The sequence below is a fragment of the Melozone crissalis genome, unplaced genomic scaffold (genome assembly GCF_028551555.1).
Source record: "Melozone crissalis strain CALT ecotype California unplaced genomic scaffold, PUWL_Pcris_2 ptg000006l_1, whole genome shotgun sequence".
Classification (NCBI taxonomy): Eukaryota; Metazoa; Chordata; class Aves; order Passeriformes; family Passerellidae; genus Melozone; species Melozone crissalis.
The window spans coordinates 40,951,098-41,023,186 of NW_026535784.1; the positions used below are offsets into that span (position 1 = coordinate 40,951,098).

Below are 72,089 nucleotides of genomic sequence, written 5' to 3' on the forward strand. Positions count from 1 at the left end.
CACTTCAGCTTGTAGTGTTTTTCCTCATTTTTCAGGAGAAACCACTCTCATTGTTGTACCAACAAAAGGAATGGCAAGAATAAAAAAACTACAAATAAATGCAGTGTTCTGCTTCCAGATCTGGCACAAGTTCTTTCAGCAGGCTTCACCCATGCCTTGCCACTAGGTGTTCCACAGATACAATCTTTTATAATCAGAGCTAGAAGCAATGGAATTATAGCAGTCACAAGTATTGCAACTGCCTTTACCATGTGGCCACATCAAAAGAGCAGTTTCTGCCAAATATGGAAATATCCCAGGACATCCAGAGCTAAAGCTGTTCCAACCTTCACAGCTCTTGTGAAGAAACAAAGTTTTACTGGGTTTGTTTGGGAGGGAAATACCTTTCTTTACATTAGCTCCTATGACACTGTATTTTGTATTTGTAACTCAATCAGCACTGGTAGCACACCAGTACTATCCAGCTGCTGCTGGATAATGTGAGCATTCACTGTTTCTCAGCAAGTAGGCTGTTGACTGGAAGCTGTAACATAAAAAAGAGCAGCAGAGGCAGAGAGAGATGGTAAATTAGGACATTTTGGTCTATACTACAGTATCTTGTTTTCAGTTCCACATATATGATGAAGGAGAGGGGGAAACCACATGCCCAAAACCACAGACCACAAAAACATGCTCCAGAAATAATAAAAATAGCAAAGCTTACTGAAAAGCATGCTCAGGAAACCCAAAAATTCTGGCTGTGAGAGAGACTCAGCAACTGCCACAGTTAGGAAGCAGATGAGCTCAAAGAGAAGCTCCTGGAGCCCCTACAGTGCAGGTAAAGCCAAAGTATGAAAGGTCAAGGCCATCAGGTCCAAGACCAATAATCTCAAAGCAGCCATGATTAACATGCAACCACATAGCAGACAATGGTTGCTTTTCTAAAGAGAAAAGCAAATAGAACAACATGAATGCTCTACATTTTCTTCTTACACAGACAAGGCTCAACACATTGTGTAGACAAGACTATTCTGGATGAAGATTCTACCAGAGCAATAGTGGTATTTGGTTTGGCTTCAACTCAGTAGGTAGTGCACAAGAGATCCAATCTCAGAGTTCAGGGTCTTAGTTCCTCTTTACAAACATGCTAACCCCTCAAATACTGCCTACTCAATTTATAATATTTTTTTCTTTCTCTTTATTCTTGTTTCTTTGACATTCGTACTTTGTAATTTTAAATAGGCAAAATTAATGACAACTTGTTAACTGTTCTTGTAGAGCAATGGTTTGAAACTTGTGAGTTGCACTTCCCCGAAGGGCTTATAGACTACCATTAAAAGATGACAGGCTGACTGATGTTTACTAAAACAAACAAATTCCCAAACAAACAAAAAAATCCCTACACAGCTGTAATAGACTGCAAAAAAACCAGACTGTATATTCCTTTTATATTGACCCTGACCAACATCAGAAACTCCATTGTCACAGAACACTCTCCAGTTCTTTCTCTCAGTTTGCACAGCTGACTGATGAAACTGCAGGAGCTCCCTTTTAAACTGTGATGTTTCCCTCAGAACATCCGAGCTGAGAACATTTTTGGCCTGAAACAATGATAGTATCTTATGAGAGAAGGAAGAAAAGGATTCAAGAGGGGAATGTATACACTGTTACAATATCTCTGAATGTACGACATTTCGTTAAAATCGCACGCAGAGGTGGACCAGACATTGAAAATTCCACAGGAATAATGAAATCCATAATAAATTCATACTGCAAAAAATCCTCTTCAGTGCTGGAATTCTTGACATTAGTGGTAGTGTCCCTAGGGAGTATACAGTCACAAAACTCTGGGTTTTAGTGGGCAGACCTTCTTTAATTTGTACTGATCATTTTGTAGGCTGCATTTTTGTCTTTATTTGGCTTGTTAAGATAAGTCTGTTTCTTTGGAAAACGCAATTTTGTCGCATTTTTATAGAAACAGTGGCTTACTCCTTTTCTGTCAAAATAAAAGCTCTGTGAAGGCCAACATTCTGTCACAGCCTGCAAAAGAGAAGATCAGGAAGCTCTCAATACAGTCAGATGAATTTTTCACAGGCAGACAGATATTTCTTCAACTTCACATTGATGAACATCAAACATGTCTTCCAGATTTCAGGTCAGAAAATCAACATGGAAAACAACATACTTCCTTAGCACTAGCTTCAAGGGCCACAGACATGTAGGATAATAATCAAACCAAGAGTGCATAGAGAGGCTGAATTTTCTTTCAGTACTTACATGGTTATGTAGGAAAATCTCAAATGAGGAATTACTGCATACAGGTGAAAAAAATCAATTATTTATTTGTTTGCTTGTTTGAAACTGTCCAGTGCAGGATTGGTCTAGATTGACTGGGATTTTCAGTCCTTTGCCAACTCTCACTTAGCAAGTTCTCAAACTGAAGACAATGCAAATGGTTGAATAAGAGAGAGAAAATACATTGGTCCCCTATCAAGGGGGGACACTTGCATAAATCAAAACTTCTATGTTTAATTTTTCAAGCACATTAAAAATGTGCACGTGTTTTCGGTAGAATATGCTGCTTTAAATTTGCATTTGAAATGCAAATTTAAATTGTGATTATAGGAACAGCACAATATTATTTTGAAGTTGTGCTGGTTGCTATCAGCCCACCAGTGGGGAGGTTAGGGGTCCACAAAAAGCTGTGAGCAGACACAGTCAGGACATCTGACCCCAGCTGATCCAAGGAATCTCCCATACCATATGGCAGCACGCTCAGCATAAAAAGCTGGGGGAAGAGAAAGAAGGAGGCTTACATTTGCAGTGATGGTGGTTTTCTTCCCAAGAACCCATTACACAGGATAGAGCCCTGCTTTCCTGGGAATGGCTGAACACCTGCCTGCCCATAAGAAGCAGTGAATGAATTCCTTGTTTCCTTTGCTTGTGTGTGTGGCTTTTGCTTTAGCTATTAAACTGTCTTTACCTCAACACACAAATTTTCTCACTTTTACCCTTCTGATTCTCTCCCCCATCCAGACATGGGGGGAGTGAGTGAGCAGCTGTGTGGAGCTTAGTTGCCAGCTGGGGTTAAACCACATGTTACAAGATGTGGGTTTTTATTGTCAGTGCTTGAATAAGGTTATCCTGGACTTCTCCACCACCAAATCACCATCTTTAAATACACTTTTCTCCAGCCCATAAAGTATTTGACAAGAAATCCTCACAAAACGAATTAATCCCTGAACAAAAGGCTAATATGAAAAAGGAAAGGGTTAGAGTTGTTTTGATAGTTGATGAAAATTCACCAATCTCTACATGAGATTGATGTTTAGAAGACAAGTTTGTACAGAAGGGAAAATGATCAACTACAAAAAGCAAAATAGCCAAGAATAATTACTAAGAAAAACTTTAAAACTTAAATGTTCTTTGCAAATCCATTTCATGGTAGAGCTCAGAAGTGTCCATATATTTAAAAATACTTGCAGCAAATCAGAAAAACTACAAAGAATCCCTGCTATTCTGAGCCTCTCTAACTACCAAGTAAGGAATACACGTTTTCTGTTTTCAGGAAGAGGGAGTATTTTTCCTTGAAGAAATGAGGAACAAAGGAGTTATAAATAACTGTCTCTAATGAAGAAGTGTCAATAATACTTACCATTTTGCACTGTACTTACGATGATGGCTCTGATGGTATGTTTATTGCTCTGCTGTCACATAGTATGATAGGAAATTTTTGCTCATATAACTGCAACACTCCATCTTCGAGACAGTTTATATTTAAACTAGGATGCAGTAATAACACTAAACTTTTTCCTAGTGGAAAGTCAAACATGAACTTGCCTCATAATTGTCTTCATTGTCTGGAAACAATTGAATCAAATCATTAAAATATTGTTTTTCACAGGTCATAGATGAACTATAAACAAGACAGAACTCAATAACACATGAGCAATCCTGCAAATAACCTTCCATTGACTAATCAGCTACAGTTTTCCATTCTACAGCAGGCAGCCCATTTGAACCCAATCTTTAAGGGTAAAGGAGTTTCTTCTGCTTCCACTTAAGTCCTTGAGAGAGCTGTTGATGAAATCAAATTAATAAAACAAAGCCTAAATAATTTCTCATTCTCTAAGGAGCACTGTTGAAATCAGAGAAATGTTTTCATGTTAAGAGTAGGTTTGTCCTGAAAAAACTGCCATGTTTTATAACAAATAAAATGTATCAACAATGTTCAGGGAACACTAACACATGGATACTGGTGTCTCTCATCTGTCTCATCGCAATATTTGCAATGAACTTTACTATCAAGCATTACAAAAATAATTGATTTAGAGCACAACAATTCAAGCACAAGTCATGTGGGTAGAAAGCTTGGAGATCTGCAGGTGCTCTGTAAAATATAAAAACTCACAGCTTAGACTAAAAGGGTTTTTTTTACATGCACCATAACTGCTGCTATGAGATGAAAATAAATGGATATAGCCAAAATATTTGTATTCCTCTCATATGACGAAATTTATAGTGATGAATGTAGGACTCGACAGAAAAAACGGCTTTGCTTGCAGAGGATAAAAGCAAGATTTGGGCACTATTTTCAGCCCTGTAAAGTTTATACTGAAACTGGTATTTTTTCCTCATTTTATACATAGACAGGTATCACTCTTCAAAGCATTGTGTAGATGAATTTTAACATGACAGTCGGATGACTACTCTTATACTGGATCCAAGGCTACTTGAGTTTTATGGCATATAAAAATCTCTGTACTCTCTGCTTAAAGTTGGAGCCACTAACAGTCTAAGAATTCCAGATGTAGCTTTAAAGCTGTGTTTTCTAGCTTTCAGTGTAGTTGCCTTTCCCCCTCAACTTCAAAATTATATCAAGATGAGGTTTCTAGGGCAAACAGTTCTGGGAATACTGAATGCATGATTCTGGCTCATGAGCATATATAACCTCCATAGAGAAGAAAAAAGTGATTTTAATAAAGACTAAATAATGAAAAGGGATACAGGTAAAAAAAAAATTAAGACCACAAGAACAGACACAGAGCTTGAAGGGGAAAAAAAGAAACCCCTTCAATGAGGTTTACTTCAAAAGCCTAGTAAAAATCCAGTTTTATTCATAATCAAAAAGTTTTTTGTGAATGAAAAAGCTAATTTAAAAGAGGCACTGGTATTCCAGCCCTCAGGCTTTCTTCAAGGTAAAAACAACACAAATGAGCAAAAACCTCTGCACAGTCACCCTTTAAATCACATGTTTACCTGGCACTTGTTTAGCTGCTATCAAGGAACCCTCATATCCATTAAAATGGAAATTTAAATTTCCCCTTTGCAGTCTAGCTTCTCAGCTCCATCTGTAAAAACCAAAGCATGTAAAAAAAAAAAAATGGGACCAGAGTCACTCTTCTTTTTAATAGCACTTAAATCAAGAACTTTGGTAAGAAAGTTTCGAAGACCAGTTAAAAAAGACAAAATGCTTAATCTGAGCTGTCAGTTGCTTTCATTGCAGTGTTTAATTTGAGCAGCTCATTCCAAGCTGAAGTGCCTGGCTCTTTACAGGTGATGGTGAAGGGATTCTACGTCAGGTTTGAGTAGAATGCCATCTCTACACATTTCTTACAAACATTCTACCACAGTAAATCTCATTCCTATAGACACACGTGCAAAGTTAGATGAAGATCCAGTTTCCATCTTCTTTCTTCCCTATCCATTCTCCCATATTAAGTGAAGGATTAGTTTTACCTTTCCCTGTTTTTGGAGATGGTGCCATAGATGAAGTAATAGATCTTCTGACTCACAGGGAAGCAGAGATGAGAGGTTTTCTTCTGTGTTCCTACAATCCCTAGCATGATAACTTTAAGGTTCATTACTAGAGATAAAATGAATGTTGAAAATAATACACACACACACTTGTTGAAGCTGTCAACATTTATAGGGAAAGGCTGTAATACACTGGTTAGCACCTTTAAACTGTTGAGAAGGAAAAATAATCTTTTAAAAATCTATTAATATTTGTTTAGGATGCTCAGAGTAACTTTTATTCTCTGTCTAGCATGGAAAGACAGGAAGTTTAATGCTTTGAATGACCCACTTATGAAACTTTTTAAAATTACAGAAATTTGAAATGCAAGAGAGGGACAAATTCAGGCAAATTACAGTATTGACTACCCTTGTCTATTTCCACAACCACTATGCCAGGACAGCCTCTCTTTTCCTTCCCCTCCAAATTTCTACTGCATTATTCCAGATGTAGAAGCTTGATTAGCTCCAAACTGCATCTAAAAAACAACTTGGGACCTAGTCTGCACTCTCCATTTTGCATCTCTAATGCACTACTGAATTGCTAGTGCTCAGATTCCCCATTGAAAGAAAAAAATCAGAAATCAGCATCCTCAGCATTTATCTACTATTTTTACATCACAACCTGTAGATCCTTATGTGAAAAGTTACCCTGAATATTCATGCCAGTCAAAAAGAGGCATAAAAGAACTCACAAAGGAAAAAAATGAATTCTCAGTCATAAGGTCCTTTAGAAAAAGTTTCTATTTTCTTTAGTTGCTTATGGGTACTGCAGCAATTATTTCGCCTAGGAGATGCAGTAATTTTGTACCATTTATTTTAAGGTTTAAGGTTTGGTAATCTCCACCTACCTTGCTCATCTTGTACTTTGAAAAGCTGGCTGTGTTTGTATCATATGGACCAAGAGTGTTACTACTTTCATAGATCACTTGCCCAATACATCAGAATGATCCTATGGAAGAGAATAATTACCTCAAGACTGTATAAAAAGTACAGGATAATTGCCATAAAATATCCTGTACTACAGTAGCAGGTAAAGAACCATTTATAAGGTAAATCAATGTAGAGGCAGAAAGTATCAGGCAGGGGGAACACTTTATGACATGTGTCATCTTCAAAAACAGTGTAAAATTCCTCTTGACTGCTAAATAGCCTTTAGAAAGATAGCATGCCTGGAAGTTTGATTTTGTTGCTCTTTGCAGCAACACACCTATACAGCTGCTTAGATACATGATTTCCGTACATACCAGCATTTTTCCAGTTAAAAAAAAAATTGTTTTAGGAAATTAAGAAGGGACACAATGTAGCTTTTTAATTTTCCAGCTGCAAAATTAGGTCCTGCTTACATTGATCAAATGTAGTCCTGTCATCATATGGGATCACATAGTGATCCATGGATCACATTATTGCTTGCATGACACTGCCTGAGGTCACAGCTCTTTGGTGCCAGAGCAAGTGGGAAGGCACATGTTTGGCGCAACAACCCTCACCTCATCAGTCCTGCTGCTGCCTCTGGAGAACCCCAACTGCTGTCTCAGAAGCACCTCAAATGCCATAGCACCCTTAATGAAGCTGAACCTGCTGTTGAAAGCAGAATGTTAGAACTTGTCAACTGATAATGCTATCCCCTGAGAGAAGACAGGGAAAAGCTAGAGACACTGGCAAAAGAATAATTTCTGATAGGATAGCCCTTTCTTGTAAGTAAGGCTTTCTTAAATATGGAAGCTGCAGACAGGAGGAAAAATTTGAACTCTAGAGTGAAAACTCATATAATACAGGAAAATATTATTGTATAGAGCAAGTCCTGCCTACAAATTGATCAGATGCTCCTGTTCCCAACAGCATTATGCTGGGAATGTGGCTTTAGGTTCACAAAATACTGCAGCTTCTTTAATGCAGGGCCCTTCAAGAAATGCTTTGCAGAGGCACTGGAATAACAACATGGGTTACATCTAGAAAACGAGATCTGCTTGTTATCATTGTTTTAATCTGCTTGAAGGCATTTCTGCTTCTAAATTCACTTCACAGGATGATTCAGATTCACATTCCCATTTATTTTCCAAGGTTCATATAGCATTTTAAAAACATAAAGTTCTGTGTTTGCTATTCTGTTAAAATATTATCTTTCATCACAACTAGCAAAAGAATCAAACCTGACAGCAAAGAGTCCAAACTGCAACTTCCAACAGCAAATCCCATTTTAGCAGCTGACAACTCTAGTTCACCTTCATGGTTAAACTTGAAGTTTTCCATGAACAGCTGCACATGGATGAATGGACTCTTTCTTCTAGATTTTATACATCCTATATATTGATACAACCTAAAAAGAAAGTCAAGTTTGAAGAAACTCTGTTCAGTGATTCTGAAGAAATATGCTTGACACTACTAAAACAGTCTCAAACAATTGCTGTGGTTTGCTAATAAACAAGCCTCTAGTTTTTCCCAATTTCACCTTACTGTCTATCAAAGTAAAGATTCCACTAAAAATATATTCTACATCTCTTCAGAGACAGAGGAAGAAAAGAGTAGGTCAGTCTCAAAGAATTTGTCTTAAATGCTACTGTGAACAAGTAGACAAACACTTCAAGTAGCATTCGTCCAATTCATTACACAGATTCCCCTCATCACAACCTTCCTGGCATAAAAAAATTAATCTAGATGAACACATGCTTCATCCAGTATCAACATTCTAACAACAGTTTTGAGATGGATATTCCTATATACACTGTTTAACAAGAAAAAAGTTTCTGTGACAAGGATATGAGGTAGTTTCTAGCTAAGAGAGGTTATGACTGCTCCACTGGTTACTTGCAAATGCTTGAAAAGACACCAAGAGACACCGGTGTTACTTTACACGTGAAGAAATGTTTTACTTTTCATTTCTTATGTTTCTTCAGGATTTTTGAAGAATCCTAAAAGAACATGTGCTTTGCCTTTAAAGCAAGCAAAGCTGACTCACAAAATTACTCTTTGGAGACCTTGAAAAATAGACAGAAAATTAATATCTGAACAAAGCATTTTTACCACAGGAAATACCAAAATCTAAGGATTTTCTTTATTTTTCTTGCAATTATTAAACATGAAATTAAGTTTGGGCTATCATGCTTTTTAAAAAGTTGTAGTAGGCTGATTAAGTATATCTGGACTCAAAAACCAGTAAGTTACATCAAATGAAATAAAACATACCCTACTGACACCTATGGCAGCAAGCATATACGAGAGCAACCAAACAATATGTGAATTTGTTACAATTGAAACTGAAAACTAGGTATTTTCTTTTATTCATTACTTGTCCACCTTTACAGGTCCACAGCAGAAGAGAATCAACATACAACTAAATAAACTCCAAAATTAAACAAAGAAAGCAAAATTTTAATTATGCTAGATAAAAAAACCCTTCTGCTTTTTGATTACATAGTCAGAAATAAATTTTAAGTGCTTCTGGAGATGATAATAATGAGATAAAGATGAAGACACTTTTACAGACATTTTGAAACATTCTTTACTTTTTTGATTTATAGATAATCTATCCATAGTTAAAGGATTAAGTCTGACATTTTCTCCTACAAACTACTAAAACCAGACACTACCCAGGAACTTAAACATATGAAAAAGCTGCATCTATTTAACAGCTGCAGAACTCAGGACAGAGGCAGTAAAATATAAAAAAATACAGGAGTTAAAAATCCTACTGCATGAATATTAACTGTAATAAAAGAGAAGACATTAAAACCAGCAGCTAGTTAGGTGCCAGGATATAATAGAACCCATAAGGGCAGGCAAAGAATGATGCTAAGTTAGGAAGAAAGAATCTGTTTTCAGAGAACTTCCTGACAGACACCACAACAAAGCAACATGAATGGTGACTGTGTGGTCCCCTTCTCGTAAATAAATCAGGCGTCAAAGGTTGATCTGCAGTTAATAAGAGGCCTAAGCCTTCTCCAAGGATTTGTAGTACTCTGTCAGCACAGTCCAAGCCTTGGGAGCCATGAAGCCTTCCGGAGGGTTTTGTCCTTCCCGAGCCAGCCTGCGCATGCGGGTCCCCGATATAAAATCAAAGTCTTCATGGCTGGCAGGGTAGGGGTGGAGGAAACGGGAGGGAAAAAAGAACATACATTAAAGGGAGGCAAAGTTGCTCATATTCCTTCTACTTTCTTGATACTTTACATATTTTTTTCTTGGGAGTACAATGCTGTATAGCAGCTGTCATTTTAAGGCCAGCAATGGCAGTAAATCTCAGGAATACACATCCTCTACAACATTCAGCTTTGGTGACTCCTGAGGTTTTAGCAGTGTAGCCACATTTCTCTTCACAGAGAAAAGCAAGGCACAATTCTTCCCAAGAATATTTCTGGGTTTCACATTCTCTGAACCTCAGAGAAAGAAAAAACAACTCTTATCTCATTTACTGCTCCTGTGTTTGTTCACAAGTGGAATGCATTGTGGAAGACTGTTTACCTGAAGGGAATTGATAATTGGGTTCTGGTGTGAGTGCTTTGATTCACTGACCAACTGGATCCAGGTGTGTGTGTGTCAGGACTGTTGGCTGACAGTCACGAGATTCAGTGCAATGGAGTGCTTGGCAGATTCAGTTTAGATGTAATGTAACATAGCGTAATATAATATAGAATAATATAGTATAATAAAGTAATTAATTATCCTTCTGATAAGATGGAGTCCTCCTCATCATTCCTTTCCCTCGTCAGGGGCAAAAATATCTACTATATAGCAGCATGGTACAACTGAACCCCTGTGGATTGAATTCAGTCTGGCTTGCTCTCTGTGAGTAAACAAACTCCTGTTGAAGGAGAGCCACCTACTCTACCTACTGTCTGAGCCCTCTGCCAAGGCAACAGCAGCCATCCTGATTTACACCTTGCCTTGCCAGGGCAGGAGATCAGCCTGATGAGCTGGCTGAATATTCCTGTGCTGGTTCAAGGAGGTCATTTCAATGCCACTAGAGAATGTGTAAAAAAAATTGTACATCTTAGTGAGGCACTGTTTGGAGAACAGAGAACATAAAAGCCTCAGTACCTAGAGGCAAGCTTCCCAGCTGTGCCTCTGCCAGACATTGAGCACACATATACATATTTATTCATATTGACAGCATGGCATATACAGTTCAAAATAAAGAGAAAAGCAATGGAATAATAAAAATACCTTCCCCTAAAGACACCTTTTCCCGTAAAAAACAAAATTCAGTTGGACAAATGAAAAAACTCAATACAGATTAGGATTGTTTACCATTGTTTACATAAGACTCTAAATTATTATTAACTTCTCAGGTATGTAGTCATAAGCAGCAAAAGCTCCACAAATTAAGTTACTCCTCACAGGACTGAAAGTAAAAGCAAGACAGGAATGCCAGAGTTCTATCAAATGTTCCAAAGGAAAAAAATATGCATTTCTAAATTAAATATACAATTTTACTTATGCCATTTGCTCAATTTGCAATATGCATGCATTACTCATTCTTTATTTGTCTGTTTGAAATAAAAACCAAGTATTGATCTCAGATGTACATGCCTTAGACAGAGACAGGAGCCAAGTGTGCACATCAGAGGGCAGAACTTGGCTCTAAGTGCTGGTCTATGCTCAGTAGGGTATGGAAGTTAGCAAGATGCAGAAAGCATTCCACAGTTCCCTTTCACAATAACACTAGCCCCATAACTTTTTGATTTGGGCTGTATACATTTACACACCAGCACTGTCATACATGCTCTTTTCTTGTTGCTCTAAATTTGGAACTGTGGGTTCCTGAAGTGTCACAAGACAAAAAAATCCTACTGTGCTTTAGCTCTGCAAAATATAAATCACATAAAAATGAAAAATTAAACTTGGTCTAGCTCAATGGGAGAAAAAGTTGGCACTGCTATTTATAACATCTGAAAATTTTATGTCTTAGCAGAGAGATGTCTGCTGTTCACTAACACTGCCTGAAGGTAACTTGAGTGCTCTGCAAAGAGCTATTTACATAAAATATATGTGGGGAAGTGATAAATCTGGTTAATTCTGTCAAAATTCTGTCAAAAAAATACCAAGTCGTCAGATGATCAGGAAGAGAAGAGTAAAGCAAGTACTATGAAGTTACTCCATGTGTGGTTTCTCCACACTAAAGCTCGAGCATTTAAAAAAAAAAAAAAAAAAGGTGCTTTATTTCCACTTGTTTCTTAAGATTTCAGAAAAGCACTCAACTTTGTCCCATACCCTGCAAGTGAAATAATGCTACCAAACTACTACATTTAGATATGTCATAGAAGTTTGCATCAATAACACATATAACTCCTTTAGCTGCTTCTTATCCCTAGTTGCACAAAAAGCAGGTAAGAAGCAGAGATACCAAGGAAGAGAGAAACACGAAGCTAAAGAGATCTATAGAAATTATAAAAAAAAAGAAATTAAAAAAGTGAGTGAGCTTCAGATCAGAAATATAGTATATTCAGCATGTCATAATGTTTCCAAAATGCTATTAAAAATTAAAAATTATGTCCTCACATTATCCTGAAGGTCTGTTTTGAAAGGGTTTTTCTTTAAAAAAAAATTCTTACTCAAATGGAGCATTGACAATATATACACAACAAGACAGTATTTTTTGCCTTTTTTTAGAAATTAAAGCATTTACAAATTTCAATAAAATTTCAGAAACTGAGATTCCTGCTAAGGAGAAAAACCTCAACAATACTGTGACCACTGTGGCATGTGGCCCACAAGCATTTTGAAATAAAACATATCAGGATGAGTAATTTGCTTTAGTAGAAGGAGATAGTAAAAGGAGTCACCAAGAAATGTCGTTCAGAGTGAATTTTGAGGACATTAAGAGTTACTCTATATAAGGTGGATTTGAGTGGAACATGAGAGGAGGAAACACTTCACCATTAAAGATGCTATAAAAAAAAATCATTCAAATCCCATTCTTGTCAGATTTGAAATGACCCTCAATGAAACTTAACACAAGCCTTTTCTGAGCATGGCATTTTAAGTGCCTTTGAAAATTTTACTCAGTAGCTGCTGGAATCAGCTTTCTTTTAGCCATGCTTGATGCTACTAAATACTCTTAACATTAACTTGACTTTTTACTGCCAATTGAGTTTGACTGACACTAACTTTAGTGCCAATTGAGTTTGACTGGTACTAACACAATACTTTGTGCCACTGCAATTAAAAGCATCCTCCAAAAAGAAGGAGGAAAAGAAAGCAGAAATAGAACCACAACAAAAATTTGTCAACAGAAAAACAGTCCTGGAACATTTCACACTGAGGACTGGTATTTGCTCGGAGGCATAGCATCCTAGAACTCTATTACACTCACAGTATGGAAAAAACCATACCTACACACACTGTGAAATTTTCTTACTGATGGAGGACAGGGATTACAGAGACCTAACAGGTCCTGTGACAAAACAAGGACATCATTAGTTTGCAAGGAGGAAGTGACTGCCACAGGCCTACAGGGAACCTCCTGTGCTGGATCTCTGAGGTGTCAATACAGTGCATTAATACAGTAACTGGAGAGAACATTTCTTCTGCTTCAGTATTCCCTACAAATTTAATCTAAGTATAGACCACATTACATAGCAGATTTTTCATCTGGAGAAAGACTAAAGATGACTAAAGATCAGTCATAATCTTGGGAACCCTGACCTTCTCTCAGGTATGTGCAAATGATCTTCTAGAAACTCCCATTCTCTGTGGAGGGCAATGTCTGGTGCTCTCAAGGTCTTAAAGAATTACTCTTAAATACAAGACCCATGATAAAAGTGCAAACCATTCATTCACAGTTTAGCCTTTTTTTTTTTTTTTAGGCAATTAGAACAATAGGGAAATAAAATAATAACATGACTTATTCACCCTGTTCTGTCTTCAAAACAACTGTGATGTTCTACTCAGCTACTAGACTTCAGACTAATTTCTGGGACAATACACAGCCTCCTTATCTGGGGTCTAATTCTAACCTTAAACTCCTTCTAGAAGGACTTGCTCTGAATTTAAACTTGCCCTTGCAGCATCAAGTCATGACTTACTCCGTAACTCTAACAGGAAGTCTACACTGTGCCTTGGGAATGAATGTCCCATTATGCTGAATGAACCAGCTACTGCCAGCTAGGTTCAAATCCCAACCAGCCTGGAACAAACTTGTAAAATCAGAACACAATATTGTGATTAATATCAACATATGCAAAGCAAATCCTTTCCTAATTCCTTTCTGACTGGCAGGAGGGTTTAAGTCTCCCAGCCTGATGCAGAGCTTCAGTGTATCCTACGTTATGTACTGATGGTAATTGAAAAACCATATTTCACATAACTAAATTAGGGAGAACAGTCAAGTGTGCTTATTGCAGCCTCTTACTACGACTTTAAAAAACTAATTTGAGAACAGTATGTACTTAGTTGGAACAGCTTCCCCATAAGTATGATTTTATAGGATTAAAGCAGTAATGGCAACCATACTAAAGGTCCCAGGAAAAAAATATATAAAGTTAAAATCTCTCTTCTTCACAGATACCCATGCTTCATTTACATTTTATAGACAGCATGAACAATCTGCTCCAGTCACCTCACTTATGGGTTTCTTTTAGCCAAAATGTTCTCTTTGGTTTTCTTTCAAGAAAAAAAAAAAAAAAAGTAATTTAATTCCAGACACTGTTGTGGCTTTTTTAATTGCCAGACTAATTTCCTTTCTTAATTAAGTTTTTTCTCAGCAGCAGTCTGTGGCTGCATTTTATAGAACTGATCTTCCATAAAGAATTGGGAATCTCTGCTCACAAAACCAACTTCTATTATTAAGCCACCAATCCCAAATTACACTTGTCTGTGGTAACTGTTTGTGAGGCCTTTTTGGCTGAAGAATCTCACTAACCGATTTTCTGAAGGAATTTCAGCATTGGGTAAGCTTTTTTTAGGGGGGGTGGGTGGGTAGGGGTGTTATTTGTTGGTTTCTTGGTTCTTTGGTTGTTTTCTTTACACTTCACTCTACCAGTTGTTTACAGGTCAGACATTCAATTTAATTATCCATTATAACTATAGTTCTTCCTATAAGCTTTTCTAAAACACAATTGTATATATTCAGTTACAGATAAAAAATTTTATGAAATATAAAAGTGCAAAAACTTTGATAAGGACTATAATAATATTCCTGCTAGCTTTTATATGCATTAATTCAGAATTCCATGCAAGTGGAAAAGCTCAAGCTTCCCACACAGAAACTTAGATTAGGCTTTCTATCTGACTTGAGCAACAGCAAAAATGGCAATTTTATTTTTATCATCCTCATTTTGACCAAAGGGAAAAGAAAATTAAATTAGTTCTACCTGTGCTGCTATACATCACTTCAAATGCATTCTTCAAATCACTCTCCTAGATCTAAGTTTCAGACAAATTGTTTTTCAAAAAATAAGTTTCAAGAGTTCAGTTTCATGAGGTGCTAAACCTAGTTCTAAGATGTCCAAGAAACAAATTTAAAGCTGTGCTGGCTTCATGAGGTAAAACATTAATATAATTCTAAGTCATCAGTTGTTCATATGTCTTAATGTTGGGGTAACTTTAAGGGGAGTAAGGGGTAACTTTATTTAAACATTTTATAAACGTTAAGCTTTGTGCACCACTTTGCAACTACACTTGCTGTGCAGCTGTTATTAATGCTTTCAGGTCAGTCTTTCCTTACCCCCTCTCCTCACAGATAATGCTCTGTTATCCTGAATGCAACCAGGCTATTTCTGCCTTTCCTTACTGACAGGGGCCAAGTGACTTCAGGTCCCACACAGCACACAGCACTGCTAAGCAGCAGCACGAGGTCCTGACACATCAAGTCAGCAGTCTCCACACTGGTCCCAAGCAGCCACTGGATCAATTGAAACCCCAAGGGCAGCATATGTTCTGGAGGGTAGTAACAAAATGAGAAACAAACTGACCTTCTATACCAACTCCACAAAACTGTGCTTGTGCAGTCACCTCTGAGAGCAGAAGACTTTAAGCACAATATCACAGGCAGCACATCAGAGCAGTGAGGGCCTCTGGCACTGATTTGGAGGCAGGGCCAGTGTAGGCTTTTTGGTGCTTCCCAGGCTTGCCAGCAAGGTCATGAGCAGCTCAGGCACAGGCAGGTCTCACACAGTTGCCCAGCACCTTACTGGAGGCAACTGACCAGCAGTGACCCAGCCTCTGAACCCATCCCCACAGGCATACAAGGAATGCTGTCAGCAAGTGTTACACCTTTCTCATAAAAGCTGAGCAAATCAACTCTCTGCCACCGCTAATTCTGTAGCCACAGCTTTTCAGACATCCCTCTGGCAACTGGACCAAGCTTTTGGCAACCTCTCACCATGAGCCAAAGATTCATCTACCACCATCCTCGTGTTAGGACTTCCCTGAGAAGCCAAAAGGTATTTCACTAATGGCAGCAAAGAGCCCAACTGCAATAACCTCTGCATGTCTTTGCTGCCAAGCCAGGTGTGGCTGTGACTCTACCAGATTACAGACACACTCAAGGCAGCAGATGGGGTCTACTATGGCTTCTCACAAGCACCTTCCCAGACAGAGGAGTCCAGGAGGCCTGAAAGAACAGAAGAGACGATCACATGGGGAAAGAATAACTACACCCAGCAGCTAAGACACATGGCCAGCTATAGCTCAGTCCAAGGGAAACCCCCTTGCCATAAGCTTCCACACATTCATTAGTGATGTAAATTCTGGAATTGTCTAGTTGGCTGTCAAATGTCCAAGTCTCAAAAAACTAAGAAAGGTGCAAGAGATAACCAAATTACCCTTTTCTGATACAAGTCACAGCAACACTTCTATGCATACAACCCTCCTTCCCACATTTTCACACTGTGTTTTTCACCAAGTGAGCTCACGAAATATTTCCACAAACATCACTATTTCATATCCAAGGGTCTTCCACCAGCACTGATCATCTCATGTTTCCAGGCAATCCTCTCTTCCCTGCCATCCTCCTTGCAGAGTCAAACACCACATGGTCCAGGAGTCTGCCACATTTTCAGCATTACACAGACTATCTTGGATGGCAGCCAGCTGCACCCACCCAGGCTCTGAGTCTGTCTGGAGCCTACCACAGTGCTCCAATCTGGCAGGCAGGAGCAGTGACGGGAGCCTGCACGGGTCCGCATTGCCACCTAGAGGATTGCTGCCACACACCAGCCCATCTACAAACAGCATCCAGGGCAAACGGGACAGGAAAAATGGCCTTACAGCACCAGGGCAGAACTGCACATTAGTGGCAGCACGGCCTTTTTTCCACGACACTTATAGAACCATGGAAAAAAATGCCCCAAATCAAGGCTTTATAGACACAGTGAAAGGATAAAAGGGCGCACATGATGTGCAGTCAGTGACAGAAGGCAAAATCTGTTCCCACTGCTTTTTATAAGGAAATCTCAGAGCTGTTTGGGTTCTCTTTAATCATTTGCTACACTTAATGACAGAGGTATAATTTTACTTGATTCAAATCACATCTATCCTACTAAGAGTACAGTATCGATGATCAGAGAATCAATATTCTGAATTTTGGCCTGTCACATTGCTACTCCCTTACTATTCTAATTTAGTAAGAATTGATAGACCAATAAAACTACTTCACTTTGATCCTTCTGTATTGAAAGATCTTTCTGACCAGCAGGTCCAGGAAGGTGATGTTTCCCTTCTACCCTACTGTTGTGACAGCCCACCTGTACTGCATCCAGGCCCTAGGGACCTCAGCATAGAAAGTCCATGGATCTGATGGAGTGAGTCCAGAGGAGGGCAAAAAATTTGATCAGAGAGCTGGAGTACCTCTTCTCTGCAGACAGGCTGAGTGTTTAGTCTGTAGAAGAGAAGGCTCCAGGGCAACCTTATAGCAACTTCATCTTCCTAAAGAAAGTTACAAGAGAGCTGAAGAGGAACTTTTTGCAAGGGCCTGTAGTGATAGGAGAAGGAGGAATGACTTCAAACTGAAAGAATGTAGGTTTAGATTAGATATTAGGAAGAAACTCATGCCTGTGAAGGTGGTGAGGCACTGGAACAGGTTGCCCAGAGAAGTTTGCATTTCAGTACCAACTTCGACTGCAGTTTGATGTAAAACAAAAGTACATGTCAATAATCTGAATAAAGAGGGTTAAATTAAAATGACAAGTCATCTTCCCAGTATTATTCATTGTCACCAGAGCAACACATACACAAAGTTTTGAACACTGCTATCCCACACAAGGGAAAAATAACATTGAAGTATGCATACAGAAGATTAAATGAACTGTTCCGTAACTGGATTAAAAATAAAAAACCAACAAAACAGCTGAAAACCCTGGGACACAGAATATTCTTAGGGCATCATTGTGCTTTGTTACTAATACAGAAAATAAATAGCTATTTGTCACTCCATCTTGTCCGCTTTCTTTTCCAGGCTGCACTCTCACTGTGTCTCTTCCCTCCTATCTGATGCACACCTGACACCTGAGAAGCTTATTCAGAAAGACAAAGCAGCAGAAAGCTAATTTTACCATTATAATAAATAATAATATCTTTCTCTGGATTTACCAATCTGTGCCATTATGTTCCAGAATCAGAGAAACCCCAGTACCTGGGGAGCCTTCATGTGGCAGCTAAAGTTAGATCAGGCAGCTGTACTGTGAACCAAATCATGCTGAAATTAAGCTACATTTGTTTAAAATCACATCTTCAACACTGCCCTATTTGAGCAATATAGATTTAATTATGAACAAATTTTTTAATGTGGGTAAGAGGCCACTATTGCTCAGAATTTTCTTAAAATGAAAATACAACTTACTGGTCAGAGTCATAATAATCCATGCACTTCTTTTTTTTATTATAGGCTGCAACCCTGAAGGGTACAATTTCCAGTGCTCGGAGGCCTGGAGCCATTGTGAGCACTTTGGCACCATGGGTTGGTTCATACAGGTCTTTGCCAGTGTCAGGGTGTGGCATCCCTGCTGGATCTCGCCCTACAATGTAGAAGTTAGCTCCTGCAACCATCCGGGATCTGCAGTGCCACTGAACCTACAACAGAGACAGCAAAAACAATTAACAGAAGAAAAGGCTCCAAAACTGCAGCTCTCAAAATGGGCATGCACTCTGTAACTACTATTTTTCCTTAATCAGATGTGATTTTTACTATGGAGCCACAACATAATAAAGAACCAGTTAAGCTGACCACCATCAAACTTACAGCTAAAACATACTGTCCCCTTTTTATCTGCACAGTAGGTACTCAGAAAGTTACTTCAGCACCATCTACACATTCAGAATGAAAAACCACCCATGTTCAGCATTTTCAACTTGTACATGTGGCAAGGATATTGTTCAAGGTAAAACTAACACTTTGTCTGCATGAACATTAAAACCCAAAGGACATATAAACCAGGTACACACTGCACATGAATGCTTGTAATAGATTAACTTTCCTAAGCAGTTGAATTTATTGCAGTTTGATACAGCTTTCCCTTACAGAACTCTTGCTTTTCTTCCAAGGCACTTGTCAGTAATGTTAAAAATACAAAAAGATCCTAAATTGATGTATATTAAAGTTGTCCATTTGGATTTTTAAAGACTGGAAGGACACATCCATCCTGTAGATAACCATATCACCAGCTGCTTGTTCTTCTGTAAAGCATTTATGCTATAGAAACAGATCTGGTACCAATGACTTTTAAATAACCTATGGAAAATTATTAAAGAAAGAATCTCTCTTATTACTTGAACAAATATTACTGTCAGGCTGTACTCTGAGGTCACTGGAAATGACCTCATAGGTCATAGGAGGAGAAAAATATTTAAGGAGAAAAAATTTATTCTGTTCAGAATAAGGAATGGAGATTTTGCTCCTCCTCACACATACAAGAATGAGGTAGAAGATTTCTGTTAATTCTCATAAAAGGCCTATGGAGAGCAGCAGAAGAATCCCCACATGAACTCACTCACTAGATCTGGACTGCAGTTCTTTCTCTGGACTGAAAGGCAGAAAAAGCTCTGTTTCACCAGTCAAGTGGCCAGCAGAAAATAAGTGGCATCTGCCTAATTAAACTTCACTGGCAAGATCTCCTATCTATGAAAAAAGCTCCCCCAGAGTTAACCTCAGAGCCTGGAAAAAGGAATGAGATGGAGAATCAATATCCCCTCAAGGAACTGTCCTCAACTAAGAACATTTATTCTTTCTGCTGCCTCCCACAAACCTCTAGAGACTCCAACCCAAGACCTGGCTCCTAAACAAAGTGTTGCCAAAGAATTATTTCATACAAAAGCCTCGAAACAATTCTCTCTGAATTAAGTTTGCCAAAAAATAAACAGACTTTTTTCTTAATATGTGAATGCCCCTCCAACATATAAACTTCCTGTTTAACAATCATAAAACTTAAATATTTTTAACATTCAGAACAATCACTTGGTATGTTAACAGATCTTATAATTATTTCTAAAAAAAGACTGTAAAAAAAGAAGGAAGGATTAAATTATTATCATATCCTTGTAATTGTAAAGAAAGGAACCTATAAACACAGTATTTTCTCCCAGCATTTCCAGCAAAATCTTCCAATATAGAAGTTTCTTCAGAAGATCATGTTTTGGATGGTGACAGAGACTTGATAATCTGATTTCTCAAGCAAAATTAGTCTCTCCCTCCATTAAAACAACACAACACACAAACATCAGACGTCGCACAAAATATCTTCGTGCACTACGAAAAGGGTTTTGTTTCACTTTAAACTCCTGATGTATTTACCTCAGTGGGTCCTGCATACATCATGGGGGAAGGGAATATAGCCACCACTGTTGTTTCTGGATTCAGGACTCCCTCCTCCAGCACTGCAGCGTGCTGCTTCATGCGCCACATGAGAGGAACATCATCCTCCTTTGTCCAGCCCCCGAGGGGGTGCAGGAGCAGAACGGGGCGCCGGTAGCCGCGTTCCAGAAGCTGCTTGTGAGTGTCCTGCATCAAAAGCGCGTGCCCGTTGTGCACCGGGTTGCGTAACTGGAATGCAAAGACAGCATCTGGGGAGGAAAAACGAACAAGGCAAAAGATATAAGGGAAGCAAGTTATTTTATCAGGAGGTGTACAGGCATGGAAAAAACTTCAGCATATGTTTTTCTCTGAGGTCTATTAAACAAGTGTAATAGCAGTGCTCACAGGTCATTGAAGAATTATCAATTAATACAAAATCACTGTACTTAGTGTTATAAGTAAAAGTTATGTTAAATTAGGGTATAGTTCAATTATATTATATTAATTATGTTATATTAATTGTATTATGTTAAGAGTGGGGGGGATTATTATAAAGTTCTAGGAAAAGGGTCCAGGGTTTGGTGGAAGGGCGGTCTGGCAGGGCAAGACGAGATCGAAGAAGGATTGGAGAGGAGATCTGACCAATCATTCAAAGCCCTGCAGAAGCAATTGGTCCAGAATGAATGGCGTTAAAGACCAATGGGAAGCCTGGAAATGGACCAATGACCATGCAGATCCAAAATGGACCAATCCTGGATTCGAAGGCGGCTATAAATGAGGGAAGTTTGGTTGGGTTGGGGTTCTTCTTTTTGGAAACTTGTTTTCTGGGGAGAACCCAGTGCACTTGGGGGTAGTGCACTATTCTGTTTTTGGCTCACTGTGTGGGTGTTTGGGCTTATCCTAGGTACTCCGTTCCTTGCAGCTACTTCAATAAACGAGAACATCTTTCTCCAGAGAAAGTTTGGTCTCGTTCATATTCATAACACTTAGTAAGAAAAACTAACTAAAAACAACTGTACAAAAAAAAAAATCAGCTTCCTTAACTTCTGAATTTTCTGCAGAAGTATTCTAGTTTCTCCGACTTCTATTTGGATTTTTCACTTGCATAAGGGTATTCTATTCTACTAAGAAATAAAACTATGCTACCTAACTTAAAGGCTAAATATATCATCCAGAGAACAAATGGAGCTGTTTGGAACAAAACTCATAAAAGGGGATTTAATGTTCCTTACTAAGTTTCCTTTGCCTTAGTTTAGAAGATTTTAAGCACGGTAAGAACTAAGCAAGACTAACTGCTATTCCAGAGTGTTACAAACCCTTCAATGAAAAACCCTGCCACAGGATTTACCTCTCTCCTGCAAATTCAAATGAACTTGAGCGCCCTGCAAGACAGCAAAACCACTGAAACGAGAGATTCTCCAATATGGAACCAATGAAACCTAGAGAACAGGGATTTTTCAGATCTCAAATATGTGTTTGTTTAGGGGTTAGCCAAAAGACTGATATTGCAGACCTACAGCTCCTACACAGAACCTACAGACCATACAGAACAATGAGAGGAGCTCAGGACCAGCTGTGCTTTGCATTCTTAATGTTAATCTCTCTCCTCACATTTACCAGTGCAGCTGCCTGCCAGTCACTGCCACAGTGAAAGCAGTATTTTTGTTCTCTGCTTTATGACATTCCTCAGCCTCTTACTTATCTGCCTAACACAACCTCTTCTGTGAAAAAAACTGTTTTATTTCTTGTGCTGGAAAGAAACTTGGGACCAGCCTATCTGCACTACTTTCATAAGCCTTGTTTCCCAGAAGCAGTATGGAACAGACTTAAAAAAAGCAGAGCATGAAAGTGCACCATTCAACCATACATCTGTAGTTTTGGCCAAACATGATCTTTAAATCACAACTTACCACATTTTAACATTATCTTTTCTTGCATTACTAACATGTCTACAGTGCATGGAAAGAAAGTTCAGAACCTCAGGCATTACCAGCTTCTGTTACGTATTTAGGCAATGCAATTCCTCAGATCATAAAAATTATTTCATTTAAAAGCAAAGAATGCCACCTACAAGAACATTCAAAATTTTCACCCTTGAAAAAATGCCAGCCACACTGGTGGCAGCAGACATGGATAAGCCTCTGCAGGAAGAAAGCAAGCAAAAAAAATTTACTCACCAGCATTCATTTCCTTGAATTTCTGCCTTAGTTCAGCTGGAGTGAGGCGGTATTGATCTAGTCCATCATTCCAATAAATACGATCAAGGACCTGTAGATCTCCACCCACAAGCCAGTTCCCTTGCTCCATAACCATCTAAGAAAAAAAACAAAGTTCATGTCAGGATTAGTTATCAGCTTCTCTTATCAAGAGCATTGCAATGGGGACACATCTTTACCAAGGATTGTGTTCCGGGTTAATTTTGACAGCTGGAAGTAAAGCATCAGTGTTAAAAAATGAAAAAAAATTCACTGGAGCATAGTCCAGACATGTTATCCCATGATGCAGGAGAGATGCACAAACCTTCAGTAGGCCTTTCTTTCAAAATTGAGATAATATAAAGAAATGCAAATAGCCAATATTATTAACCACCACTGCATGACAAACAAAGATAGAGTCTTGAAAGCTCTATTACAATTTATTTAGCATATATTTTTATGACTACATATTTTAAAACTTAATTACAATATAGCAATACAACAAAGTTGCACACTTAATAGTTATTGGTCAAAGCAAATGCTATTGAAGCTTTTGTACTCTCTAATATACAAGATTTACAATGCTGCAATAGAGGATATTGCAGCATTTGAACTCTGTAGTTTACAAGATTCTAGTCAAGAATAAAGTAACAAACAAAACAATTCTGATTAACTATTCACCCATTTTAATCTACAAATAAAATCACAAACTTTGAAGTAGAAGAGCTTTTGGAGTTGTTTCATGGTAGCAGTTTACCCAAGTAACAGATGTTAGACAGTCACTACACTTCTTTTCATAGCTTTAAATATCACCTCATGCTTTATCAAAAAATAATTATGGCAAGCTGCTTAACATACTCTACAAAGAGACACAGACATTACTGTGAAACTTTTAATTTCTAAGAATGCATTTTCTTTTGAAGACAAAATCAAAATACTTTCAAGATTCATACACATTTCTGATAACTGTTTTAGCCTTATGCAATTATAAATGATAATAAATCTTGATATAACAAAAGATACTACATACTAAACCTAAAAACCACAGTGTGAAAATTAGGTGTGATTTTTCAATTTATTTTTTCTTTGACCTGCAGGAATTAAATGATCTCACAGTAATCATTCACTTCCTGAAGAAAATACCAGATCTTGACATCTTACAAAGGTGGAGGGAAGGTGTGATAGTGGTACAAGGATGAGAAAACTCTGCACTACAGAATCTCTCAGGTACCCAAATATTTCTGATTAAGAACAGCCACCAAATTAACATGCTGTTATGTTACTGCTATACACCCCAGTACAGGCATAAGAACATAGTTCCTTATCTTCTATATAAGTCATTCAAATTTTGTCTGCACAAGATTTTCTTATAAGTTATTAGATCTATGTTAATTTTTCAATAAAGGGATAATCTTATCTTCAACATCACAGAATACATCAAGGGCTTTAAAAATCTTCTATTAGTCATACAGATACTTTTACAACTTTTCAAAGGCTTTCCCTTTTCAAGAGCAAGCTCATAATTTGAGGTATGCTTGATTTCTCTTTACCTAATTTATGTCATACCGGTAAACAAAAATACCTCAGAGACAAATGGGGAAATAAACATATTTTGGCTCTGCAGAGCTGAGATGTAACATTCACATCAGCTTGCATAAGCCAACACAGCATTGTGGTGAGTGTGTTCCAATTAGAACATTTCAGTGTGACATACACATAAGGCCAAGATAATAAAACATAACGAACACAATGGATGGGAAATTACTCCCCAGAGAGCTGAATGATGAACTCTCCAGGAACAGGGCCTGTTTGAAAAACATCTAAAGCAGGCAGGTCTCACGTGCACTCCATGCAGGCAGAAAAGAAGTTTTCTATCCTTCACAATGCATATATCCACTGATTAAGGAGCTTTGATGATCCATCTGGTGACACAGAGGGATGTGTTTCCTAGGCACACTCGAGGGCAAAGTTCCCTCTTCTGTAGCACAGATTCTACAGTACATTGCTAAATTCATTTCATGTGTACATATTGACATTGGATTTTCACACTAAGTACAGACTATTCAACAGCTGCACAGAAAAAAATTACCTTTGTTTCTGCTCAGATATTTTAACTAATTTTCAGAGTGGTTTTTTTTGTCAAAGTACATCGATCATAGACATGCACTTCACTGAATTTGCATCTCCACAACAGTACAGCGAACAGGACTAGATTTCCAACTTTCAAACACACACCTTGATATAGGGATGTTCCTTGCACGTGGTTCCCCACTGCCTAGCACAGCGTTCCTCTTTCCTGTGCTCGTAGAATTCGGGATTACGGAGAATGGCAACACGGCGACCTTCGTACACCAGTGCGATTGCTGTGCACCCATCGAGCCTTTCCTTGTCTTCTTGAGTAGCTGTTAGCACTATAGGCACTGACAGATTAATAACTCCCCCTGCAGAGGAAAGGAAAAAAGCCCTTTATCCCTAGTAACAGTCATTGATGTTATAAAAATCTACCTAATTAACATCTTACTTTTAAGGCTGTAAGTGTATTAATGACAGGTGGTTGAAACACTTAATTTAACAGGGATTAAACAACTTTTAGAATGAACTCATTCTTCCATAAGACACACATGCTATAAAATTGAGCAAACATTGAGGTTTGAGAAAGAGTACACCGAGGTTTGAGAACACTGCACTGAAAATACAGCTCAAGCACAATACACAGCAAGTACTTAGAGCTGCACAAAAATATTTAAACTGGCAGGATACTGCTTTTTGGGAAACTTAATACCTTACTTAAGAATCTCTATAAAAAGTAGAAATACACAAATAACATTTTAAAATAGATAATCTAAAATATCAGACAAGATTGTTACTGGAGTGGATAATTAGTAGAAAGGAAATCACATTCTCAGTAGACACAATTTGGGCCCTTAAGAAAAAAAACATTGCAATAGGAGCAGACAAATGTACCTAAGTAGTTACCATGCATAACTGAACTGTTGCTAAAGGTAACTTTTGTTGTATACTTAAAACTGTATTCAGATTCAAGCATTTACCTTCCAGAAAAACTGCTGAGTCAGGCAAACATTCTGCATAGTTTGTTCAGCTGAAAGTTTACCAGCTACTTCACTTCTAAAATTAAGGCAATATAGCTGAATTTTAAGGGTGTGTGGTCCTTCTTTTTAAGTACCTACTTCACTGCCAGATGCTGAAGTCTTCTTTTTCTTTTCTACAAGAGTGAGGTTTCAGAAACCCAGCAGAGTAAATATTCTAAGTCTTCTACAAAGGCCTGGGTTCTAAACTTTTGTGTGGTCTCCAGGAGAAAAGTCATAGACCCTTTAAAGTTAATGGAGGTTTTGGCATTTGCAAAGACTCTAAAATAAGGCTTATTTTGCTATAATTTAAGCAATACATTTTTTATTAGGAAATTAAATTTCTTAAGAAATTAAAAATTATAAACCTGGATGAAAAGTTTAAGAGAAAAATAGATCCCCCTTCTTTTATAATGCAAAATATATAATGCATGCTGTGCATCTCCTCCTAAATTCAGTCTTGGTGCCCAGTTATTTTCAAAGCAACTAGGTCATAAAACTGAATTTGGCAGCAGTCACACAGAGTGGTTTGACACCCCAAAAAGGATAAAAATTTGCTTTGCATCAAGTAAATAACTATTTCAATGTATGAAGAGATGTCAAACCTGTTGATTATTTTGTCCATAACCAACAAATAAATACATAATATCTTCTACGTTTTTCTTCAGCAACTGCACAAATAAGAAACTGAGGCAAGGCAGTGAAGCAAGTCTGTTAAATCACAGATGAGCACAATGTCAGGATGACACTTTTCCAGACAACTTAATCTTTAAAGGGAGACTATCAACACATCTGCACTGCTCTCCACAGCTCAGAAGTCAGTCAGTACGAACACTGCTTTAAAAGCCCAAAGGATGAGATGCACTGCAGGTAATAAACCATTTCCCTCTCTTCAGAATCAAAGCCCTGCAAAATGACTGCTGCTGTAGGACCCAGAACTAACATACAAGCAAGGAGGAAACTCTGAGAGTGTTGTTTTGACTTAACTGTTGCCATTGCTGCAACTAGCAAAGCAGCTTTAAGGCAATCACATTTTTCTAAAAAGATTTCCATATGCAAGTGCTGTAGTAGATCCCTAAAAAGAGGAAATCAGGAGCAGGACATTTAGAGGAACATAATGGTTTTATCTGAGCTTAGGACTGAAAATTATTTCCATCAATAAGTTGCTATTTTTCATTACTTGTATTTTTTGTAGCACAGACGAAATACTCAAAAGAACAGCAAAAGAAGTTTAAAAAATTGTTACATTGTTATATCTGAAACACTCACCCATACAAGGTCTTAAATGCTTTATAAAAATCCTGATTTACAGAAAATTACAGGACAGGACTAGGACCTACAAGCTATTTTAGCAGTTGAATGCATTGCATATCATCTGCAGAGGACTTTTCACCTGGGTGGATGTACAGAAGGCAAATGAAATGAGAACAAAACTAGCAGCCCAAAATTATACTGCCAAGTAACAGGATGGCATTATGCTGTCTGGGATCATACCTAGACAAAAGGAAATTAGGAAATTTAAGAAGGATGACATATTTCTGTATTACAGAATTGAGAGAAAAGCAACTTCTTTTTGTTCTGCTATTTGGTCTCTAGCAAGAAAAGAGTGATGCAAAAGGAAGCATGAATATAGGCTTTAAAAAGGCTGGAGTAAAACAGCCTTGAAAGAGGAATAAATGAAAAATGACAGAGGATCACAATGAAACTCCAAAATGTGAGGATGTTATGACTTACTATCTTAACAAAGTTCTTAGCCAACTGGTAATGCAAAATAAAATTTATTCATTTAAATAATCCCTGGAAATTACAGTAATTCAATTACACGTGACAATTGTTCATACTCAGATTCTGATTTCACACTTGCAACAGCTCCAGCACCCAAGTCAGTTTGTTGTCCTTTCCTTCATTACTAATACAAAACAAATCTTTTGGTCATAGAGCTAAACAAGAATTAAATTAGAATTTGGAATTGCAAGATAAATTTCTTCAGAACAAATTAGAAGTATGCATTTTAGAATTAAATGTTTTTCAGAAATTAAGATATTTGAAAAAAAAATTGTAAAGGCAAAAAGACAAAATATTCAAATTCTAATATGATGGTAGGTATAAAAAGAATAAAACCATCACATTTAAAACTGGTTATTTATAATATTCTATTCCCTTATCCCAGATCCGAAGTTTTGCACAAGCCTGATAATGTTTTACCACACCACCACTAGAAAGCAAAGCATCAAAAATATTTTGGAAGTACGATTAGTTTGCTCAGTTTTACAAATGGTGTGTTTTACCCTACCATCAAGGAGACAGTCAAAGTGAAGGCACTGGAGGTATTCTCTCTCTCTCATAAAGCCATTCAGGGGTGTTGCCCAACCTTCTGCTAGCACTTGTACCCACTGCATATCCACCTTGTAAAGAAATGAAGAGATAGACTTAGAGCAGATAAAAGTTGCTGCTTAATTACTGGCATCAGGTATTAATCATAATAGATCATGCTTTAATTCTAAAATGCAGGACAGTACAAATGGAAGATTTCTCAGTGTTACCATTTTTAATCACAAATAATTCAAAGTTTCTACAAGTAAGGAATAAAAACCTTGTTCCTCACTGTTCATATTTTTGGCTATTTCCCAGTCTCTACACTGGATCAAATTTCCATGTGTTAAAAAAACCAAAACAACAAACACACAACAACAAATTTTATTTATAAATCTTGATAAAGTTTATCTTAGTAAAATTAAAGAATCCCACTTGCTTTTATCTAACAAAGTAAAATAACAAAGATGTTAAAAAGAAAAAGAAAAAGTAATAACAATATATATGATTAGCACTAAAAAAAAAATCAGAATTATGAAGGTAAATATTAAGAGGTCTAATCTTTAAAGAAATGTGAAATAATTATTTTTCATAAACTAGTGAGACAATCCAGAACTAAAATTCTCTCAGGACTAGTAGTTGTTTTAGCAGGAGATATCAGTTTACTCAGAATTTCCTTCCTTAGCACTCAGTCACACTATGACTTAGTGTGTGGTCTCCATTATTTCTGCATGTGCATTTCTAAGACTTGGTCAAGTTTTTGACAAGGACAGGCTTTGCTTGTGCAAGTCTCTTTTGCAAAGGGCATGACTAATTTTATTACACTGTTTAATTATACTGAGGCAAGTACAAAACACAATTTATTCCCAAAGTCACATCAGAATCTTGATTGATATTTAACAAGCCAGGTTGGGGGTAGAGGGAGAAATTATTTGTTTTTCTAGATAAGGAGCAATTTAGAAAGGGACCCTACTGAAGTTTAATAATGGTGACCTTAAGTATTTATTCCTCAACAAAGCAATTAATAGTTCTAAACAGATGTATGTGGAAAAAAATAGAAAAATGTGAAAGGAAGTATCAATATTCATTACTAGTAGAAGACCAAGAAAATTTTTAAATTACCTAGTTCAATGCTTAGTATGTCGCCTCAATCCTTCAAGGTCTACTCACAATAGATGCTGAACTCTGAGCTTAGCCAGCTCCTAGATCAAATGCTTAGCTTTAACTTCTAGTAATGCCATCAAAAAGCCAGTGCAAAAACTCATGCACTGTATCTGTGTTTAGGCTTAGTTACACAGAAAAATGAATAAGGTAGAAGAAAAACACAGCCAGAAGCAGCTTCATCTAATTGCTCTGAGTTGAAAAATAATGTATTTAACCAAAATAAGAATAGGGCTGATCAAGTTGTTCCATGCTTTTCTATATTCTCTCTGCTGGAAACTAGAAACACAGCACAAGTATGCTCTAATCAGCAAAAAAAGCAATAAACTAGATCTGGTCTTTGCAATTGTTTGAGTTTGGTACACATATTAAAAGTTAATGTTGTTCAGCTGAAGGCTACCAACAGGAAGAATCAAGAAGTAGTAATTGATTTCCCCTATATTTCTAGGCAATTACAATTCACAACAAAATGGTTTATGTAAGTAAACTAAAAAAAAAGAAGCAATACTTCTAGAAACAATTTCTCATACAAGACATTCCAGGCGTGGTTTCATCCATGGATCTGGAGGGAGCGTGGGAGGAAATCACTGTAGATTTTTGCTCCAGGGTGGGGATAAACTAAGTAACATTATACCAGACATTATTCATGAAAGTATGAAGATGTATTATCTCTGGTAAGTAAACAAAGAAACCACAGATGCTGTTGCTTTCACACAGGGAAAGAGGGAAAAAGTCTATCAAGGTGTATTCTGTAACCAGTGCAAGTATTTCTGCTGCATCTATTTACACTAAGCAACAGATCAGACTGTCCTTCAACTGCAGCAATGAGACAGCTGAACACACAATACCTTATTTATTTCCAGGGTTAACAGAGACTCAGCATCAGTTTTGGCCAACTGTAACTTGTTTTCTGGCACATAAAGCTCTTTCACCTCATAAGAGGCATCCACTGGTACAATGTCCTGTATAGAAGGAATAAACAGAATTTAATGTTTGCTCAGAATGCCTCTTAGGCACTGAACACACATCAAGAAGTAAAATTCTAATGTTGCACTAGACAGCAGTAAGAATTTATTAATTATGCAATTTTTACTCATCTAAAAGCCAGCACTGTTCCAAGTTGGTTGGTTGGTTGTTGGTTACTCAAGCCAGCAGACTGGCTAAAGTGAAACATTCTGACAAGAGGTTTTTTTCTAAACCTTAAGTAACCCATATAACATTTATCTAGTAAATATTTAACTATTGCATTGAATGAAGTTTTTATGATTTCTTAATGCCTACATTATCTACAGTAGAAGGCAGACTCAATGCTTTTACATATGCTGAAGTAGTAAGAAAAGATTTAGAGACTAAGCATTTATGATTTTTAGTTATTCACTATAAAAGACACATTAGAAATGGCAACATGAAGGCAAAATACATAAAGCTCCTTCTCTACTGAAAATTAATACAGAAGTACACATTAAAAGTATTACCTACAGCTAATGCCGTAACACCAGTATTTTCATCTATATCCTAACTCTTAGAATATTTAAATGTGACATCATCTGTGCATATATATGCAACGAACCAAAATCTAGCTCTATAACCAACATATTTTTATTTGAAAAAAAATTCAGTGCTCTTCAGTGTATTAAACAAGATATTATCACTCCACAATGCTTAAGACTTTAAACTTGTTGGAAGAGATCAACAAAGATAAAACCATAATTAAAAGAAGAGAGAAGGTCATCATGATAAAACTGTTAAGAGTCTCCTCCAGCAAAGGATGGTGTAATATGTCAAAACCCAGTCAAATGTTCCAGTGATATTCAGTAGCAAAAAATCAGTGAAAAGAGGCTGACTATTCTTTTTAAAACACATTTTTTAGTGTTTGAGAAACCTTTGTAAAATAATGCTTTACTTTTGGAGAAAAAAGCTCACCCTTAGAGAACAAACAATAATTAAATTATCTTGACTTCTCCAGTATATGCAGGGTAGAATAAATAGGCATGCTTGCAGAAAACACAAGGTTAACTCAGGAATTTTAATGCATTTATCAGACCTTCGGCACTACCTCCACGGAAAGTAAAACAAAGGCAGTAGAATAGGCTGACAAGTGAGAGATAAAATGACTAAGGGAGTATCAAGATGTGATGAGTTTCACTGCCTGTTGCATAATTCATATGCTCAAAGACGCATCAAACGAAGACAAATTAAACTAGCACTTAGAAATTATGTTTGATAAGGAAAAGCTTGGTCCATTACATATCAGACATCACTTTGGAAGCAGATTTTAATACATTGTAAGTTAAGCAAAATCAGCCTTTTGTTTTCTCTGCCTGAGCAGCAGCATCACAGCCCAGGAGAGCTGCAGCAGACTCCTGTCACAAAAACAACCCCAGAATCAAATGAAGGTATTGTCTCCTGTAAGCAACACTGTAATGATGGAGAGCACATTAAGCTGCCTCACAGACTTCCCTCTGGACCCTGGCTCATTACCAGGCTAGGATGTCCTAATTTTACAAACCATTAATAGCTTAAAATAAACGTGCCTATTAAAAAGATCTCTTCAAGTATTAACTTGGTTTTAGTGTCCCACTAATGGGCAGAACAAAGGTTTCACAATGCAGTTTCTGTCAACAATCTACTTCATTATACAAATGTAAACAGCTTGAAGACAGTTCTAGCAACTGAGTCTGCCATTTGGAGAACTTGTAGGACTACTAAACCTAGACTCCCTTGCACACATGAAAGTGGTACTTAAAACATCAACTTAGATTACAAAAACATCAACAAAACAAGAAAACCAGCAACAAAAGGAATCCATGCATCTTTAAACTGCATGAATTTTAGGAATTAGGAAAATGTTAGGCTAGCAAGCCATCTAGTGACCATTCTGAGGCATCGGTTTTACAGAAAGCTTAATTCTACCAAAGGACAAATTAAAGAATATTCCACAATATTTGTTATTTCACAAGGCATTCATATAAAAAATGACAAAATAATAAAAAAATAAGCTAGATGCATGATGGAAATGTGCCTCCTCACACTGGGGTGGTGGGTTCTTTGCTGATGCTGATTGTCTCCAGAAATCATCTAGTCCAGTCTCCTGCTCAAAACTGGTCCCACTACAGCAGGCCAATTAAGAATTCAACATCTCTAAGACAGAGATGTTAAGACAGAGCATCCCCAAACACTCAAAGTAACTTGTTCTAATAATTGACCATCTTTATAGCAAAAGGTTTGCTCCCCTACGCCTAATGTTAATCTCCCATATTTTATCTCATGTGTGCTGCCCCTCATCCTATACTTGTACATCTCTAAAACAAGTCTTCATCAGTCTTTCCTATACTCTCTGACTTGGATGATAGAAACTGCAACAAGAACTCCTTTAGCCTTCTCCAGGCTGAACAAATCCACTTCCTCTCAGCCTCTCCTTGTGCAGTGACATATTCTAGCCTCTGACCATCTTGGTGACTTTCTGCTCAGCTCACAGCAGCACATCAATGTCTGTTTTCTTCTGGGTGAAGGAGAAGGGCACAAACCCAGACAATGTATGCACACAAGGTCTTACAAGTGCCATATAAAATGGCAAAATTGCTTCTCCTGAGCTCCTGGCTATGCCCTTGTTATTTACAGTAGAGCATGTAGGTAGTCTTCTCTGCAGCACAAGCACACGTTTCCATAATGCTGAAAAACGTTTTTATAATGCTGAACAATTTATTTCATAGAATCATAGAAGCATACAATGGTTGGGGTTGGCAGAGACCTTAAGGATCATCTAGTTCCAATCTCCCTGCCATGGGCAGGGACACCCTCCACTAGACCAAGTTGCTCAAAGCCCCATCAAACCTGGACTTCAACACCTCCAGGGATGGGACATCCAGAGGTTCTCTGGACAACCTGTACCAGTGTCTCACCAGGCTCACAGTAATTAATTTCTTCCTGATATCTAAACTATCTTTTGTCACTTTAAAGCCTTGCCCTCTCCCTAAATGCCCTTATAAAAAGTCCTTCTTCAGCCTTCTTATTCAAACTACAGGAAATCTACAGAAATCATATTCTCAATAATGCACTGCATTAATATGGTCTAAAACCAAGACGTGCCTGTTTAAGCCTTGCCTCGACTTCACTGTCCCACAGAACTAAGCAGCCACTAAAGTATTGTGCCATTCATTATACTGTTATCTTCAAAGAAGAGGAAAAAAGTGCTAGATGTGCCTTAAACAAAGCTGACTGGGCTAGGAGCCAGCAGTCAGCACTGTGTACCAATGCAAGCCCTCAGGAATCATTATCTTGGCACATGTGACATAGGTTTCTATAACTATGAATTGTTCTGAGCAGGAGGCACAGGGCCCCCCCAGTCAGGAACTGCCACCTCTCATAGGTGGGACTCCTACACAGCTCTCCTATTTTCTTCCAAAAAATTATTCAGATGGGGATTTGGGCAAAAATTATCTTATGGTTTTCTGCCCAGTCTTATCTCCTGAGCAACCCCAAGCAAACAGTCATCCTTGAGGAATTTTCTTGAAAATTTCAGTACAATCTCTCCAGAGCTGTACTTACACAGAGGGTTAAAATTAACTCGTACCAGCTGCATGGTGAGCTTGTTTACTTGTATCAACTTCAACACTTAATAGAGCTTTATTTACTCAAACTACTGTCTATACCCAAAACTTCCAGAACATCCAACTCACATAAAAAAACATGAGTTATTATCTGCAAGAGTATGTCAGTTAAAAAGAAATAGTTATCTGGAATATCATCCACTAACCACTGACTATAGATAAGAATGTAAAGAAACACATTTCTTCTACATGAGGACTAGCAAATTCTGGGGGTATGGTTTCAAGAGGATAAAGCCATCTCTTTACTGCCTTCACTTTTAGTGTTGGGTTTGGGGTTTTTTGTCTGTTTGTTTTGTTCTCCATGCGGCATTTGTTGGGGGTGAGGTTTTTTTAGGTTGGGTAATGAGCCAAATCTACTCATCAGGCAACAAGAGAAGGCTTGGAGACTTCAAAAGGGATGGTGTTGATTGCAGGCATGAACAAGGAAAGAGATCTACCTTTTCAGAAGCTATGAACCATAAACTCAACTCAGCCATGTCAGAAGAAGATAGCTTTCTGAGCTGGTCATTACACAATTGCAGGAGTACTTTTACTCGTACAAGAAAAACAGTGGAAACAAGGGAAAGCAGACACAAGCACAGCAGCCCCTATTTAAGTGAGATCAAATCACTCTGTAAGTGCACTCCTGTCTCTTCACATGTGCAGTATATATTAATTTGTACATTATTGAGACAATGTAAAAATTCAGACTCTTTAAAATTGGTTGCTAGCATTTTTAAGTCAGCATTCACTGTTGGTTCTGTAGCAATTGAGACAGCCTCCTCTACAGTTATTGACACAAATTAATTTTCCACTTGACCAAATCTTATTTCACTTGGAGATCAATGCTGTGCATTGTTTATACTTAAAAAGGAAACACACAATAAGACAAGTTTAAAAGTTTGAATTCAAAGATGCATAAGCCTTTATGTGTCAAAAACTGTCTTTGTTTTTCCCAGCACTTATATTCAGATTGCGCGTACAAATACTTGGGAAAAACGTTTCTAAGATATGTCTCCATTTCTGCTCACCCTTTCTTGAAGAAGTTCCACAACTTGTTGTATACAATCATTCACATCACAGGAATCAGTTTTCAGCACAAGCTCTGGGGCTTCTGGTTTTTCATACTCAGAGTCAATCCCAGTAAAACCTACAGAACATAAAACAAAAATATTAGGTGACTTCCTCCAAAAGATGACATCACTTTAATGCTGTTCACAGGCAGTTTTCTATATATAAATGAACACAACAGGCAGGAACATGGAGTTTTGGCTTCCTTAATACAGGAATTCTTAGGGAAATCAGCAGGTTTTTTCTTTATCTTCTTTGCTAATCATAGTATCTGACAGCATCAAACATCAGCATTCTGCAGTACATACAAAGCACTTATTTGTTGGTGAAGCTATCTGATTTTTACTGCGAATTAAAAAAAGAGCACTGGCAGAAGAACTGTGCACATCAGCTCAGAGCTTGTCATGCTATCATCTGATTGTTACTCTTAAAAAAATAAATAAAGGATGAAAAAATATTACAAACATCCAGCATATATGTAAATTCACACTCATACCACCAAGCAGTACTCTGAAGTAAGGAATTCCAACACCTTTTACATTAGTTGAGCTAATATACTCATCTCAAGATAGCTGCTAATGTAAGATTGATGACTGTGTTTATTATAATAGCTGTCACAGACTGTACAAGCTACCAGTGACACTTGTTCTGGCCTACTTAGCTTGCAACCTGCTTTGAAATTGTGGAGATTCTACCACCCATGCATAAACAAGGAAAAATCAAGCCCAAAGGCAAAGAGTATAAGCACTATAAGTCACATCTGCATCAGGAATATCAGCTGGGCTTCAGCAACTCAACACCTGCATCCTCCACAAATGCAAATGCAAACATTAGCACTCCAGTTTTTCCCTTTGGATTTAAATACCCTCAAAATTAGTAGTTTTGTTCCTCCTCTAAGAAAAATATCAATTACTGCAGTACCTCATGTAATAAGGAAAGGCTGGTACCTTTTCCAAAACCTGTATACTTTATAAGGATCTGATTACTGGAGGAGTGGGAACATGAGACAAAGAAAATGTCTCACTACCATTTCCAGAGGAAAACATAATAACAGTTGCTCACTTTCCTTATGAATTGGCAAGTTTGTTTTAATTTTCATCCTTCATATATCAGACAGGTCATAAGACAAAGTCACTGCTACACCCACTTGTATCTTACTCAGGCACTGTTTACTTCACAACCACTTCTTCAGGAATACAGTTCCATTATGTGGCTTGTAAAATTAACAAAATACTAAGGATGTTCACAAAATAGGCACAAATAAGGATTCTGTACAGAACTGTATCTTTGTATCATGTCAGCTCAAGCCATCTTGCTTTGACTTTGAACAAATCTTTGTTCAGCTTTATTTATTCCTGGTGCTTGTATGAAATATTTTGTAGCACTAGAAGTATCAAGCAACCACTCACACAGAATGTCTTCGATTTCTTGAATTTTGTATCATTTCTGATTAAAGTGAATTCATACAGCATCTGCAAACTCCACCCCCAGAAGTGATTACTTCAAAAGCCTGCTTTGCTACTAAATACAGAGCTATCTATCATCGGCTTGTGAAACTATAACATAACAGAGTAAAGCAGCACTTGAAACAATATTTGCAAAGAATGATTGCACAGCTAAGCTTTTTTTACTGCAGGTTATACTTAAATCTTGACCTGAGGCTGGGAATAGGAAATAATGTTCATGGGCACTAGACTAGAACGCAGATTTAAAAGTTAGTATCTTCAGAAGTGCTCTTACTGGTCTTTACAGGTGACAGTGGCCATGTTTTACTTTTTAGAAGAAACTAGCAGGTTTTATGAATGCAATTCTTTAAAGACTTTAGAAAGAATTAGGCTCTTTTCAACTGGTAAATGCACACACAAAGGACACAGACTACTCAATTATCACGTGGTTTCTATTGCAACCTTTAATGTGCTCAAGGCTTTTTCTATCTGTGGTTAGCCACTTCCTCCCTTTTACTGTCCTACACACTTAGCTACTTAGTTCCATGAGTTAGAAGTTAATTCCAATTTTCTTCCCAGTCCTGTCCTGAATCCATGCTCTTTTTAAGGGTGATAGACTTGAGCACATCCACTCATCTGGAGTCAAATTACACCAATGGTTCACTAATTACACCAATAATTACACTTCTGTAGAAAGGATGTGATTACATCTAGGTTCACCTTTAATTTCTCCAGCCCTGGCTTTCTTATAGAGTCCTTTAACATCTCTCTGCTCACAGACATGCAATGGAGCATCCACAAATACTTCAAAAAAAGGCAAACTTGCCCCTTCATGAATTCGTCTGGCGTTATTACGATCCTGCAAGAGAACAGAAGAAAAAATCTAAGAGGTTGCCCCCATATATTTTTACTGGTTTTTGCCTTTGAAAATCATTTTAAAGAAGATGACAGCCCAATGTAAACAAGCTTTCAAAGTTTCAGAAGAGAAATGTGATTTGATTATCTGATGCCCTGCAAGGTACATCACTTTGGCTACAGTACATCACATGGTAAAAGCTGACAGGAAGATGTGAGATATTTTACATTAAACTTGATTTATAACAAAAACCCACAACCAAACCCAGCCAATAGAATGCAGGGTTTTTCTATATCCATACATATATGTCTGAAGAATAACATCTGCCTAGTTGAGTACAGCAGGGAGGAGGTGTTATCTGCTGCTCTTGTTATAACCACCCTTCTCTCCCAAGTACCAGTCTTTCCTACATCCCTTAATCTGACAAGACTTGTGTAGTCAAAATATTGTATTATTTGCATTATTTTATCGTATTCTTTTTATGGCTTGCCAAGCATTGGAACAATATCGGTGACTTTCACTGAGAGCACAAAAAAATTCTTCCAAAATCCACTAAAATCTTCTCTTACTAAATAATGTTCATTAGTTATTTTTCTCATAGCTAGAGACTTCTGTTATACTGTAGAATTTGAGTTCCCCAAATTATTATCAGAAGAAGTGTTTGCACCACTCTAACCAAAGAAATAACACATCCTCATGCTGTGAAACACCTAAGCTTAAAGTCCCTGGGTCATTCTTCAAGAAACTTGGGTGTTCACACATCCTTTTTGTCTCTCCCCTCCAGGTTCTTATGTACAGGTGAAAACAGTCTTCACACAACAATGTGAACATGGATTTACATTAATTTTAAGTTTTAAATAAATGTCATATTGTATACACAACATGAAATAAAGTAAAAAGAACCTACAGGCAATTAAAACACTTTTCCCTTAAGTCACTTGGTAAAAATAAAGTTCTCATCATTCATTCACTAAAAGGGAAATTGCTTTTAAAAGCAATTTATCTAAGCCTTCAGGTTAAGTGTACACCTAGTCTTCATATTTAAAAAGTACTGGAATCTACATGGATCAAACAAGATATTGCAATTTTAAGAGTCTTTCTTGGAACATCACTTGAGCTTGTTTGTACTATTAAGAGTAATAATTCTGTCTAATGGACTGAAGGATAGTTCCAGTTAGAGAACTAATGTCAGCATTTTATATTTTAAACTAATATTTCTGTTTGGAGCAATTACCTCCATAAAGCACAAACACCACCAAAAAAAACCAAACAACCAAGTAAGTATTAGATTCTGGCTACACTCAGAAATTATTTCTGTAACTAGGATTCTGAATGATATTTTGCATTTTCCCTACACTTCATCTAGATGTTTTTCACACTTACCTGAGCATAAGGAGAGATGAAGCTAGTAATGCACACCAAACCAGCATCTGCAAACAATTTAGCAACTTCAGCAATACGACGCACATTTTCCTCTCTATCTTCTGGTGTGAAACCCAGGTTCTTATTAAGGCCTTGGCGGATATTGTCACCATCCAAAGTGTAGCACGGAATACCATGGCACACTAAATACTCCTCCAGTGCCATGCTCACTGTGGTCTTCCCAGCACCAGACAGACCTAAAATAGTCAATAATAATATAAATATATAAGCATAGGAACAAGTTAAGGCAAGTTGTAGTACATGTGCATCGTGAAAATCCCAAAGTGACAGGCATCAGCAGCAATGCCTTCTGGATAAGCTTACTTGGAATATAAGCCAAGTGGCTTTTACACAGACAATAGGTAAAGAGAGAGTAAAGTAAAGGGTTTTCTCCCTCTTGTGTATCTGGGAGGAGGCTGTGGTAAGCTCACTGATGATTTCCTAAGTTAAATCAGCTCAGTGTTGAGTTGGGCAAGAGGTACAGCTTGTGCTATGCAAGAGAAGGAACACAAGGCAGGAAACAGAATGGTCTTCTTTTGGCAGCAGTTACGTACACCCCCATCACAGAAAATAGGCACAACAATCCAAAAGAAGATTTCAGCAACTTCTTCATTTACTTCTCACTGAGGTCTTTGGCTTGCCATTTTTGTCCCCACATCTAGCTTGCTATTCACTCACACGATCTGTCTTTTCACACATCATTTGGTCTCCAACATGCAATGAATTGCAAAAGTTAAGGTTATACATTAACGTATTTAAAAACATTCCTCAAGCTGACAAGTCTTTAAAATAACTTACACTCTAAAAATTGCATATTATTTTAGACATGAAAGTAATGGTTTTCCACATTTTTCCTAAATTCCTCAGTTTTCTTTATGAGGACCCTCTGACTCAACATTCATTAAAAAAGAGCTCTCAATAAGGGTTACCTTGAAAAATGAAAAGCAATCCCTGAAAGATCTTTCCATACACTCCAACTCCATGAGTGCTGACAATGTGAGAGAGTCTTGGAGTGTCCCAATATTTCAGCTTTTATTCTATTACCTAATAGAATTTTGAGACTCATGTTTGCATGGTTCTAGAATGGCTAATATTGCTTACTTCAATGCCTACAGTCCTTTTCACCCTTTCACATTACTGCTCGAACATCTTCAAAAACCTAGCTTCCCACACATATACTTGATATCTTACCACCACCCTCCTTCCTGAAAAAAAAGGGAATTGAACATTAAGATTACATTTGTTTAAAAAGAACATTGACTGGAAAATGTTGCCATGCAGATAACTGAGAACACATTTTTATCATGACCTTTTTCAAAATTAGATTAATGAATTACTAGAAGAAACAGAAAGGCAGCCCACCAGATCATTCAAGCATTGAGACAGGCTGGAGCTGTGTGATGCAAAGAGGGAGAGAAAGGGCTCCATTCTTTTCCCAAAGAAATACATGACAGCAAGCAAATCTGCTTGGAATGGCTCTTAGCAGTTTGTTAATAATGACTGCTTTACATTTCACACACATTTACTAACACTAATGGAAATCAGTTTTACTTAATGTAAATGTAGTAAGTTTCCCGAATACTTTTTATCTTTTATGTTGCAATACAACAATGTTCTAAATGTTTACAAGCCAATTAAATTATATATTTTGCTATTTTTTTAAATTACCAGATTAACTAAAAATAAAAATTAAAAAAAAAAAAAAACAATTTTACAGGGAATATTTTAAAGCTTCCAAAAACTTTGAAAGACAGGAAAAATTTCCTCACTGTTACAAAATAAAAAATGTCTTCCAGAATGTATTTATCTTCTCTGTATACAAAAAAAAGTCCCACAGAGCTGACTTCAAAACCAACTGCCAGTATGCATTGCCTAAACATGCAATTGCTGTCCAATGGCACAGGTTTATGTTGAAATGTTATTTCAAACCAAGGAGACAATAAGAATCCAAAGAGAAGAGGCTTTTACAGAAAAGATCCAGAAGCACAGACTCTTACAAAAACAAAGCTGTGTTGCATTTCATTTCTAGATAGATAAAATGGACAGTACAAAGAGACAGAATTGGTTAAAACAAAAAGAATGGGGGAAAAAAAGCAAGACACACAAAGGAAACAAGAATTAAGTAGCAGACAGTATCAAAAAAACAACCCTCTCAGAGCACTGAACAAAATATATTCTCAAGTTACTATTTGTCCCAGAGCAATTTCCTGCTAGTCTACCTAAAAATAGTAATAAAATTGCATCAAGGTCTTAGATTTCACAAACATTCAACTTTGCATGCAAAAAAGAGCTACAGCTAAGTAGCTTTTCAAAGGAATAACTAAAATGAAAGGATCCTCAGAAATCCATGGCTGTACCTGTTAACCAGACTGTGCATCCACGAAAACCACTTCTTGTTCCTACCACCTGGCCCCTCTTATTCCTGCTGACGTGATGAGCTTGGTAGGTAACATTGGTTGCCCTTTGCATTCCCTGGAAAAGAAGAAGTCGATTAAGTCTTTGATAAAGGGTGAGTTGGCAAAGCAAACAAATTCATCCACAGGCACAAAGAAAGACTCAAGGACAGAAAAATGGAAGTAAAACCAATACTGATTCCATCAGCTCCAGCAGGGATCAAAGGCAGCACAGGAAGTTAGAACAGTCGGCCAGAGACAACCACACCCCTTGGGCTACTTCAGTGAAGCTTGGGATGGACAGGTTAATCAACTTCTACTTTCAAATAAAACTTGCTTAAGAAAAATGAACTATAAAAAAGAGAGAGAAACTGCTAGAGCTGCTTGAGTTGACTTCTATTCAAGTAATGTTAGGGATCTGCTTGGTAGAGCACCATAAGATAAAGACCTTAATGGAACAGGGGCCCAAGAAAACTGGTTAATATTCAAGGACCCTCTCTTCCAAGCTCAGGAGTGATTCATCACAACGAAGAGGAAGCCAGGCCAAACCAGCTAGGAAACCTGCATGGATGAACAAGGAACTCCCGGACAAACTCCAGCACTACAAGGAATCCTATAGAGGGTGGAAGACTATGGAAAATGTGGGCTCTCTCTGGATGAAAAAGGGAGACATGGCTACCAGAGACATGGAAAAGGCTGAGGTAGTCAATTACATTTTTTGCCTCAATTTTCATTGACAAGTGCTCGAGTCACACCACCCAAGTCATGAAAGGCAAATGGAGGGACTGGGACAATGAAGAACCATTGCCCAAGGTAGAAGACCACATTTGAGGCCATCTGCAGAGCCTGAAGGTGCACAGGTCCATGGGACCTGATGAGATAGCTCCTTAGTGAACTGGTGGTGGAGGATGTGTCTAAGTCATGATCCACCATATTTGAGAAGCCACAGCAGTTTCTATTGAAAAAGGAGGAACATAACCCTGTTTTTGAATAGGAAAGTAAGGAAGACCTGGACAAGTACAAACCCACCAGTCTCTCTTTTCTGCCCATCAAGATCATGGGGCAGAAGATCCTGGAAACTATGCTAAGACACACAGAAAATAAGGAGGTGATTTGTGACTGCCAACTTGGCTTCACCAAGGGCAGATCATGCCTGTCAAATTTGGTGGCACTGGCTCTTTGGCTCATTTTTAACTCCTCAGAGGCCTTTTCATTGCAAACTATGCACATATCTTCCAAATTTCAGTTAAGCAAGTGTCTTTATGTGTGGCACAGTCTCCAGTCTATCATCAGTCTCCAGACAAGAGATAGTTATCATTGATTCTAAATGTTTAAAGAAAGTATTATTTCAAGGAACTTTTTAAAAAAATTATTTTAAAGATAGGGGTTTTAAAATATAATTTTAATTAAAATAAAGCTGGTTACCGAGTTTCTTAAAACTATTCAGCATAATAACCTGCTCTACAAATAAATTCAGTAAGATAAGCCTGCTGTCAAACACATTTCACAATCTGAAGTGAGAGAGCCCACAGGAAGATCAGCCTTGGCATCATCCCAGACTTTAATGGTATCTGGCTATATGAACTTTGTTTGTGAAAGATCAAGACCTTAGATTGTCAGACCATGCATGAACAATCAAACAAAAAAAAGGACTTTAAAAAAAGGGAGAAGGGGGCAGGGGATGAGAGGGATTAGTGGTATCTTTAATGCTGCTTTGGCTTCCCTTGCTTGCAAATATATTGCCACTACCTTCTCTTTCATCATTGTTTCAGTGCCAGTCGAAAAAGAAAAGATGCATTATATTTAATATAAAAGAAAGTAGGGACTATTTTCCTCTATGGAGTACTAGCAGAGAGCTGTTCATAGTTCCAGAGAGGGACACCACAAAGCAGAATTAACAAAAATATGGTATCTACTTGTGGCTTCAAGGACTGCTGCTACATCATTCTTCTATTCAAAGGTTTATCCATAACTTATTTGGAAATCATGAAGGTGTGTGATTTTATGCCCCACTTCTAGACATGGCTGGGCTCACAGCTAGTACAAACAGAAGCCCAAGGTAAGAACCTGTGGTCAGTTTTAAACACAATAACTCTGTAATTCGGTGGTGATAGTCCAGCAACTAAAGTTAGATGAACACTGAATATCAACCCAGAAGAAACCACAATCTGCAAACAAGTTATAGCCATACAAAATGACGTTACCCTTGCTGATCATGTTACTTCAAATAATTTATCTCCTAAAACAAAGCTGGTTTGTGCACAAAGTGCATGCAATACAGCTGACTAAAACCAAAAGTCAAAAAGTCAAAATCTTTCTTCTTATAGCAGGAATAATTATGCAGTACATAAAATTGGAGATCTCAGTGAGCAAATTGTGGAATTAAAACCAACACAAATAATTGAAGTGCTTCAATTAAAAGCTATATAGTGCATAATGAATGTACACAGTCATTCAAACTAACACAGTAATAGCTACATTCTCTCTCATTAATTGCAGTTGTACTGCATTGTACCAGGCACTGGAGAAACAGCAGTCTCAAAGCACAAATCCCATGCCACTGTGTCTCAGTAAGCTCTCTTACAAGACATAAACCCACACATGCTTTGCTTTTGAACCCTGGCAACAAGTCTGTTATCAGACTCGTACATTAGAGGTCAAATGTCTCATCCAAGGAGACTTCTTCCAGTCCATATTCCATAAGTTATATCAGCTTCCTCTCTTTTCCAGGAAACTAGGAAAGCAGCAATGAAACTAATCAGGGTATTGCACTAGGTTTAAAAAACTCACAAAACCCTGAGGAAGTAGGCTGGAGGGATTCTTAAAATATGAAAAAGACACAACTTTTATGAAAAAAAAATTCTTAATGCCTACTTAGCAGAGACGAGAAATCACAGCAAGGAGAAGGAGAAGGCCTTGCTCGAGGATGAGGCACACACGTGCAGTGGAGCAGCCCGCAAGCTGAGCAGAGGGACAATAACCCACCTGTACTCCAGAAGCAGGCACCTAAGACTAAAGGTTAAAGTGCCCAAAGAGTCTGCATGCACTCAGAAACACACCTGCCAGTCACCAGCTGACCCACCTTTTGTGCCTGTGTACAGGCACACAAACAAGGCAGCTCAGCACTAATCCTGGGCAAAGCAGTACCCAAATCCCCCTTATCTTCTGAAAGAAAACCAATTTTAAAGAGGTGCTCTAAAAAGTTAATAATTTAGCAAGTCATTCTCCGTTGCTGAAAAAAGAAAAAAAAAAAGTAGTTCCTGAATTATGTTCACTTTCCTATTAAATAATTTGCTTCCCTATGATTTGCCCACACCACTGAGCATATATAGCTGAACATTGTATCTTCAATAACCCAAGTTTTTAATTACTATCCCTGACATACAAATACAAATATTGATGTGGCACAAAAAAATACTCACTGGCACATATTGTTTGTGGTCTTGAATTATTTAGCAAGTCTTCACATTCTTGTACATGAAATTTGATGACTATCAGCTGATGAAATTAAATGACCAACCAAAATTGTACCAAACATAAAGAACAGTCATTTCCTTTTACACTATATCAAAGCATCACTTTGGAGATCTATACTAATAATGTTAAAAGAAAAGAAACTAAGGAAACATGGGATAGAAAAACAGTGTGATGGGCAAGTTCTCTTTGAAAAAGCTATTTTCAAATTCTAAGCCCAATTACATTCACTATAGTAGTCACTGCTGTAAGGACACACTACATTTTTGTAAAGGGGCTAATGAAAAAAAGGGCATTAATCACCAAGGTTTATCTGCATTTTTAACAGCCATTGGATATTTCCACTCTGACATCCCCATAAAAATGTCTTCCACCCTGCAACACACTGCTTCTGCATTCTGTAGACAAACACTTCACCTTAATATTTTCCCTCCTACTTTGCCAGGTGAAACAGAAATAGTGCTTCAGTCCATTGTGCTTCGTTATAGCAGTAATGTCAGCTGAGAATGCTGATATATCCCTCCTTTCTTCTCCCACACCATGCTGGTTCATTTCTCACAAGAAACCTAAACTGCTCCAACAGGCAAATATCTTGGTATTGAAGTAAAAAAAATGGTACTAAAGAAATCCTTTCTTGGATGGGCACTGGAGAGCTGCAATGATAAAGAGGGAAGGATAACCCTGCTGTTTACTTTTCCTGCCATGAAGGTAAATTTTAGCTTTGCAGGTAGTTGACCAAGGAAATTAATGATTACAGACACCTTGGAACCATAGGAACAAAAGAAAGAAAGAAAGATGATGGGGGTCAAAAGGAAATACTAACTCTGTCAACTTTTTTATACAGACTTCCTGAGATGACATAGGGTTTTTTATTATTATTCTTGATGTTTTGCCCAGTTACAGCTATAATTTTTTTATTGCCAAAACCAAATCAGACTATGAGTGCCAAACACCTTTGATGCAAGAACACAGACAGGCAACCAGATGACGGAAAGCAAACCCAAGCTGCAATGCCAAGATCATAAGACAGCCAAAAGAAGAGATTATATCTTAATTGTTTTATGGTTAACAGACAAATGGCATATACACTGGCATAAGCTGAATTTATTCCTTATTACTTCCAAGCAACAATAAAATATTGTAATTCTACGATCAATATAAAATTTTAAGTTTTCACAAAGCAAGTTACTCTCTTCTGGGGAAGGAAGTAAAGCTTTCCATGGCAAGCTGAGACTCCCCAAGCTGCATCATAAACTTGGGACAGCTTGGAGCTGGAAGGATCAGAAAACAGACATGGTTTCCATATAAACCACATACACTGAAGAAACTGTAATTCCATATCTTTCTGCTCTAAGATGACAGTGTTGGTTCCCCAAGCCAAGAACCATAAGTTAGCAAAAGCAACACAAGCAGCCTCCCTCTGAATTGCAGTCTTACTTTCAATGCCTTTCTCACTTCCAGTCTTAACAGAAGTTCTTTAGGTCATTTGTTAACTTGCTCGCCATGGCTCTTATAAACCAGTGGCTCCCTGATAACAACACATTTTTATGACATTTATTATTCAGTACTGATAACCAATTGGTAGCTTTCTTTTTATTCCCTGCAAAGTGTTCTGCTCAATAGCCAAACAGAAACTCAAACACATGGAGCAGTGCCCATCTTTTTTGTTTACATACAAACACAAATAAGAAAAACAGATATGGTTCCAACACAAAAATTCAGCTATCACAGAGGTTATACCTACATATTTATATGAGATTTCAGGACTAAAAGATCTGTCAGGAATACCTTCCATTAGCTACTTTCTCAAATTCTGATTTGAAAATCTGTGCTTTGATTAGGACAACGGTGCTTGGGAAGGAAGGGCAAGCCCAGAAATTACACCTGAGCAATAATATATTTTACTCTTTTAAACACATAATTGCCCAATCCATATTCTGCCATAACCTATAGCATTACATTTTCTCCCATTTACAACAAGAATTCTTACTTGGATCCTTACAATAGCCCACCAGAAACCAGATTGCCACAGTGACAATAAGGCACTTAAACACCTCTACATAAAGCACCACCCAAGCTGCCAAATGCATGCTCTCAACACAGACTAGCTCCCCTTTGCCAGGTGCTCTAAAGTTGGGACAATTTGAAAGATCACAGCAGCAATAATCACCTAGAATCTTCCCCAGTACTGTGGATACAAGAAATTCAGTGCTAAAGATATTATTAAGGAGCGTGTCTTTGCTTGCCACCTGCTGCCATACCAGTATGACCAAAAGCAGAGACAGCTCATTGACCAGAGCTGGAGGGGACTCACTGCCTGGCCTCAGAGGGGATGGATAAAAAATGAAGCCAAAATTACCCTACTGAATATGCTCTCAGAAACAAGAATTGGAGCAAGTTCTCATTCTGAGTCACCTGCAAACTGACATAACAGCTGTTAGGAATGTTAGGAATCCAGGCCACTCTAAAGAAAGTGTTCCACATGTCTCCCTATCAAGCCGTGTTCTCCACACTTAATGGCAGTGTCTGTGGCTATGCTGTGCCTGTAAATGGGGAGTAACTGTTTGCTGTGCTCAGAGGTGGGCTTGACAAGGGCATTTCCACAGGCAGAGGTGGATTTTGAATCACACCACACACACAGAGAAATTCTGAATGCCAGGGCTCTACCTACTGTCCTAGGGGCTGCCAAGTCCACTAGGGTAAGCTGCTTTGCCTTCGCTCTCAGCTGAACAGATGCAGAGCCATAAGTGCCAGAACATTTGCCTGTGGAGCATGTGAATCAGCAGCACTTTTGTTCCTGGTGCAGCTTATTGGTTTATAGAGAGCATTTCAGCTGAGGTCTTCTGAAGAAAAAGGGAGAAGTGGAAGACTTCCTCTGCTTGCCACGTAGCACAGAGGGGGTTGCCAACCTCAGCTGAACTCAGCAAACACTTAATGTCCGTTAAGGAATTACCCCCGTTTGGACAAAGCTATCTTGGCTTTGCTTGTGACGAAGGAAATGATACAGAGTAACTTTTGCATACACTCTGTTAACCCCACGCAGACATCGTCTATTTCACTATCTTCTAAACATCTGATTTTGCTTTTTTCTAGTGGAAACTGAAAGAATGTAAATTGCCGATTACTCTCTTATGTGAACGAGTTTGAGCTTGTACACGGTGTCAGAGGCTTGGACAGGCACAACATCTACCCAGAACTACGACAGCAACTTCCCCGTTTTTCAGGCAACAGCTGCTTTTATCAAGAAAGCTGTGGCCTGCACTACCCACAGCAAGACTTCAAAGACTGATTTACACTCTTACGTTCATATCAAATTTTTTCTGCATCTTATGTCTTGCCTGTTTCAACTCAGCATTGATTGAAAGAAATCATATTTTCTTTTCCATTTCTTTTCGCTTGTCTTGCATCATCAGAGGTATCAAATGCTCTCAAAGGCCTGCAATGTCTCTTCTAAATAGCGGCATTTTGGTCTTTGCTGTAAACCGATCTTCCCCCATCTTCATGAACAAGAATGAAGGCTTTGGTTAGATTTTTTTAAGCCCAGTCTCGACAGTTTTCCACATAACACCCGCTATACAAAGAACCCCAGTCTCTGGCCAACTCAGGTTTATGAATGGCCACATTGTACATCGCATTCTTAAGTCTTCCTTCTTCCAAAAAGCTGGAAGCCGAGGGCTCGCGGCGGAAGAGGCAGGGATGAAGCCTTCAGAGCCGGGTGCTCCCCGGAGGGGCTCCCTGCCCTTCCCCGCAGCCGCCCCGCGGGGCTCCCGGCCGCGCTGCCCCCGGCGCTGCCGCCCCGTGACCGGGCTCGCCCCGCCGCGCCCCCGCCCGCATCCCTCCCGGCCCGGCGGGCAGCGGCGCCCGGAGCCCCCGTCCCAGCTCCCGCTGCCGCCCCCTGCCACATCATCCCGGCGCTCGGCGCTGCCTCCTCCCCGCTCCCCTGCCCCCGCACGCCCACCTGCCCCCCGGCGCACCGCCCGCCCGCTCACCCAGCTCGGCACCCTGTTGCTCAGCTTGACTTTCTTGCACTGGCTCTCGGGCAGCTCCATGGCCTCGGGGGCAGCGAGAAGAGGAGGCAGGGGAGGAAGACGCGCCTTCCCGACTGATGCTCGGCACGGATGAAGCCGCTGCCGCCGAGGAGCTGAGCCGTCTGCGCACTCCCGCGACTCGGCCAAAGGTGGTGCAGGGAGGAGCCGCGGCCCGGCGGCCAGAGGGAGGGACGGCCGGAGGGAGGGAAGAAGGGGAGGAGGGAGGCGGCTGAGGGGAGCGGGAGCCACGGCAGCCCCGCCGCGCGCCTGCGCCGCGCCGTGACGTGCGCGGGGGGGCGGCCGCCGCCACTTCCGCCGCCGCCGCCTGTGCTGCTGCCGTCGGCGGTGTCCGTGTCCCTGTCGCTCCCTATCCCTGCCCATGACCACTCCCCTGTCCTTGCCCATGTCCATGTCCCTGCGACCCCCCGCTGCCCGGCCCTGCGCCCACGAACGCAGCTCGCTTCATTCAAGAGGACATAGCCCTAAGCTATGCCGAAAGGAGACAGCCTGAAGCTGCGCCAGGGGAGGAGGTGTAGGTTGGACGCTGGGAGGAATTCCTTCACGGAAAGATTGATGAGACACTGGAATGGGCTGCTTAGGGAGCGAATGGAGTCACCGTTCCTGGAGGTGTTTAAGGAAACACTGGATGTGGCGCTTGGTGCCATGGTCTGGGTGACAAGGTCACAGTTGGACTCGATGATCCCAGGGGTCTTTTCCAGCCTCGCTGATGGTGCGCTGCCCGCCCGCTCTGCGCTGCAGCGTTCCGCCCGGGCGGCAGAGCGGAGATGTTCTCTCCTGAGCGTGTCCTCCCCGCCTTCTGCACTTCATGCACACAGGAGAGAGAGGCTGCTGTGCCCCTTGGGAAGAGCTCGTACGGGGAATGTGCGAAGTGGCTGTCGCGTTATTCCGTGACAAAAATTTCTCCAACAAACAAAGCCCATCCCGTGCAGCGCTCTAGGAAATGTCTCTTACTGTGGATTTAGAACCAGAAGTTCTTAGGTTCTTATTTCCAGAACGGAACTGGTTTAGCAGTTAGGTGCTAATCTTAAGGTGGAGACGATGCCATGCTAACAGGAGTGGCATTTACTGTATAAATATAAGTCCATTTACAATAGTTAAAGAAAGAAAGTACTTTAGCACTTAAGTGTTATGGGTGGAAATGGTGCTGTAATCACAGGAGTTGCATTTACTGTAAAAACATTAGGCTAATCAACATCTGGAACATGTTTGTTCACTGACAGTTTAAACAGGAAATAAAGCTTTCTTTGTGGATCAATGTTTACTCCTGCTATATCAGAAAGGCATCCTTACAAGGAAAAGAAGGTGTTGGCTTCTTTTCCTTGTAAGTATTTACTTTATAAGTGTGTACTTCTAAGCAAGTATTAATACTCTGAATAAAGTCCTTATGCAAAGTAGATAATGTCTCCAAAACCAAGAAAAATAGTTAGAAATGCTCTCAGCCAATTTAAAGGTCTGATGGAATTAATACCAAGTCACTAAGAAATTAAAAAATTGCAGTTATTTATTTAGGTTTGGCTTGAATGCTATACCACATGTTGCCCTGCAACTAGCTGTTCAACAGATGGTCCCTGGCTGTATTCTGATCATGACAGTGACAGAGACAAAACCTCCCATGCAGTGCTCTCCCAGTTATAGAAAGAGAACCAGCACACTGCTGTGGAACAGTGACTTGAGAGCTTCCACCTTCTGACTGTTCAGTTATGTCTAGGGTGTGCTCAGTTCGTGTGCTTTCACAACATGGTTTTACATGGCTTAAGAGTAATTCTCAGTGTTATTTGTGGTCACGATCTTTTTAAAATTCTGCTGTTATTTTATTCTGATTGTATTGGTATAGGTTAGTACTGTTCATTCTGCACTCAGAGATACAATTGTGGGAAAACCATAGTTTGCAAGAGTTGTAAATTAAATCCAAAAACAAAGGTAGCCCACTTAACTATGCAGCAGTGATTTCCTCCAGGTCCGTTTGGCTCCCCTGTAATACACATGGGCTGGGAGCAAAACACTGATTTTTTAAAATAGTGGATTTTTAAAAATAGTCTGCATAGGAGTTTAGCCTTTGGCAGGTCCTTGATAGCAAGAAGTCCCATCCCATCACAGGATCTTTTCTGCTACCTACTTTCTAAAGAAATGGTGCAATCTGACTTGAAGGTTGAGAAAACAAGGCGTTGAGCACTGGTGAAGTTTTAGGCAACAGTATTTACGGTTTGAAAAACCACAAGAGAAGAAAATGCAGTTGTGTTGATCACCATGTATACACAATACTGCCCAAATAGACTGGAGGTGGGGAGCTGCATGATTCCTTCCAGAAAATGCTGAAGAAACCCTAATGAATGAACTATATACAAGTGAAATGTGAAGTATGTCTGCAAATGTGGAGACACTAGTGGTCAGACAGATGACATAATCTTAGAGGTAATTAAAAAATCCATTTCTGAACAGCAATTCCTAAAACAAATCACCTTTTATGATTACACTAACATTCTAAAATAATGTATACTTACATATGCATATATAGTATAGTAAAATATTACAGTAAAGGCTCACACTTGGATGAGGTATATCACAAAACTGGAAAGTCTGGAAGGGAACACTGGTGGGCTCGTCTGGTCCAACCTCCCTGCTCAAGCAGGGAGCACATGGCACATGAATGCATCTAGATGGTTGTCGAGTATCTCCAGTGAAGGAGACTCCCCAGCCTCCCTGTTCAATCTATTAAGTGTTCACCTGCACAATAAAGAAGTTCTTCCTTATAGAATCAGCATCACAGAATGGCTTGGGTTGGAAGGGACACTAAAGATCATCTACTTCCAAGCCCCCTGCCATGGGCAGGGATACCTTTCAGGGACCAAGTTGCTCATATTCAAGTGAAACTTGTGAATCAGTTTCTGCCTGTTGCCTTGTGTCCTATTGCTTGACACCACTGAGAAGAGCCTGGATCCATCATCTTGGCACCCTCCCTCCAGATTCTTACAGACACTGATGAGGACCTCTCTGAGTCTTCTTGAGACTGAACAAGCCCAGCTCCCTCAGCCTTTCCCCCTCCTAAGAGTGATGCTCCAGACCTTTGACCAACTTAACAGCTCTCCACTGGACCCACTCCAGGAGCTCCATGTCCCTCCTGTGCTGAGGAGCCCAGAATTGGACACAGCACTCCGGATGTGCCTCACCAGGGCTGAATAGAGGGAGAGGATCACATCCCTCAACCTGCTGGTAATACTCCTCCTAATGCAATATATCACACAATAACCAACTTCAATATATTTTACAGAGGCTGTTGTCACAAGCACAGGTCACATCTCATCAGCTCTTGTCAAAGCTGTTTCAGTGGAAATGTAAATGTAATTTTATTGTTTGACATGTAAGTCCATCCAGTGCTGCCCACACATTTTGCGTATTTAACTTCTTAACCTCCTCAAACTATTAAAGAGGGAGATGAAAAGAACTTTCTTTAAACATAGGAAGCAAATATATATTCATTTATACAAAGATCTGAGGAATTAATCCTTTACCTATAAATTCTCTGTAAGATAATGTGCAAGTTCTGCAGGGCTGTTAAGGGGTAGGCTCCAATTCCACTTCCCTGAAACCTTTCAAGAATGGATTAATTTTGATATGCAAAATCATATGCAAAAGTTTCTGAACTTTAAAAGCACATTTCTGTGGGAGCCCTTAGTGAAATTCAGGTCAATATGAACTGCTGCTTTCTTAATCTTCACCCAATCTGAATTCAAAAACTCTTCTCATGACAGTGCTCTTGCAACCCCTCTCTATGGAGTAACAGGGCTGGATATGGAGCTATGGCTGTGCCATTACTAAATTTTAGATTCTGCTCAGAGAATGAAGGCAGAATTGAGCTAAAGTTCATGAGCTATATTTCTAGCTAGTCTGAACCCCCAAAAAGAAGACCTACTCAACCTCTGAAAGAACCATAACGATTTAGTATCCTTAACCTGGTTTTAATGCTGAATACTTCTGTCAAAGAGCTACTCTGTAAAATGACAATAATAAATTTGTATTTAATGTCTTGCAGGAGCAACAAACCCAAAATATCCACCGATTTTGGGCTTAGTTTCAAAAAGGGAAATTACATTAAAATGGAGTTATTTGTTAAAAACAAAATACTAGAATCTTCATAGCCAGCACAGAGACTAGTTAAAGAAACTATTTTGGATTTTGATATGAAGGTTGGGAAAAAAATAGTCTTTGAGCACAGATGAGGTTTTAGGTAAAGCTACATACACATAATACCCCTGAAGAAGGAGTCTCAGCCCAGAGCAAACTGTACACACAGACACGCTGACCAGACCAACTTAGGGAAATCCTTTCAATCCTACATAGGGCCACTTTTATAGAAAATAAACTTTTATAGAAAATAAATAGCAAAGCAAATTATCTAATACCAATCAATCCCAAACTTATAGTAAGAATCCCAATGTGTATAATTTAAAATTACTGAGGAGGCACATGGTACCATACAGTTTCAATCTCCACTAAAATCTGAGCAACTGATCAAATCAGGAACAAGACAAGATTTCTTCTTAGGTTATATTCCAAAGAAATGTGTAAATTTTCAGCAGAAAAGTCAGCATTTCAAAGAAAAAAAAATTTAATTATAATACTAAAAAGTTATTTGGCTGATACTTTTTACTACAGTGTTTTACCAAACAACAGAGATAAATCAAACTTTAGATGTTCAGAAATATTGGGTATTAGAAAAAATATTTTGAGTAGCTTCTAGGCATCAATTCTAACATAAGAAGAATGTTTAATTGAGACTTGACTACAGACTAGAGACAAAGTATTCTCTAATACTTTGGTTTAATGATTAAAGACTGACCATCTACTTGTACATGACTTGGTATACAAGCCCAGAAATGCCTTGGCTATAAATACTAGCTTTAAGATGCATGTCCTCTTATTTCTAGGAAGAAAAAAAATATTAATGAAGCATTCTCTAGAATCCACCCACTGTTGTCACTTACAATAAAATGAATGAGAAATTAGGGAAGAAATTCCTTTAATACTGGAATTACTCCTTTGGTAAGCATTCTGATCAAATTGTGATGACATCTTATGCTCATCTACAGATCTGTTCTTTTAGTTTTTTTCCTTGCAAAATATCCAGAGCACTAAAATTCAGGCAGTCATACAAGCTGTTCACATTTTTGCTACTTTTTTCTTTTTTTGAGAAAAAAACCCATCTTCAACGTAGATTATGCTGCCTCTGTAGAAAAGGCTCCTCACTGTTCTGTCAGCATAGTTTCCAAACTATTTCTCACATAAACTATTCTTCTTTTGACACTATTCTAGTAAGGAAGAATCTCAGAATGCCTTTTAAACAAATTAAGCATTTTGTTCAAGTTCCTCTCAAGTACCTCTCAATACTGGAAGTAGGGCTATGAAACAATCTTTAAAGGCTTTTAACCATAAATTCCTTATTCACTGATCTCCTGTTGGAGGTGCTATTCTTTCTCTGTTACCAGGTTTGTGAAGTGGAAAAGATAACTATCAAAAGCTGCCTGAGATTAATAAAATTATCATGTGGATACTTCACCTGTAATGCAGCTTGCATTGCAGATATGCTCATTTACATAAAAAATAAAATATAAGAAATTCTGTATAACGTCCATAGTTGAGAAAGATAGGAATAGAGGTGATATTTCTCAGAACCTGTTTTCTGTCTTTTGCAAAAGCTTTTAATACATTCTTTAATATCTAGACTGATATCCATGTCCAGAAGAAAAATCTGGCCCAACTGTTTAAAGAAGTCACAGAAACATCAGCAGAAATGCTGATAAAACCCCTGAGTGATGAGAATACCATTTGTTTTCTGACATATTGCTGAATGTTTAACTCAGACTTCTTTTCATGTCCCACAATACTGAGGATTAGAGCTCTCTTCACAATTATATTGCAAGTATGAAATCTGCTGAGTTTGCTCTTCAGACAGAGAAGCTCACTCCGTGTGCCATCTGTGTTCAGAATGAAGGGGTCTGCTTTGGCCAGCTGTGAGAGGTGATGCTTGGTGGCCCTTTGCAGGTAATACAGTGATGTTGTGACAAGCTGAACAGAGGTTATTGAGGTAACAGAATACACTCAAGGCTGTGTTGGATGACAGAAGGGTGTCTCTGACAAACTTCAAAGTAGCTGAGGGAGATTTGAAAGATTGAGGGAGGCACTGGCTAGTGAAAACAGCAACGAGCAATGCAGGTGCTAGAACTCTGGCTTAAAACTCCAGCAGAGTTCCCAGGGCTCACTGTATAAAGTGAAATAAAATATAATTTTAACAGTGCCAGAGGTAGAGAAAATTTTCATAATGCACAGTTTTGAAAATAATTTATTCTCATGCTCTATATTTCACCAAAAAATGCTTATCATGTTCTGAGCTGGCATTTCAACTGCTGTAAAAGCCACGATGAATGACCACTAGAGGTCATTCAATGAATAAGAAATAATTCAGGCCTTCTGTTGAGTGATGTTCTTACTTGGGGTTTATTTTATTTTGTTCTTTGTCACTAACAACATAAAGAATTAACTTTACAAGAGAGCTAAGTACTAAATTTCTGATGATAAATGACTCCCCATGTGCTCTGTAGGTACACAAGGATTTTAGGTAGCCCTATGTCACTGCTGACACTTTCACAAGTGCTATTGAATTTGAGAGCTAGACATACACTTAGAAACCTGAATACTTTGCTGTGTGTCCTCTGTGTATTTAGGTAATTAACACCCCAAAAATCCTAATTCCAGTGTTCAAAACTTCAAAAATATTTGTCTGTATGACAGATGTCTTTTTTCCACGTGACTTGGTCTATTTTGAATTTAGGTGCCGTGTAGTCACCCTGTCTTTGTCAGATACAAGACAGGACAGGTGAATTGTTTATTTAAGCGGGAGTAGAACTGATAAACTCTGGACAGAGGGACCTCTAGTGAAGCAGAACTAAAGACAGTATAACTTTGAAGGTGTTTTCTCTCCCTATTCCTATTAAAGCCTTTGTTCAACACTGGAAGAAAACTACTTCTTTTTCTTTCTTTTTCCACATCTCTGCACATGACATTAGGTGGGGGTAAAAAAGTCTTGTGGCAAATCTGTAAATAAGCTAAACCTGGTGGGATCTCTGAAGCTGAACAAGGTTATCAGGCAGGAAGATCAGAAGTTGCTTAGGAAAGTCATCAAGGAGAGGAATGAGCAGTTAAAGCTCCTGTCAGATAAGCAAAAGTTGAAGAAATTACATGTGGCAGTCCTTATCCTAAAGCCAAAGAAGGAACAGGACTTTTTAGCTATGCTCCTCGTAGGAGACTCAAGCTGAGAATGAAAGTGAATGTGAGCTATCAGTTTGTTTTCCTAGGAATGAAAATATACAGAAGACTTTCATGCCTGTCAACAATGTCAGGACACAATGTCCCCAGGGCTGTTTTTGCCAAATCACAACTGTTGAAAAGAAAGTTCCTTCCAAGAGTAGATGGTTTTCAATTTAAGTAAGTATATTGTATATAAATATTTGCAAAGTAATTTCTAATGTCTATTATTGAATTGCTTTCTCACCAGCTAAAAGTTTCTACCACTTTGTTTGCTACTCACTTCATATATCATTTAACTACAATATCATTTCTGTCATTAAAATTCAAACAAATTTTCTTTAATGAGGAAGACCCCTTTCTCAGAAGTATCTGTAGTACAATTTCAATTTTTTTTTATTTGTTACAAATGGGAAGTGTACTATTAGAGTTCTTTTCAATAATTTATTGTTCTCAACATGCAAATCCACCTTCCAAGAATAACATGTTTAGGACAAAAAATATATATCTCATCTTGAAAAGACCTTTGGACTGCTGACTAGAGGATTGTATCATATGAACACCCACCTGTTGGAAAGAGCTGTAACAGCCGCACTATCTGATTGCCAATGTAACTGTGGCATATGTTGAGAATCCAACTGATATTTACCCCAGGAATTATTTATTCTAAAGAAATTTTCAGAAAGGTTGCTTTAGTTGGCTTTAGCAGTTTTGAAAAAAAAATACATGTAATTTAAAGTTGTACTTTTTTTCTAAATGGAGTTAGCAAGTTACAAGATAATTTTTAAGTAGAATGTTGCCCACAACAACTTCAAAAGATGGGAAAAACATTCTGTAGGAAAGTGTTAAAAGTGTTGTGCTGGTGGATACTGTAAGATAGATGGTGAGTTGCTGCAGAACTATTAACTTTGAAATGTAGCTTTGCATGAATCACCACTGAAAAAGTGAAACATTGAAGGTTTCCAGAAAAGAATAGTCTGCTTGTTGGAAAAGAGGACTAGGAGCATGAAATGCGTACTGGGAGGGAAAAAAGTAATTTATACATTATACTTCCACTATCTGTTCTTCAGTATCAGACTTGTTGAAATAAGTTTTGGTGGACTACACAGAAGCCCTGTAGATGCCAACATCCTTGAAAAATGAATGTTTAAATAGATATGCAAAATTACTACATGACAAATTTTTTACTAAGTTTTTTGGCTTGTCAATCTGTGTTTCAATTTCTCCTTCTGTAACATATGAATAATTATTCTTTTTACCATAGTTGCCTAATTTGAGGAAAATGCCTTGAAACCAAAGACTCCTTATACACCCAAAATGTCACTATGTCATATGCATTCAATAAAGTTATTCTACCATGGTGGCATTTACTAGTACAGAATTATAAAATGTATTTTGGTAGAGAACACCCAAAGGCCAAAGTTACCAGAGACTCAAAACACATTTCTAATTCGGTTAAAAAGGTGCTTAAATACAACAACTCAAGAGCAGGGAAAACCCTTCTCTAATCTAAAATATTTAATTAAACTACAGACATTTTCATAAAAGCAAAAAATATTGAATTATTTGTCAGATGTGCAACTTTGAAGCAACTTCAACTGAAATATTTTCTTTGAGTCATCTCTAAGGAACTTAGAATTCATTTTTTCCCAGAAGAACTGCTTCAATCCCCAACGGGATACAAAACCAACCAGAGTTTAGAGCAGAGCTGCTGCACGTTGTCTTGGTGATACCTTGACCCTAGATCTGGTCCCTTCCTGTGTCCTCTCTTCAGGATGAAGGCGGCAGCAGCAGCAATCAGCTGGCTGGTTTGTTAACTAAGAGCTGACTTGGTTCCCAAGGAGCAGTTTCTCACCAGGTGATGGTCTCAGCCTGACTTTACTGTGGCTTTGTGGTCAGAGTGACACAGGGAACAGCTTGTGAAGTGCTGGCACTTGGATCTCACTCTGACTCAAGCTGAACAGATGATTAGTGCACTTAATCAAATCAAAAGGAGCTGAAGGTTTTAGCCCTTTTAAAGAGGCTTTCAGCCCAGTAGCTAACAGGAGATGACTCTCTAAATGCTATAGTAATAATTTATTACCTTTTATTGCTATTGATGTCCAAGAACAGTACTATTTGCTATGCTGACCTGAAAAACTGAAATAGAAGAAAAGCAACCAAAAAAGAGCTGACAGTTTAACTGTTCTTTTCCAGTTTTGGTTAGACCCATTTGTCTGGTAACCTTGGCTCCTCTCTAACTCCTTAAAAATTCTCTCTTGGGATTATAGACAATGTAAAAAATGGAGAAATAATTTTATAAAGGTCTTGGAAACAGAGACTTTTCACACTTTTTAAATTTAAAAACTCATTGGAGTAATCTTTTGAGTCACACGTATTCCCTAACTGTAGAGCTAAATGAGATATCAAGGGACACCCGTGGCAAAAGATCAGGGGTTATTCTGAAAAAAGACTGAAAAATCTTGGGCAAACACTTCAACAAGTAGACCAGATGGGCTTGCATCCAGAATCTGACATTTCATTCAACACCAGCTAATGGTTCCAGGCTAGTAACTGGCTGTTCAGAAAAGCTTAAATTTTGAACTGAGGGAAGAAATCCTGAAAAAAAATATAATACCAAGAATGATGCCCTGGAGGAATTCAGGATATACTGGGGCAGGAGAAGAATAAAAAGAGGTCCTTTCATTATCATATGAAGAATGGAAAGAAAAGGAGGCAAAAAACTAGGAGAGAAGACATATACCTTCAGGAAAGTTATTCTGAAATTTCTATCTGGAAAATGTCTCAGTAAAAATGAATCATTACTTCAGGAGCACTGTAATCATGTGTCCCTATCATGAATCTTTCTTTCTTGTACTATCTTTCTACCCTAAATAGTTCTAATCATATCAAGATTCCTCCCAATATAAAATGGTTCATTTGATATAGAATCCAATCAGATAAGCTGGATGACTGTTAAAAATTGTTATGAATATACTGAATATTCTGTGTCTGTGCGGAAAACATTTGTACTCATGTACCTGTTATAAAGGATTAGAGTAACCTGATTATGAATTGTGTTATCTCAAACTTAAAACATTGATTGCAAACCCATATGCCATTTTCATACCTGCATTTTGAAGCAGAATTCCAAGGGAAGCTGGCCTGAGATTGTAACATTTTGAGTATTATCTTTTATACAAGGAGATACTTGTTTTACAGGGCACCCTTTGTGGTCTGCAGCAGAAGAAAAGGATAGTTACAAATTACCTCATTGCCTAAGGTGATAACTAAGATAAAGAAGTCTTTTGGAAGAGGGGCTGAGAACTTAAAGAATATTAAGAGCTAACCTACATGGGCATTTTCACCCAAAGCAGGTAGAGAAATTGCAGCAAAAAGTCCTGTCGCATTGAACAGACAGACTTCTAGTAATTTGAAATTTAAAAGTGATTTGCATTTAGACACTGATTTTTAACCAGTAAATCTGCTACCTTGTAAATAAAGAAAGTTCATATTTTATTTCTTTTGCAGCTCACCAAGTATTTTCCTTCATATCTATGTATGCCCAAAGAACTGAAATATAGCCCCAAATGTCAAATTCTTCTTAAATAAAAAAAGCCTGAAGAGCCAACAATAGGCATGGGAGTCAGATTGTTGAACTGTATGTTCAGTTTCAGAAGGGAGCACTAAAGTTTGTACCTCACAATAAAAACACAAATGAAGCACCTGGACTCTCTTCAGACTCCAGAAACTCAACACATACCAGGCCCAGTGGCAGTGGACAGGGAGCAAACAGATAATCTGGTAGGTGTCCAAGGGACAGACTGACCTGGTTTGTGGCAGCATCAACTCCTGTGTTACACTGTGTTTTATTTGCTCATGACAGGTGAGCCTGCAGTTTGTTCAACATTTCTAAATCTTTATAAAGGTTATGTCTGTCTATGGCCTTTGAAATCCACGGTTTAATATGTATTCACTTGCAAGCTAATTCCCACAAAGGACTCTGGTAATGTTCAACAGAATGCCTAATAGTAATTAGAGAAAAAAATAGAGAGTTATTTATTATGGTGAACAATTTATCATATTAGCATTATTGCCCAGAGTTGGCTTTAATGATATAAAATACAGTCATGCAAGAAAAAGAACATTTCAGCAGTGTGCTTTTGTTCTCTAGAAAACTGTCCTGCAGAACAATTTTTCAAGATGTTACAGGGAAGGAAAAATAAAGTTCACAGTAATTGGAAAAAAAAGAGAACATTTGAATAGGAGGAATATTTGAATAGGAAGCAAAGTGGAAGAAGTTAAATAAGTAGAAAACAAAGTTTTTAATTTCTAAAGCAAGGTATACCTTTTGCAGAATCATATCTGTATTCCTATCCAAATTTTCATTTATACAAAGCCTCCCATCTTGTTAGTCTGTAAATAAAAGCAGATGATCAATATTAAATTGATATCAATATTACTTGAAATACAAGCATTCATATACAGAATCATCTTTCAAGAAAGTTGTTCTTCCTGAGCTAATTTTAGAGACAAACATCACTGCTCCACAAACATCATCTCAACACTTCCAGCATTTACACATTCCTGATGATTAAATACCATAGTTGTTTTCACTAGGAAAAATGGCTGCACTGAGGTTTAGCTTGCCACGTGTAAATATCACCTATATATCTCAATTGGCAGTTAACAGAGTGCTACCTAAAATCAATCTATTGTACAAAGTGGCAGAAGCATGATTAATTGGTTGGGTTATAAGCCAAAGGCTTCTATGTAGAGTTTTAATTTCAATAATTTACCTGAATAATTACACCTTGAGATAAGGCAGCTTTAAAATATTTCTCTGTAGGAACTGGCTAGCAGGGCAGACTGGAGAGCATGATCTTACTTGAATAAGGTAGGGTATTGCCACAGGATTGTTTAATGCATATTTCAACTAACTTTTTTTTCTTTTTTTTTCTTTTTTTTTTTTTTTTAGTTAGTGAGGGTGAAGATTTGAAGAATACACATTTCTTGTTTATGTTACTGTTTATGATTTCAATCTCCTCCAACTAACCAAAAATAAAAAATATAGCTTGGACAGAGATGAAGCGCATTCTAACTGAATCATTCTAACTTTGCTTAATAAGGAAAATTTACTGCTTTATTAAAATTCTTTTATTTAAGAAAAGTATCTTCCCAGCAAACTCATTAGACTTAGTTTTAGCTCACATTGATTTGAGTTGCTTGGCTTGGTAAAGTTCTTACTTGACTTCATCCAGAACATGATTTCAAAGGCAGCTACTTACTGTGGGGCAGGCTCCATTTGATCTTTAGCCTTTGTGCTTAGTCCCTTTGATCTGGTTAAACTGACCTGTCCCATAAAATGAATTGATTTCTTGCTGCTACTCAACGTTCACCTTGACTAATGTGCTGGTAACCATCTCAATCCCACTCATTCTAAATATTTGTCTACACTTACAGCTTTTCAATAGAGTTAGAGTGAGCAGTCCCCATTGTGGGGAGACAGGATTTACCAGCAGAAGTTCTTGTTTCTCAGTCTGGTTTACATACTGGCTGTTCTGTCCCGAGTTTTTTTTCTTTTTTGAATTGGTAGAGCTAAAAATGAATGAGGGGGCCTTTGTGGAACCTGTCATTATGGCACTCAGTGAAAATTGCACCAGATGAAAGCCTAGAGCAACTATTACGAGAAACCACATAAGAACTACTCTGTGTATATTTACACAGCAGCCTATAAAATTTTATTCAGATCTGAAATCTGAGTATGACTTTCATAATCTTCCTGTATAATTTGAAAGGGTAAAAGTACAGTTTAATGCATCTTTTTTAGCTCAGAAAACACATTCTTCTCAGAGAATTTTTTTAGGTTTCTTGGGAAATTTCCCAAAGTTGTAACTAATGAGGTATGGGTTAACCTGTCAAAAACAGAAGAGAAGAAAGGAAAAAGCAAAGATAAGCAACTTACACACCTGTCTTTAAACAATCCCTGTGTCTGTGTATATCAGGGAAGTGTAGAATCTGAACTTTGCATTAAACCAAACTATAAAGCCAGTCATTTCTTTTTACAGACACTGTGTCATGAGAGGGCTCAAACCACAAGGCTTGCTGACAAATCTTTCGTAAAGAAGAATAATCTGTTCAACATATAGAACACAACTTCTCACAGACTTTCCCCTGCACTTTAAACAGTGCAAGCTTTTCAGGTTATTTACTCTGAAAAAATGTAGCTGAGCTCCAGCAGGTGGTTTTTTATGGCCTCATACCACATAAGAATCATAGCACAAAGAACAAAAAGAGCAAGCATCTTGTACCAAGATGACACGGTGATGTATCTTCTGACTGAAGTAAAACATGAGATCTACAGTCTCCATACAATGTAACTCATGCCCTCCTCCACAATCCATGCTCCTCAGAGTCTATACAGTTTGGCAGATTGGGATAATGTCCTCTACTCCCCACTTCAGCCTCACCCTTTCCATCTAAGACTATAATTTTCAGGCCACTGGCTTGAAGGGCTCTTTTGTAGACCTAACATTTATAGCAACTCGCGTGATATATCTGTACAAGCCAGTCCTCTCTTCAGAATCTGTAATCTCTCACTTCAGAGCTCATATTTGAAGCCCTTGATTCACTGTGATTTAAAATGAGACTTTGAAGCAAACTACATTCTTTGGCAATGAGGAAACCCACAGGCTTTGGGCCCTTTTGATCCATTTGTCTGGTGCCTAGCAAAGCAGAGGCCTTCTTCCATCTTAATAGCTATGTCCCTGAAATAGCAGACACGGTACACACTGACCTCCTATTTACATTTCAGGACATTAACCAAAGAAACCAACCATCAGGAGACATGGTGTTCAAAGATATAAAATAAGCTATTGCATCTCCTTGAATACCACTGTTGAGAAAGGCAGGCATCAGACCAGGAGAGCTTCCTTTTCATATTCTCTGGCTTCAGGAGAGACAGCTCCAGATTTGTGGTTAAGGCTTTGTACCAATAGTGTTAACAGAGCAAGACAGACAAATATGTGAGAGAGTCAGAACCTAGAGAAAATATTAAGGCCTTCCATATTACCAGAGAGTGGTCAAAATTTAAATGCATGATTTTTAGAAATTCTAACTTAACACACTTTCTTTACTAACCAAAAATCAGATTTCTCTGGAGTTATCACTGGGAAGGCCAAGTGGCATTGTTTACAGTAGGTATCTCAAATAAAAATACAGTTATCTATGCAAGGAGTAGAAGTTCAGATTCCTTCTTGAAAATTTTGCAATTATCCTTTTTCATTCCTTTTTTACAGTGTAAGACAAACTATGAAATTATTGTTTTATCCTAGAATAACATGTTTATATAATTTTGAGATATATGTTGTAAGAATCTAAATGAAAAGTTTTACTGTTCACATTAAAAGATATAAGGATGGCAGTTTCAGATGTCTGGGCTCTGCAGTGGTCTGTCAACACAGAAAAATTTAATTTTAAATATCTGCTATGGAGTATGATTTGTACCATATGAACTACAGCTGATGAGAATACCCTAAGCTTCATTTTCACTTGTGCTCCTTGGAAATTCTGACAAGATTCACTAGAATGCTGGCCAGTCAAAACACTGCACATCTTTCCTGTTTTGGTGTAGATACAGGAAAAAATATCACATGTTAATTACGAAATATATTTGAGAAAGTTAAGATAATATAAACAACTGAAAAAAGTATTACTTCTGAAGAACATAGCATATGATAATGAGGAACGATTCAGACCAAACAGATTAGTCATTGTTATGGTAAATCACAGTGACTTCCAGTAACAAAGACTAGGAAAACCAGGCATTTCGGTAATTAACTCACGTGAGATACAGTTACAGGAGGCTCCTCCTTGTATCCCCCCGTTTAGATACAACCCCTGTGAATTTCTGACCGTCTGGCACACAGCCAAGTGAGTTCTGTATAGTTGTTGCTTCAGGAGCCCCAGTCCTGCTCCTAATAGCACATTGCTCCTTGCAAAGCTTAGTTTTGTAATGACAAAATTTTCTAAAAATCTGTTCCTTTGCCTGAAATGGTGAACTGAACAGCAGAGGCAAGAATTGCATCATATTACTAAAGATAAGCAAATAGAGTATGGAAGACGAGAGGAAGTAACTAATTAAACTATAAACCTATTAAGATGACTTTAAAATTATGAAAGGTTTATAAACACACAGCATGGGAAAGAACAATTAACACATCCATGTAAATGGAAATTTGAAACAGTGAAGGATAAAATCCTTTTATGTCAAACAGACTATGAGAGATCTACCTAGTGGCCTTCTACCAGATAAAAACAATTTTCCTTTTTTTCCAGTTTACCTTATTAAACCATTTATACATTAGCCCATCAAAAATTAGCCCACAATAGGAGAAAGGCTTCACTGTGAGAGAAAATAATAATTTAGAGGAATGAAATTAACCGAAATCAGATCAAAATTACAAAGAAAACCACTAATTCCTTGGTGTTGGAGAGACTCTACTGCCCTCACAAATACAAACTGATTTCAATGTAATCTATTGCATTGAAAGAGAAAGTATGTTTGGAGTAAAGTTACCAGCAGAATTTTCTAGGATTAGCTTGGAGACTAAAAATAGCACATAGTATCATGACTAATTTTAGTACAGCGTAAGCGTGTGCTTATGACATTTTCTGATGACAAAGTCTGGAGGCAGTGTCGAACTAGAAAAGGCTTGGAATATCATACAGGTCATTGAACTCCAGTTACTGAAAGGGGATGAGGTTAGAGTGTACAAAGTGCATGGCTGCAGCCTTGGAATTAATAACAGGAATTTTCTATTACCAGATTATAGTTAACAGTTTGGAAAAGATAATTAGGTAAAAAACCTAGTAAATATATCTGTTGGAGCAAAACTACATACTACAAGGGAGATGAAGCTAAAAAGCATTTATCTTATTTAGTTTATTACCTTATTTTATTTAGCTTGTTACCTTCATTTCATTACATTATTGTTGGGGACATAAAGTGCTGCAACAGCTTCCCAATAGGAGTATGGGGGCAAAAACCCCAAACCTGTTTTAAGATGAAAGCTTGGTAAATTTACAAATGGGGTTGTATGACCTGTTTAACTGCTGCAGGGAAGGAACTAGACTCCATTATCCATGAAATATTTTCTGATCCTGCATTTTGTTTAGAAACAAAGCAGATGAGGAGGCTTCAGCAATGGAGGAAGCACAATGCAAAATGGACATTTCAGTCCAAACATAAAGGAAAAAAATTAAATGAAAAGTAGCTGTGATCTGATGACCTGGACCTAGGTTAGCTGGCAAAAAGGCAAATTCTCTTGCAATTTTGGAAAATGTCCCTATTCTGTTTCCTTCACAGCATACCCTGCTGCTCTTCCAACTACAGCTCTGGTATGTTCCCAAAGCTGCTAAGAGTGATAAACTTTTGTCTTAGCAGTTCTACTTTTGTTTCAGTTATAGTGTTTTCTTTACACGGATAGTCCAGAGCCAAAACCTCTCTTGATAAGTCTCCTGAATACCTCGAACTCGCCCAGTTTGTTCCCCAGGGATATTCCCTCTGCAGCAGCAGTTCTCAAGTCCTAGACCAAGCGTGTTTGGCAGCAGGGAGAGGAGATCCTGTAATTTATGTACCCATGACACCTTTCCACAGCTGCACAAGTCTGAAGGTTTTGTTTGCCCCAAAGTTTAGCTGTTTTTGCCAAGAAGTGCAGTTAGTCCAATAAAAAGCAATTCTCTTTATAAACCTTGCCTTGAGCATTGAGTAAACAACAGGGCAAAGTCGAGACCTAAAAGCAGTTCTCAAATACCCTTTTTTTTTTTTAACAACAGAAGCAATTCTCAGGTAACTGCTGGCCAAATTTTCACCATCAGCCTTGGGCTTTGCATTGTGGCGCCCTTATTTCCCTGAGTGCTCGTCGCTGGCTGTGCCTAGCTGGCACAGTTGCGCTGCCAGTTGCACCGGATTCATCCCCTTGCAACAGCCATGCCCTCCTAGGAGTGACTTCCCCTCGGACAGCCCTTCCTCCCGTCTCTCCAGTCCAGAATACGCACAACTCCTTGGGGTCGGTGCCTGGCTCGGGCAGCGGCACACAGGGGGCAGCCCTGGCCGTGCTCCGGGCTCGGTGGCCTCGCTTGGCCCCGCTGCTGGCGCGACCCCGCTGTTCCCGGCCGGCCTTGGGCGGCCCCGCGGCGGCTGCTGGGGCACGGCCGGGAACTGGGGCCGGGCACGGCCGGGGCCGCAGCCCTGCCCAGCCCTGCCCGGCCCTGCCCGGGACACCGCCGGGGCCGCAGCCCTGCCCAGCCCTGTCCAGCCCTGCCCGGGGCACCGCCGGGGCCGCAGCCCTGCCCAGCCCTGTCCGGGGCACTGCCAGGGCCGCAGCCCTGCCCAGCCCTGCCCGGGGCACCGCCGGGGCCGCAGCCCTGCCCAGCCCGGCCCAGGGTACCGCTGGAGCCGCGGCCCTGCCCAGCCCTGCCCGGGGCACGGCCTGAGCCGCTGAAAGAGAGTGAGTGGCGATCGCAAAGCCTCAGGAATGAAAACCTCACCCCTTCCCCTTCGTATCGCTAGTTAAACCCTCCAACTCAAAGCCGAGTTACTCGTTCTCCCCTCAAAACATCGGCTGGTTTATCCACGACTCCTCTCTGTGTGTTCCTGCAACTTGTGCTTTTCCACAGAACTATTTCTCTGCAAGGGCACGGCTTGTAAACTCTTCGGGTGGTCTCCTCAGGCAGCCAAATGTGCAGGCTGCACATTTATTTTAAGGAGAAATGGGAAAAGCATTTGATTACAAAGGATGCTCAAGCTGGCCTCTTTAATTTTGATTCCTTCCCGCTTGAAGCTATAAATACAGCTGAAGATTACAGAGGGTTGTAAAGTAAATACCAAAAGACAACATTTACAATTTTCCACACAGCTACACCCTAAACCCATAATATAAGGGAATCTGCCCAAAACTTTGAAGTGCTGTTATAATTTGTTATATGACAAAACACTGGGATTTCTATGTGTTTATTTAGCCATCTGCCACTCTCTCACCAAGTTTTCAAATCCATTTGTTTGCTATATAGCTAAACAGTATTAAGGCGAATTGTACTTTCAAGTTATTTGGATTACAAAACAGTAACCAAAAGCAAATTCATGCTAATGAGTATTTCTGACTTGTACTTTTTGACTTGTACTTGGATGATAAAATACATTTTAAATCTAATTTTTTTGGTGGGGAGAAAGAAACCTTCAATCTGATACACCTATTTTCTCCTTTTTTCCTCACACTGGATGTTATTCCTATGACTCCACCAAAAACTTCTAAATTTTAAAAGTCATTTTTACCTCAGCTCCCATTATTAAAAAAGTCAAAACACAAAAAAGACAGACTAGTAGTACTTCTGCTCATTTGGGAGCACATTGAAGGCAGCAGTTGCTACAGATGATCTAATTTTACCAAATGATATAATAAAACAAAACTGAGAATTAAGAAGATTTCCTTTCCCTGTTTAAATTCACTATGATCCACACTGTAGCATGTCGTGTCTTCCAAAACCAGACTCTAATATTGCAGCTGATAGAATTATATTTGCAGACCAGATTTCTGTTGCTGCTTTGTTAAAAAATCATCAGGTTACCTACTTTGTGTTTTCTAGTTTTTACCACAGTGTATCTCATTTGCAGTTCTCTGTGATGTTCCCAACTTAAGCAAAGTTGTATACTTGCTTAAGATAAACATCCTACATTGTGATTTCACTTCAGAATATTATCAGCATATGTACCCCAATATGAGGTAAATTTTAGAGCTCTTCCAGTATACTTTGGTCTACTGAAGTTTATGGAAACACCTTAATGGATCTGAATTATCTCAGCAAGGTGCTGGCTGAAGGATGCTATTTCCCATACAAATTTTTCTTTCAGGAGAGGACTTGATATTTACTGTGTGACACAACTTTGCTTCTTTGCTACATTTGTAAGAAGTATAATGGAAAGCTTGAGTAGAATCCACTGAAGTTATGTGAAGCTTGGCTGCTAAGGATATGAGGAAAGCTAAAAGAAAATGTTTGGCTTAAACACTGGATTGCAGTGGTGTGTTCTTGGAAAAAGAACAAAAATATTTAGCTATTAAATGAAAATATTTTTAATTACAGAAGAAACCACACTGAGTTTGGGATGCCTGTTTGAAGCCTTGTGTCTACAGAAATGCACTAACAGTAAATTTCAAATGTTTCCATCAGAAGATTTAAAGGAATTCTTAGTGCAAATAATTCTACTGTATAATATGAATTCTTCCTAGTAGAAGCTGTGTTGCTGCATTTCAAGCAGTTCTGACAATTACTCTCTTGTCTCTGCAGGTAAAATTTGTACTATGAATCTAAAAATTCCTTAAATCTTAGTGCAATGTGCATAGGTATGTGGCAGCATTGATAGACATGTCGTGCAGACATCCCCCTATGTTATGGTACTTTTTAAAAAGGAGGTATTTATAGGCAAGCTAACCTGAAGTTTAATGTTTCTGCAGTGGAAAGTTGCAGCTGGCAAAAAGCACACAAATTGTCTCTTCTGCAATTTTAGAAAAGAAGGGAGTAATACTAAATCAGTTTAGACCACGAAACCAACTGCAGTTACTCAAATAATTTACTGAGATTATTCAGTAGCACAAGTGTGGATGCTTGTGAATGTGCCCTAGGATTTATCATACCCATCAGGAGTTCTAAGCTCTCAGTTGCCAAGGAAGAGAGTAGAATTTTTCAATAGTATGGCTCTCCCTATACCATGTATATATTGTGTATATATTAATTATGTGTAATTAAACTCAACACTGAATTAATGGAATTGTGGCATCCTGCTAATACTGCATATCAGATCACCATCTAAAATTATTGACAATATTTGAACTTTAATGAATGTAGCTATGAAGACGGAACAAAGATGACCCTCTCTGGAGCTCAAAGAAAGACTTCAGGAACAATACTCTCCATATGTCTTTCAATGTTGCTTATTAGCTGCCTGAATAAGATATTTTTTGGAATGTAATTCTCCTCCAAATACTGATCCTGCCTAAAAGCTTCTCAACTTGGTAATTGGTGCAGCCAAAACATTATTTATGTGCATACTGAACCACTTTAAAAACAGTCAAGAGAAATGTTTTGTGTTGAAGAACACCAATGACAGCAGTCCAGATTGTAAGAGTCCCCTCTCAATACCGAAAACTGAGTGGGTGCTACAGACTGTGAGGAAAAAATAAGGTTCAATTCAAAGTGAGAGACTGCTTGCTACTGTTCACTAATTTCAGTGCCAGATAATTTTATATTGAAGCTCTACCTCATTGCCTCTTTCAGGACAAAGAAAATAAACTGCTTTTGACATGTTCTTCAGAAAACCCAGATCTGTCTGATAGGGTAAGTTTCATCTCATTTAACTTTGCTTGGGAATATATCAGAACTAAGCTAGTTGCTTGCTCTTCTGCTATAGTTATAAGGAAGAGAACAGAAAATATTTATCTAAGCTGGTTTTGAATGGCATGTGTTAATTTCAGTCTTTTTACATTGGGTAGAGAAAGCCTTACAGTAAATACCAACATTTTCAAAAGCCAGACCAGGCAAGATGAATTTCATAGTCTGCAACTTGGCTGCATCTCTTTCATATGAAGAGTAACAAGTTTGGAACACAGCTTTAATCCTTCAAGAGTAACCTGCATGAATGTCTGTCTGTATATATATAAATATTTAACAATAAATAACAAATATTTAATATATACATGTTTAGGAGTTTATAGTGAAGAATATGTAAAACCAGGCAATACAAGGGAAGTTTGCAATAGGGCATTTAAGTCAAATTATAAACCATAACAATTTGAACGAGCTTTATCTGTTTTTATCTTGATAAATATGATCTATCTACAGGCAAGTTACATAGGAGTTTATGAAGTAACTGAAAAATGGGGGGCTTTGTGTTGTAGTAATTAACATTAGTTTTATTCATCTCTTCCCTCCTTGCAGGTCTTTCCAGACATGCTTCACTAAAATGGAGGGTGAGTAAAACCAGCTGGGTTTGGTACAGAGTAGTGAACAGATAGCAAGCACTCTATGTCCAGCATCTCATCCATTCAACAGTTCAACAGTGCAGCTTTAACTGTAGTAACATGAACTGTATTATGTTAAAGCAGTAGAGGGGGTTATGTTAGATATGGAGCAATGCATACCAGGAAAGTAAAAAAAAAAAACCAAAACAAACCACCAACAAAAGGGAACAGTACAGACTATGCTTGCAGATTCTAAACACTAAAAGACTCTCTGTAGCACAAATTGAAATCCTGAGAAGTTAATGCTGTTAAGACATCTTGAGAAAGACCTTTAAATTCAGCTGGTTTTACAGCATTACCATTGTCACAGAGTAATAGTGTTTTACATGTAAGATTTTGTGATATATTTAACTTAATCCTAATCCAATGTTTTACGTGCTGTAGAAAGTGAACAGAAAAAATTGCATATTGGTAACTAAGGTCAAAAACCTTGTAGAGATATGGAGAGATAGCTGCAGAGTTTTAAAGTGAAACTCAAACTAGCTTCAAAGGAACTAGCTCAGCTACTGGAAACAGCGTAGCCATGGCAGCAAGCAGTTCATGTCAGCTGTAAAAGCTGCCTGGAAAGGTAGGTAAATATTTGGACAACTTGCTGGCACAGAGTTCTTGTGCTACAGCAGCTACATTACTTCAGCTATTTTATGTGCCACTCAGGATGACCTCAGCCTAAGGAGATGGCATAGTTATACCTGCTGGCAGCTCAATGCCTTGCACAATAGGCTTGGAAGCACTTATGAAAAGAAAAACAAATTTAAAACTCTACCAGTTCTTTATGAGTATCTGTGTAGAAATCTCTTGGTCAAGATAAATTAATAGATGCTTATTCCTAGTCTCGAGCTGTCAGTGGCTTTTCCCTCCCCAGTACTCAAATATCTGCCATTACAGAGTAAGTGATAACAATTATCAGTGTATATTCAAATAATATTACCACTTCTTGTATGTATATGTTTCCCATAAACCATTTTATATATTCATCTCATCATTCAGATGAGCACTCCACAAACTTGGTTTTGTTTCTGCACTGTTAAATGAGGAGCCCAAGAAGACTGTTGACTTTGGCCAGTACTGTTTCAGGGTGCCCACTGAAAGCCAGATTCCATTTCTTTAAAAAATTGCAAACATGAATCATTTCTTCAAGTTGTTCAATACTACAGCCCCTGTTCAGTGGAATAGATGTGATAAGGTACCCTTCAATGTATGGTGTACCCTTCAATGAAGGGTGTTAATCTCAAGGCTTTAGGACCGGTCATTTATTATCTACATTGGTTTTGTTTCCTGCCCTGAAAGAACATAACAGGCTAGTTCTTCTGAGATACAGGGATAGACCATTAAGGTGCCTTCTGAGGCCTCTCATCTAAACTTACTTTGCACCACTGCCTTTATATTCAGTGGCTGAGGGTGGTTTTTACCCTCAGTATCACCCTCAGTGACTGAGATACTACTAGCAACCGATGGATTGTTAGAAATCACTATAGCTAAGCCAGCTGACCTCACAATTCTACTGCCCTTAAAATAGATTTCACTAAAGGTATTTTTCTAGAGTTGAATTTGGTTTAGACATGAATAATTTAAAGAGGTCTTTTACAAGACACCACAAAAGATCAATTCAGATATAAACATACCCAATGCTGTATATGCCAGCTACTGCAAAATGCCCTAAGTGTTCCTTTTGCAGAACAAACTCCAAACATATATAACAATTCAATACAGATTGTTTTCTTTAAATCATACAAGCTATCCATTAATGAAATAGTTAATAGTGATTTTTTTTTATTTTCTTCTAGTTACAGAGTTAGATACAAGAAGAAAAGATTAAGTTGCTATTCAGTGCTCTGCTTAGGGGACAATAATGGCTATTCATTTTTCAGGGTTTATTTCTATTTTAAGTTTCTATAAATATGCTAATAGTTAAAAACTGTATTTTCATAATGAGATAGCAAGATTTTTCATAAATACTTTGTCATATGTATGCTTTTATGTACTTATGCACAAGAGAAAATTGGACATGAGGAAATGCAGTTATTTAGACAGCCTAAACTTTTTTGGCTCAAATGGCTTATTTGGTTACAAACGGGCAGCAAAGTGCATAGAAAGGCCTTTGTCTGTGAATATTCATATTCTACAAAGTACATAGATTAGTCTTTATACTGTTATGATTAGACTTCCAAAATTAATATTGATAGGA

The 72,089-nt window shown here is 38.3% G+C and overlaps 1 protein-coding gene across 1 annotated transcript; it reads right to left on the minus strand.

The window, feature by feature from the left end:
* Positions 1-8,620: 8,620 nt before the first annotated feature.
* Positions 8,621-48,779, minus strand: PAPSS1 (3'-phosphoadenosine 5'-phosphosulfate synthase 1). The gene is made up of 12 exons (XM_054295541.1): positions 48,492-48,779; positions 40,993-41,107; positions 38,597-38,832; positions 37,078-37,216; positions 34,873-34,991; positions 30,101-30,214; positions 28,072-28,183; positions 24,928-25,133; positions 22,675-22,810; positions 20,498-20,766; positions 18,551-18,780; positions 8,621-9,844 (listed from the first exon to the last, which is right to left on the minus strand). Exons 1-12 carry the CDS (start codon positions 48,549-48,551, stop codon positions 9,706-9,708), a joined length of 1,875 nt encoding a protein of 624 aa, XP_054151516.1. The 5' UTR covers positions 48,552-48,779; the 3' UTR covers positions 8,621-9,705.
* Positions 48,780-72,089: the final 23,310 nt, after the last annotated feature.

Coding starts and splice junctions, on each gene's coding strand:
- PAPSS1 (XM_054295541.1), bottom strand. CDS start 48,551: ATGGAGCTGCCCGAGAGCCAGTGCAAGAAAGTCAAGCTGAGCAACAGG. Junction 37,217..38,596: donor TCATCTCTCCTTATGCTCAG/GTAAGTGTGAAA, acceptor GTTCTCTTGCAG/GATCGTAATAACGCCAGACG. Junction 30,215..34,872: donor TGGAACTTCTTCAAGAAAGG/GTGAGCAGAAAT, acceptor CCTTCTATACAG/GACATTGTACCAGTGGATGC.